Genomic DNA, 72,089 nt, shown 5'->3' with positions numbered 1-72,089 from the left:
GGGTTCTTAAAATCAGCTCTTATTGATCAGTAACTGATGGCATATTTTGCTAGGAGCTGCATAAAATGTCTCCCCTTTCCAGTGGCTTGTCTAGGGTGTTTGGCACCCGGGGCGGGTCCTTTCTCTGGCACCCCCTTCCCCCAATGCTTTAAAAATTGTACCCCCTCACAGTAGTATTGCCCTTATTGTACAACCTTCACAGTAGTTTTGTACAGATGTGTGCCCCCTCACAGTAGTTATGCCCACATTGTGCCCCCCTCACAGTAATTATGCCCTCTCTGTGCCTCTTTCACAGTTGTAATAACCTCTTTGTGCCCCCTTCACAGTAATAATCCCCATTGTGCCCCCTTCATAGTAATAATCCCCATTGTGCCTCCTTCATAGTAATAATGCCCACTGTACCCCCTTCATAGTAATAATGCCCATTGTGCCCCTTAATAGTAGTAATGCCCTATGTGACCCCTTCACAGTAATAATTCCCATTGTATCCCCTTAATAGTAGTAATGCCCTCTGTGCCACCTCTATAGTAGAAATCCCCATTGTGCCCCCTTCACAGTAATAATAACCTCTGTGCCCCCTTCATTGTAGTAGTAATGCCTTCTGGCTCTGTGCCCCCTCCATAGTAGAAATGCCCTCTGTGCCCCCTCCTCAGTAATAAAGACCTCTGCCTTTCTTAAAATAAATATGAAAAATCATTTTGTATCACAAGTTTTTGCACTAGCCCATGTGATCATCTTCTCTGTAAGGACTGCATGAAACTCTTCTGCTTCCTCGTGCCTCCGGTCACACTCAGTAGGCAGGTGTACAGTATGTGTGAATCTTCTGAATGTCTTGGTTCATTCACTTCCCTCCTACATCTGCAGGCATGACACACTCTCACGTGTTATCTGACATTTGATATGATCATCGATCCATCCAATATTTATTTTGTGATATGTGCCAATCTTTCTTTATAAAAGCAGTTTCCAAATATAAATGGTGGGGACTCAACGCCTGTGACCCCCCCCCCTAATAACTGTTAAAATTAAGGGACTTTCACTTATAAATCGAATGCCATGACCCCTGAGCAACATATAATTTCTTTTAATTTTTTGGAATTCAGATAAATAAATAATTAAATACATGAATTAAAAAGAAATAATCAATAATAAATAAGACCATGTTTATAAATGTTTAACACGGTTTTGGTTTTTTACCCCCTTTTCCACTGAGTCATTTTATAAGATGACTCTATATATCACTTTTCCTTAAAAGTTAGGCTGGGTTCACACCTGATGGTTTCCATTTTCTGTTGCATCATGGCAGCACAAAACAGAAAAGGAGAGAGAGCTGAATCCATCATAAGGCCTCTTTCACATGGCCGTAGTGCTCCCGTGGCCGTAGTGCGGGCCGCATACATGGGGCACCGGCCGTGTGCATTCCGCATCACGGATGCGGACCCATTCACTTGAACGGCTCCACAAATCTGGAGATGCGGTGCGGAACAGAACGGAAAGACCGGAATGGAACCAGTGTGCAAGAGGCCTAAGATAGATACCAACCGTGCCTGATAGACGCCATTTACTTATAATGGGGTTCTTTGGTTTCCAGCATGGTGTCTATCATTTAACCACAAAACTAGCAATGAATGCTGCGCTATTTTGTCCAGAAAATTCAACGGAGTTTGCGACGGAGGCTTCCGACACACATGTGCACATAGCCTAACGCATGGAAGCCATTTAATACACATTACACATTGAACCAAAACAGCGGCAGCGGTAAAGATCGCTGAGCAGTGACTTAAAGGGATTCTGTCACCAGGTTTCACCCCTGTCAGCTAAACATATGCTGATGTTCAGGGCCTCATCAGGATTCCTAATGTGGGCTTCTAAATGTGATCCGTAGCCTTATTTTGCTAAAAAAAAAAAAAAAAAAAAAAAAAAAAGGCTTTTACTAACCTGTCACTCAAAGAAATAAGGTGCCCAAGGGGATGTCAGGGGATGTGAAGTGATGCAAGGTGCCGGCCGCACCCGCCGCCGTTCGTGCCCAGCGCCGCCTTTCCAGACTTCTGCACCGCCTCCTAATCCTCTGTGCCGCCTCTCGCTCTCCCTCCCTCCTCCTCCTGCTGTAAGATCTCGCGCGTGCGCACAGGGCTCTGAGAGGCTGGCGCCAGAGTGCAGTTCATACAGGGGGTTGAGCGAAGTGCCGGCGCATGCGCACGCGCACTTCGCTGTAAGAAGCCATATGGAGAAGTCCGCACGGGTGCATCAGGCAGAGCCCTGTGCGCACGCGCGAGATCTTACAGCAGGAGGGGGGGAGGGAGGGAGAGCGAGAGGCGGCACAGAGGATTAGGAGGCGCCGCAGAAGTCTGGAAAGGCGGCGCTGGGCACGAACGGCGGTGGGTGCGGCCGGCACCTTGCATCCCTTCACATCCCCTTGGGCACCTTATTTCTTTGACTGACAGGTTAGTAAAAGCTGTTTTTTAGCAAAATAAGGCTACAGATCACATTTAGAAGCCCACATTAGGAATCCTGGTGAGGCCCTGAACATCAGCATATGTTTAGCTGACAGGGGTGAAACCTGGTGACAGAATCCCTTTAAAGCTGGAGCTGTGCTAAGAGCGGACATGTCCCACAGCTCTAAACCGCTGCTCCACAATCGTTAGGGCTGCTTCCCATTGAAATGAATAGCCAAAATTTGAGCGTGGGTGTCCATGGCAAAATTCTGCTCCAATGGGGATTCCCAACCAATACACCATGTGTGAACCTGTGCTATTCTCTCACACCAGTTCCTTTTTTTTCTTCGATTCGCGTGTCGCGGTCACAGCAAACATGCGAATCGCACTGCAACACATTCATTCCCATGGCAGCCCGCTATACTGTGATACTTGGGAGCGACACATGTAGACATTCCCTATTACAGCTCTGTCCCTCGTTGGTAAGGGTCCATTCACACGTCCGTTTTTTCTTTCCTGATCTGTTCCGTTTTTTCAGGAACAGATCTGGACCAGATCTGGACCCATTCATTTTCAATGGGTCCTGGAAAAAATCAGACATTGAGCTGTCCGTTTTTTTCCAGGACCCATTGAAAATGAATGGGTCCAGATCTGGTCCAGATCTGTTCCTGAAAAAACGGAACAGATCAGGAAAGAAAAAACGGACGTGTGAATAGACCCTAATAGGGAATACATACGCTGCTGGCAGATCTTGGGGATGGGATTTGGTGAGCAGTGATGTACAGGTGAAACTCGAAAAATTTGAATATTGTGAAAAGGTTCAATATTCTAGGCTCAAAGTGTCACACTCTAGTCAGCTAATTAATCCATACCCCCTGAGCAAAGGGGACCTCAAAATTGTGACTTTGGGGTTTCATAAGCTATAAGCCTAAATCATCCAAATTATACCAAATAAAGGCTTGAAATATCTCGCTTTGCAGGTAATGAGTCTATCTCATATGTTAGTTTCACCTTTTAAGTTGCATTACTGAAATAAATGAATTTTGCACGATATTCAAATTTTTCGAGTTTCACCTGTATGTGACTCTCTGCATCACTCACCTGGAGAATACATTTCTTTGAAAATCAGATTCCTGTAACTCAGGTTTTTGTAGAATTCACTTCTAATAGTTATATTGAAAGTAAAAAGTACATTTAAAGTGGTAATCATAACGAGAGATCAAAGCGGAGGACGTGGGTGGGACGGCACCCGCCTGTAACTTACACTTTTCACACTGGAATCTCCCAGTACTGGTATTATGTGAAAAGTAATCACCTAGTGCAAGATGACATCACAGCACCTGAATTTAAAGTGCCTACTGACTGGTTCTGCAACTTTTTTAGAAAGCAATTCATCAACTTAGTACCAAATACCTAGAAAATACCCTCCCTCTTAAAGAAGATCCTGTAATTGCAGCTTCACGTTGCCATCTCTACATCTTTGTGCATGAATGTGATTACAATATAGCAGAATGCATAGGACCTCATTATTCAACATAACAATACATGGATTTTTTTTAGATCTGTTCCTAAAACCTTAATTGTTTTATTAGAGAGCTCTAATGTTTTCTGGAGCCTGAGATTCCAAATACTCATGGAGTTTATGTCTGAACTTGTGCTTTACTCACCCATCTCTGCCACAAATACCATTCGGGCAAGGAAAAAATTAACCACATCCTGAGCTGTTAGCCTCAATTTCTTAAATTAAAGGGTTTAGCCATGTTTTTTGTTTTTTTACAAGGGAGGGTCTACCCTCAGGATAGGCCATCACTATCTGATCGGCGCTGTTTTGACACCCCACCTATCAGCTGTTTCACAATAGCTTTGGGGCTGGGAGACAGGCACCAAAACTACACTGCTCTATCCTCTGTGTGGTAGATAGGGCTGGTTAATGCAGGACTGTTCCCATTGAAGTGAAAGGGAGTAGTGCTGCAGCAACCAGCTCCATTCACTACACCGTGGACTGAACAGTGAAGTTCTGATGCCATCTTTCAGTGCTACTATGAAACAGCTGATTGGTGGGGGTATGGGATCTCAAATCCCACCATCAGATAATGATGGCCTATTTTGAGGTGGACCTCTTTAAAGTAAGTCTGTGAACATCCATGCACTTTGTAAATATAGACATCTTATAGTCCAGTGGAGTAGTGGCAATACTCTTCATTGGAGTATGTTTAATAGGGGACACTTAGCACCCACTGTTTCTACCTCTCTGGGGCATCTAGAACGGGGTGAACAACTTGTAGGTCCACCAAGCTGTTCTCTACGACTCCCAGCTAGCAGGACACACATGTACTAATCGGTCTCTCATTATTTAAAAAAGGCCGCCTCATCACTCTGACGCAGTGTGTTCAGTAGACATCGTCTCCATCTTTTCATTGTAGCGCCGATAATAGATATTAGTGCAGGTCTTGGAAGATACATGATTCTTCTTATGCCAGAGATAATAGGAGCAGAAAGAAGCTACAGGCAGCTGGTGCTATTAGGGGGCAATGCATGGCTGGCACTACAGGTAGCATGGTTTGGCTGATATTTTTATGGGGTTGAAGCCCAGTGCTAGCCTGAGGAGGTGGTGTATGATTGGTATTGGCACTGGCCTCTCAGGCTTTGAACTAGGTGAGTAATTTTGCCTAGATGAATCTTTTAAAGGATAGTCTCATTTGATACATTTATTGCATACCTCTTGGGACCCTGTTCATCACTCCGGAGAGCATGAGATGAGGTGTAGAGATGGACATGCATGCTGAGCTCTCCATTGTAGGTTTTGGGAGTTGCAAAATCATTTGCTGTTTCTTTGATAGGTGGGATTTCTAAAACTTGAACCCCTTTTATTTACGGCGTATACCGTCAATATACCATCGGTATCCCAGATGAAGGTTCATTTACTTTTGGAAGTGGTGCAATATGACAGTGTGGCCCTTGAACAAAAGAAGGTTGTGTACCTCTGCTCTAGATGATGCTGTGCTTCATAAGAAATATACTACATAGAGAAAAATACTGGGACGCCTACACATTACACCTACAAGAGCTTTTATGGCATCCCATTCTACATCCATTAATATGTAGTTGTTCCCCATACCTTTGCAGCTAAAACAGCATCCACTCTTCTGGGAAGGCTTTCTACAAGATTTCTGTGGGAATTTACCCATTCATCCAGAAGAGCATTTGTGAGGTCAGACACTGATGTTGGATGAGAGGGCCTGGCTCACAATCTCTGTTCTAGTTCAACCCAAAGGTGTTCAATGGGGTTGAAGTCAAGGCTCTGTGCAGCCAGTCAAATTCTTCCACACCAAGTGGACCAAATCATGCCTTTTTAGACCCAGCCTTGTGCAATGGGGTAGTCATGCTGTAATAGAAAATGGTCTTCTCCAAACTGTTCCCACAAAGTTGGAAGCATACAATTTTTCAAAATGTCTTGATATGCGGAAGCATTAAGCTTTTCCTTCACTGGAACTAAGGGTACTAGGCCACCCCCTGAAACCCCATAGCTTTATCCTTCCTCCTCCAAACTTAAGAGTTGGCATAACACAGTCAGGCAGGTAACGTTCTCCTGGCATTCGACAAACCCAGACTCGTCCATCAGACGAGAAGTGTGATTCATCACTCCAAAGAACATGTTTCCACTGCTTTCGCGTCCAATGGTGGCATCACTCCATCCAACGCTTGGCATTGTGCTTGGTGATGTAAGGCTTGCATGCAGCTGCTCAGCCATGGAAACCAATGCCAGTATTTGTGTTGATGTTAATGGCAGAGGAGGTTTGGACTCTGCAGTTATTCAGTCAGCAGATCAATGGTAACCTTAATGCACCATGTCCCTCAGCACTCGGCAGCCCTGCTCTGTAACTTTTTGTGGTCTCCACTTTGGGCCGAAATGCCTCAGTTTTGCAATAATACCACTTACGGTTGATTATGGAATATTAGGAGGGAAGAAATCTCATGAACTGGCTTGTTGCAACAGTGGCATGTTATTACAGGACCATGCTCTAAGGCCTCATGCACACAACTCTATTTTTCATCCATGTGTCCTATCAGCATTTTTTTGTAGATTGACGCATTCATTTCTATGGGGCCATGCACACATCCATATTTTGGCAGATTCTTACGTGGGTATTTTATTTTTTACTGTTTCTTTGAGTAAATCAGTCTGAACAACCTCTGAATATACACTCTTATCGAATACTATGTTTGACTATCACTTTTAGACTGCTACTCAAGAAGTTGTTCCTCTTTGCGCTCGGTGGAGGGCTGTACATGTAATCATGGTGTCACTTAATATAGCAACTAATTCGAATCGCTGCTCCAGGTCCTCACCTCCTCCCAGCTTGTCTATCGGTGACGTGCAAGCAGTGTGTGCTTCATTGCCATTGTGACGCCTCTGTGGTTTCTCTAATTTTCCACTTCCCCTAATCAGACACTTCTGAGAGTTTCAGCGTTTTCCTCTACTGTTACAGCTTTCTAATCAGTAAGACCAGGAACTCAGTAGTTTGCAGTGTGCTTGTCGTCTTAAGATACTGTATATGGGGCAAACCAGGCAGTTTTACCTACAGACAAATAAATGTACTCTTCCTGCAATAACAGTAACCACTGAACTAATTGCTTAACTTACCCGCAAACATGCACTTCTAAATTATTCACAGCTTGTCTGTTTCTAAAACACCTAAGGGAGCACACTGAAAGCTCATTGCTGTTCGAAAGAAAGAAAACTGCAATTTTCCACCAATAAATGGTATAGCAAATTGCTTAAACAGCAACTCAATAATGCATGCAATTAATGAAAATGCTCCCTATATGCACAACTAGAGTGTTATGATCAAACTCACCTTCCCGCTTGCCACTGTGCACTAAGGATACATGGGCCCCTTGCTCTCCAATTGCTTGATGAGAGCCATAGAGCACCTTGTTCAGGATTCATCTAAAATGTACTTAAATGGCATACCAAACCAAGAGTTGCATTTCAGGCTATGATGGCCCAAGAAAGTAGAAAATATTGTAAATCTAAGGCCCATTTATGAGGATTAATCACCTCTAAAAAAAAATCTTATGGTGTCTTTAAATGTACCTGATCCTTGAGGCTGGATTCCAAGTCCATTGCTCCCCCTTGGGCAACGCAGGTCTTGGATCTCCCTGCATGAATATCTGGTTTGACTGACCACAGCTGTAACATCACCCATGCGTCAGGTCACTGGATCATGTGATGCATAGGGGACACGTCAGTACTGTAGCCAGTTATTGGTTGCAGCGGCCAAATGACCCAAGTCAAACTAAAGGGGAGCAATAGCGGAGGGCCCCACAAGCGGGGATCAGGTACAGTTGTGTTCAAAATAATAAGTGTTTAAAAAAGTGAATAAAGCTCAAAATCCTTCTAATAGCTTGTATTTCCATACACACAAATGCATTGGGATCACTACACATTCTATTCTAAATCAAAACATGAAGAAAAATTATATCAAATTTGTGTTGTGAATATTAGACTGTTAAAAAAAAAAAAAAGCAGTGTTTGTATTCTTCTTTACAAACTCAAACATTCACTATATAAACTGAAAAATGTTTGAAGATTTTGCTTTCCTTTGAAGCACTTAACTAATATTTAGTTGTATAACCACTGTTTCTGAGAACTGCTGTACATCTGTGTTGCATGGAATCAACCAACTTCTGGCACCTGTGAACAGGTATTCCAGGCCAGGATGATTGGACTACATTCCACAGTTCTTCTCTATTTCTTGGTTTTGCCTCAGAAACTGCATTTTTGATGTCACCCTACAAGTTTTCTATTGGATTAAGATCCAGGGATTGGGCTGGCTACTACATAACATCAATCTTCTTGGTCTGGAACCAAGATGTTGCACGTTTACTGGTGTGTTTGGGGTCGTTGTCTTGTTGGAACACCCATTTCAAGGGCATTTCCTCTTCAGCATAAGGCAGCATGACCTCCAAGTATTCTGATGTATTCAAACTGATCCATGATCCCTGATATGCGATAAATAGGCCCAACACCTTAGTATGAGAAACATCCCCATATCATGATGCTTGTGCCACCATGCTTCACTGTCTTCACAGTGCACTGTGGCTTGAAATCAGTGTTTGGGGGTCATCTGACAAACTGTCTCCGGCCACTAGACCCAAAAAGAACAATCTTACTTTCATCAGTCCACAAAATGTTGCGCCATATATCTTTAGGCCAGTCAATGTGCTCTTTGACAAATTGTAACCTCTTCAGCACATGTGTTTTTTTCAACAATGGGACTTTGTGGGGGCTTCTTGCAGATAGCTTGGCTTCACATAGGCCTCTTCTAATTGTAACAGTACTCACAGGTAACTTCAGACCTTCTTTGATCTTCCTGGAGCTGATTGTTGGCTGAGTCCTTGCCATTTTGGCTGTTCTTCTATTCATTCGAATGGTAGTTTTTCGCTTTCTTCCACGTCTTTCAGATTTTGGTTGCCATTTTAAAGCATTTGCGATCATTTTAGCTGAGCAGCCTATCATTTTCTGCACTTCTTTATATGTTTTCCCCTCTCCAATCAACTTTGTAATCAAGGTACGCTGTTCTTCTGAACAATGTCTGGAACAACCCATTTTCCTCAGAATTTCAGAGAGAAATGCACTGTAACCAGCATGTACAACATTTGCTGCCTTCCTTCCTTAAATAAGGGCAATAATTGCCACCTGTTTTTCAAAGAATGAATGACCTCACTCCACATTGCTATTATTTTGAACATGCCCCCTTCCAATAAGTGATTGAATTACACAGAATCAGCAGCATGCATGTCACGACAGTTGGATTTATATTACTCTACTACACCTGCTAGTAAATTATTTGCCATGTAGAAATATAATTTCTACCAAAAACAGTGATTGATCAGGTTAGTGATGTCTGACTGCTATTATTTTGAACACAACTGTATGTGTGACTTCCACCACTGGTCCGGCCACACTGGGGGCAGGATCGATTTTGCAGAAAAGGTCCCAAGGGGTAAACCGCTTTATTGACAATAATTCACATCTTCTCAAAAAAAAATGCTGTATGTCACCAAAGGAGTTTTCCAGGATTTAGATATTGATGACCAATATAGGTCATGAAAATCAGGCTGGTTGGGTGGTTTCACATCTGGCACCCCATACCAATCATCTGTTTCGAACAACCACTGGCTCTGGAAACTATACAGTGGACAGAAGGCTCAGCCCACTGTGTGGTTTTCAGCTCTGGAATATGGTAAATAATCTGAACACTGTCTAATCATCAAATTCTGAATAAATCGATAAATCTAAAACCACAGTATTGTGAATAATTTTTTCAGTTCAGAAGTCACATGATAAGGTGAAACTCAGAGACTGAGTCTATTAAAACAGTTCATTGTTGTTTTATGGTAATGAAACTGAATAGGAAGTGCAAAGTCTAACCCATGACATGACAACGACGACGTTGAAATAAGACTCGGCATTGACAAATAGATTAAAATAGCAATCTTGTATTATCACAGGTGAGGCAGTATAAAAGGGCACGTAAGCATAAAAAAAGCAATAGTCATGGTTTAAAGGTGCAATGAATCAAAAGTTAGAAAATATGCAGGTGATAACAAACGTGTTACATTCCAGTAGAGTAGAAAAAAAAAAAAATGGGGTGAAATCAATAAAAAACATTTCTATTCAAAATGTAAACAAGGCAATCAAGATCAAATTCACATAGACAAATCCAATATTACAACATGAGCACCCTTGTATCAGTTGCATATGTATACCTCTCCATGCGCTTTGGCTTATTATCTGAAAAGGATCCCGTTATTGGGGGATAACCATGAGGTAGTATTGCATGGCACCTACAGAGGATGAATGCTATTGTATGAAGTCACGTACGAAGATGACCTATGTGGCTGTTACATGACATACAGGAGATCTGTTGTTCTTAGACCAAAAGAAGGATCTAAGCAGAGCACAAGAATGCGGGAAAACTTTCCCTAAGGCCTCAAACCACAGATGCCTTCCCTGTGCATTTTGTATCTTTTTCTAACTGATATCCATCGACATGGCTATTCTCATCCGCTATACGGACCAGAATAGGATATGTCCTATAATTTACAGAAAAGTCACATAGATCCGAAAATACGGATGTGTGCAAGTCCACATAGAAATGAATGGGTTAGGGTGTTATTCGCAAAAATTGCAGTTATCACATGGAAGAAAAATGTGGTTGTGTGCATGAGGCCCAATATTGTCTGCTTCCTCTACCTAGTGCCGAGATCTGCCCCTCCTTCTGATCTACTGTAAGAACATAGTGGTAAACAGATCTTCCTTACATGATGTATAAGGAGCCTTACAAATAACTAAACCCTGACAGGATAACAGCAGTGTGAAAAGGAGAGTAACGCAGCTCCACAGTATGTGGTGTCTAAAACCACCCTAAGGGTGGTATCACCGACAGGTTTTCTGAGCCAAAGCCAGAATTGGGTTCGGAAGGGAATGTGAACTATAAAGGACTTCTACCTCTTTCTGCTGGATATACTTCTGGCTTTGACTCAAAAAACTGCCACAAAAAGATGTGTGATACAAGTAAGCCATGGGGTCCATGCTATATGTCCATACCTGCACATCACTAGCACTGACTATGCAGTTCACCAGGTGACACAGATAAGTTCATCAGTGAAGAACCCTTTTAAAGGTCTCATTCCTATGACCACAATGTGGGCACATTTTATTTTAGACTGTGGGTCTAATGATCCAAACTTACAGCATCCCATGTTGGCTGGGCCAGGATTTAAGACTAATTCAGATGCTTAAATACGCCCAATATTACAAACATCTGAATGAGGCCTGTCCTCAGCAGTATATTGTAGGCACAAGTGGTCAATCAAACTTTGTCAGCATTAAAGTGGACTTGCACGCCCATTGAGGACATGGAATGAAAACCACTGGAGGGGCTATAGTATAAGGCAAACTTGGTTAACATTAGATGACAGAATCAGCCAATGTATAGAACCATTGATGGTTCTGGTCAACCACTTGGTTAAATACTCAAATTACAAATATCATGCGGTTCCTATATATCTAGAACCAGAACATTGAAAGTCATGAGGCTGATGGCTTACCATATGCACTAGTGGACTCCTGAATGACATGATGTAAAATACACAGATTCAAAAAACAAGTGTTACAAAGTACAGTTTATCCTATAATCATAATATGCCAAATGAATCATTTCTGTAATATACATTGCATACACGATTAACCACTGCTACAAGCAGCTTCCCCGATTTATAGAAATGTTCCACATGCGTCAATTACTCCAATACGTGTGACCATGTGTTGGGCTTTAAAGCAGCTTCCTCTGCCTTCTCATGGGGGCTGGAGGTCTTAGTCATTTGGAACAAGTCTCAAGATGCCTCAAGCACTTTATTCAGAGATATTCTGTGGGTCTGGACAAGGTTTCTTTCATGTCTTAACAATTTCTACCCATGATGGAGTGAAAAATAATGTAAAGAAATAAAGGCAGCAGATAGAGAACATACTGATGGTCCTGTGACAATCCAACCAGAGCAGATCCCAATGAAGAACATACTGTATCAGAACCAAGCTGTAAGGATAATCAATAGGTGTACAAAGGAAAGACTTCAAAGACGCTGCTAAGTATTAGCATACTGCCCAATATCCTAGGAGTGGCTTGTAGATCATGAATCTAAACCAAAAATCATGGAGAAGTAGCGATTTTTTAGGCTGTTTTTAAGTGCAAGGGTTCGTCAACAAAAGCAATGTGAAAGAATTGGGCCCAGCTGTCCCATCAAGTGCACAGCATTTCTGCCTTCACTGCATGTGCTGGATGGAATTAAGCAAGCAGGTCTTCTGAAATTCAGACAAGATTCCAAAAGACGTTTCCATGGCTGACCACTCCTATGACAACATACAGTCATGGACAACTATGTAGAAATGCAAGGGAGGGGGCTCACAAAAATTTCTGGCGTACATAATATCCGAGATTAATAAAATGAGATAAATATAGCCGTTAAGTTACTGTACTGAGGAGGACCCAGTTTCAACAGAACTTCAGAAGAGAAGGGCACGGACCTGATTATAGCCATTTCCTTGTGTTAAAGGGATTCTCCAGAAACGTAAACCGCAATAAATTAACAGAGCTCCTAAGGGTGTGTTCAGACGGAGGTTTTTTTAATGGGAGGCTGCGCCGCAGTTCATACGGCACTGGATTTTTACCATGCTGTTTTCAAGACCGCACCAAGAACGCATAGGTCCATTACTGTACGGATCCCTCGCAAAGCTGCAGAGGGGGAGCCTGTTTGCAGTTGAGCTCCACTCAGTGGAGCTAAACCTAGAGCAGGTCCACATGAGACCCATGGCAGAATCCTCAGTACAGCGCAGTGGCTTCTGCCGTGGAATACGTGGCGGATTTTGTTGCAGACAAAATCCTCTGTATGAACATACCGCTAAGAGTACGGCCACTGGGTCAGGTTTCTTAATGCAATTTTGGAAGCCAAAAAAAAACCCTGTATCTGTCCTTAATACTTTCATTTTATGATGAATTCCTGGCTTTGGCTTACAAAACTGTTGTAGCGTCTATATCTTAACGCTTGCAGTTTTACTGAATGAACTTTGATCACCATTAGGGCTCATGAACACGACCGTATGTATTTTGGGGTCCGCAAAAAATAGATGTCTTCTGTGTGAATTCCGTATTTTGCAGAACAGAACAGCTGGCCCCTAACAGAACAGTCCTATCCTTGTCGGTTATGGGGACAATAGGACATGTTCTGTTTTGCGGAATGGACATGTGGAAATACGGAAAAGAAATGTAACTTCGTTTTTTTTTTGGGGCGGACCCATTACAATAAATATGGTCCGCAAAAAAATGGAACACGGAAAGAAAATACGTTTGTGCGCATGAGCCCTAAGGGTACATTCACACATCAGTTTACTGTATATGGTGGGAAAGCTTCTTGGTGCCCATGTTAAAAAAAAAGAAAAAAAAAACACTACCATAAGAATTTTTACTGGGCAGCTCGCAATCTGTTGTGCTAGTCCAGGCAGCTAAGAAAAAAAGAAAAAAACAGCACTCTTTCGCCATCTGTAGATGTGACAGGAGCTTTCTTTGCACATATGCCAACGATAAAGACGCAACGTGAAAACAAAATCTTATTTGCAAACAATACGCAAGGTAGTCTGTACGCTGCAGATTAGAAAATCCTATCTGCACATAATTCACAGAATGTAGATGGCAATTGGAAATGCTCACCATGTTCAAAACAACCGCAAAAGTTGTAGGACAAAAAATGTAATCTGAAATGGCCATGGAATTTTCGAGGAATGACCCATCTTAGGCATTAGGGTCTAGTGTTGCGCGAACTTGTGTTTTCAAGTTCGGCGTACAGGTTCAGGTTATCCAAGAATCCAGTTATGGATTCCGCTACCACGGACCATAACGGAATTCTATGACGGCATGCACCACAGAAGCCTATAAAAGGCTTTCCATATTGCATTCCGTCATAATAGAAGTCTATGGCCAGCATACACTTCTATTATGACGGATCCTCTAATAGGCTTCCGTGGTGCATGATGTCATAGAAATCTGTTATGGTCCGTGGTAGCGGAATCCATAATGAGATACTTAGATAACCCGAACCTGTACGCCGAACTTGAAAACACAAGTTCGCTCAACACTAATTAGGTCCAATTCTGACAATTGTAGTATGGCTCTGTACAGGAGCCGTGTATCCAATGGACATGGTCAGATCCCTTCCAGAATCTTTGGGAAATTATTCCCTGCTTCTTCCTGGCAGTAAATAGACAGTTCCCGTACACAGCCATATTAAAGTAATACAAACTGCAGTAATTTCCGATTTTTGCACCAAATCCTGCATGTGTTACTTGCAGACTTTGGTGGATTTGGATGCAGATTTCCCCCTGATCTCATGCTTTGCATAGCAAAGGGTGAAGCCTGCACAAGCATTGACATGCTGCAGATTTCAAAGTCCTGAGATTTGGAAGATCTTATCTACTAAGCTGGTGCTGTATTAGGGCTCATTCACACAACCGTGGTTTGGTTCCGCACCCAAGCCCATTCACTTCAATGGGGGCCGCAAAAGATGTGGCTAGCGCTCCGTGTGCTGTCCGCATCCGTTGCTCCCAAAAAATTATAAATCGTGTCCTATTCTTGTCCGTTTTGCGGACAAGAATAGGCATTTCTATAAAGGGCCGTCTGTTCCGTTCTGCAAATTGCTGTAGGCACACGGGCGGCATCCGTGTTTTGAGGATGCGCAATTTGCAGACCACAAAACACGGCACGGTCGTGTGAACAAGCCCTTACCCTGCAGATTTTCTGGAGAGATGTCATCGACTGCGCTCCAAGGTCCTGCATACAGCCCGTCACAGCTGTGGTGCCTTCCCTGGGATGCTGGAATGTGGACTTGTGGTTGGAGCTGCTGTGAGGCCTCAATGACAGTAACATTTGTCCAGCACATGGTGCTCGTTCTGCCAGGGTGCTTCTGACTGGCATATTGTACTGTGTCAAAGGAGATTTGTAATAGCCACACATGGGAACAATTCTCCAGCATTCCTCCCACACAGGCAGGCAGGCATTTAGGAGCGCCCCGTTAACGTCCATAACACAGCAGTAGCATATGGAGTGCGTGCTATAAAACAGCGCGAGTGTTGTATGAAGGAAAAGGTTACCTTTATGAACTACAAGAAGACGGCCGAGCTGCTTATGATTTGAAGATGTGGCACTGAGCGCCTGCTTCATACAGCTCATGTGAACCGTGCGCTGCTAACGCCAAAAGAAGCACAGGGGTCATCTCAGGACAGAGCGCCGATCGCTTTCCTGGAAGACATTTGGAGACTGACTCCAATAAGCTGCGGATTTACAACACCTAGAAACTTAACAGGCAGGTCGTCTAATAAACATGCACCCCTGGTAAATCCTGACAGTAACCGGTAGATAGCCATCACCACTTTAAAGGTTAACCCTTCAAGTGCTTCCGTGGGATGATCAGGCAGTTGGCTCCCTGATCTACGTCCGTTAACCCTTAACAGTCCCCGTTTTATGTTAATGAAGAGAGCAGGCGCAGCCATATCTGCCGACTACTCTGACACAATGTGAGGGGTTATTGTCCTAGTGGATACAGTAGGACTGGTCATTAGGCAGGTCCCTAACTATAAGTTATAAGTAGCGCAAATACTACAGGAATACTTAAAATACCCAAGGAAATTCTGACCTCTGGAGACCACAGTTTGCACACCACTGTCATATCAGCCGAGACGTTTTGGATGTGGATACACAATTCTGAATTGTGTTGCATTGTGAGGACCTTACAGAGTGGACCAGTCACCACTCCTGACATGTCCGTTTCAGTAAATAATTGTATTCCACATTAAAATGACCATTCTGGAACATCTAATCTTATGACAATGTTGGGTCATCCCTCTATTACTCCTGCTGGCAGTTTATTAATGAACTCCCAATGGGAATGTACTATTTGGGGTGTTTTCCTGCACATTCTGACACTATCCAATCAGTACTGCCAGTGTGCAGGGACAACCCCCTGTAACAGCAATAATAGAGGAATGGCACAACAGAGTATAGATGCTCCAGAATTATTACTACAAGGGGAAAGAAGGCAGATACTAATAGACATGTCAGGAGAGGGGACAGTCCTACTTTAAAGACCCAGACTAGTACAGCTTCCCTATAAATGAAGCATCTGTACAATGTGGGCACAACTACATTAACTAAACAGCCCATAAAGTGCCAAACGGCCCCATTAAAAATGTGAGTTTTCCTGTTCCTTATAAAGGCTCAGGGCAGCCACTCTTGGTTTTGGTAAATGTAGGAAAAGACACCCATCTTTTTAAAGGTGCCACTTGGGTAGTGATGGGTGCCAATTAGTAGTTCTTTGTGCCCACTACTCCACCATTTATGTGGGAAAGTATAGATAACATCCACCCAAAGAAATTAAAAGGTTTTTTTTTTTTGAAAAATAAAAAAAATAAAAAATAAAGTGCCACACCTATCCATATTTTATATCTTGTATTGCAGTTTGGCTCCATCGGAGTTAATGGGACTAAGCTGCAATACCGCAAACTACCTGTTGACAGGTGTGGTGCTGTTTTCAAAATAAACCCGCCATGTTTTTCTAATCCTAGATAACCCATTTAGAGGCAGCTTCATATGGACCTAATCTTTATCTCACACTAAGGTTTCAGGAAGCAACACCGCTACGAAGGAGATACATTGAGGCGGCACGAGAACTACAAGTGTATACTGGACAGTCAGAGAGGACATATAGCAAGAGAAGGAGATCTCTCCCCGATTATTACATCTGCCCAATTCCAACTGAATAAGCCTGTACATAAAAATCCGTCAGTCACATTCATCACCATCAAAAGAAAAACGACTACATCAGTAAGTTCAATGAGAGCCTTGTGTGCCAAGAGTTAACTATAAATCCAGGAAATTAACCATTTAATGTATCCACAAGTTAGCCGTGGCCCATACCGCCACACAATGGGGAGTGTGTTGCATACATAGACCCTGACAGAGCTTTAGTTACTAGATTTCGTGTGCGGCAGGTTCCCCTGGCATTTAAGGAGAGGTGCTGCAGTGTCTAGGCTCTCGCACTATACAGGAAGCAGGACTCTATAGTGCTTTGAACCAGAACAAAACCGTTCACTGTGCAGCAGCGTCCCGCTGGCTCGGGGACTCCTCCGTAGACCTTTGAAGAACAGAATTCACTTGAACGCGTCATAGAAAAACCTGGCGTTTGGCACCCGCCACCTTTGCAAACATTTTAATGAAAAACAAAAAATAGTATAAAGTTTAACAATAAAGTCTAACAAAACAAATACAAAGATTTTCACTCTTCTCCAGAACAATAAATAAATAACTTAACTTTTTATATAAGGGGGGTGGGGGCTAAAGAGGACTGGCCTCCTCTTCTAAAGATCTGTTTAGTCCAGGGATAAACTTCAGAAGTCTTTTCCGAAAACTTTTGTGTTTTTTCCTGGGTAAAGACACAAAGGTATTCTGCTCCTTGGGCTTCTCCCAGTTCGTAGCAGGACTTGTACACTTCACACTCGAGCTGCGAGTTAGTGGAGTCTTGAAAGGCTTGATTGTGCTTTTGTTGAGAACGGTGTGAATATCATCTGTAGAGTCGGAGCTGAAGTAGCAGGTCTGATAGACCGCTTCCTCGGTATCCTCGGCTGTGCTCAGGCAGCTTGCGCTGCTGCATATACTTCCAGTGGCCAGGGTACTGGGGAGTGGATCTTTGGTACATGGTGGAACTGTCCCGTAAATGTATGACCTGACGGATTCCAAGGTGTCATAAACACTGGGGTCCTTTACAACGATGCCTGGAAGACAGAAAATGATTGCATGAGAAAAAGAGAACTGAATCACGTCATGGCAAAGTTGACTTGCCTGAGCACCACATGTCTCAACGTTAACCTCAACTGAAACAAGTATTGGCCTTGTCTCCTTTGGTGGCATAAATAAGCCCATTATGACAACCTAGGGCAGTGGTGGCGAACCTATGGCACCCGCACCCTAGAAAAAGTCTATGGTGTACCAGTATGCCTTAGACTTTTCCTGCCATTCATCAGCACAGGGTGCGCTATGAACAGCACAGGCAGCGCACTGAATGTAGGCAGGCTGTTATAGCTAAATGATAAAATACATGGAAGATATACTATACTGGACTGAAGTATTCGGGGTAAACTGCCACGTTGGCGCTTTGCGATAAATAAGTGGGTTTTGGGTTGCAGTTTGGGCAATCAGTCTCTAAAAGGTTCACCATCACTGACCTAGAGCATAGTTAACCAAAACTTTTATTTTTTATATTTTTTTAACTATTAGAACCTGGTTCAACTTAGTCCAAAAACACATCAAGACATGGCAGCAACGTATGCAAACATGTGTCCTCTGTTTGGAAACCATAAAAAACTGCCGTCTCCAAACATTTTTCCACTCCTTATGATGGGATCTAGGAAATTCCATCCACTTAATAACTAATCCAGTAAAAGACAAACAATCCTCCTGACCCCATGTGTAACCTTTGACCTGGCAATAAACCGCTCTTCTGCACAGGTCAGGTAGTGTGTGCGCGTACTGGTGTTGTACAAGAAGTACTGCAGCAGATTTATAAAAAAAAATAAAAACAGCTGACAATATAGAGAGAAAAGAAAAAGGAAAGCCGTGCAGTTACACCAGGATCAACAACCATTTGTGGTAAAACTACGATTCCCAGCATGCAGACTTGCTTGGCTGTTCTCGGAACTCCCATAGAAGTGAAAGGAGCATGCCGGGAGTCGTAGTTTCGCCACAGCTGGGAGTGCCAGCAGTAGCGGACCCCTACATTACACCATATGAAAAAATGTTGGAGTAGCAACCAATTCTAACTAATTCAATTTGCCGACCAATGAAGTGAATTCGTAGCGGACTGAAATTATAATCGCACAATTCAGTCCTCCATTAAGACCGATCTGGATAGAAGCCTCGACAGAAGGGTCTGTTCAGCAGGAAGAACTCTAGTGTAAGCTTTAGATTGTAACCATGTCACTTACCATGTAACAGCCTCTGCTCCTGCACCATTAGCGAGCGATATTCTTCCCATTTCTCATATAATGTTTGCTGTGAGAACGAGAAAGAAACCAGTAAGTTCAGAGCAATGGGAGAAAATAGCACAAAGTAGACAGCAGTGAGCTGCCAGGTCGACTTTGGAACCTGAGGAGTGTTTTCTTATTGGGTTATATAATAAATTAAAGGGGTTAACCCATGAGTAATGTAAAAAATGAAAATCTGATATAGTACATTACAATCTCTTTCTAACAAACTTAGAACCAGCGCTGACCCTCACATGGATCTGGTGATCTCCCGCTTGATTGCTCTGATAGATTTCTTTCTAGCGGGCAGCTCAGGGATCGTGTCCTTTCTGCTGCAGCTGAAGGATGAAACTATGCATTAGGGATCGACTGATTATCGGTTTTACCGATATTATCGGCCGATATTGAGGATTTTGAACGTTATCGGTATCGGCATCTATTTTGCCGATATTCCGATAACGTATTGGGAACTGTTCCCTCCGCAGCACAGGGGAGAAGGAAGCAGTGTCTGCCAATGGCAGGAGAGGAGACAAGAGGAGGGGAGGGGCTGTGGCCGCTGCGCCACCAATGAAGATGAGTCTTTCATTAATTCATATACAGGAGGCGGGAGCTGGCTGCAGAGTCACATAGCCGGCTCCCGACCTCTATGAACGGTAGCTGCGGTCCGCGGTAGTTAACCCCTTAGGTGCCGCTGATCGCAGCTACCGCTCATAGAGGTCGGGAGCAGGCTATGTGACTCTGCAGCCAGCTCCCGCCTCCTGTATGTGAAAGAGAGGTATCTTCATTGGTGGCGCAGTGCGCCCCCCCCCCCCTCAAGCCCCCTAGTATTAATCATTGGTGGCGCAGTGCGGCCCCCACCCCCATCCCAATAGTAAAAACATTGGTGGCGCCCCCCCCCCCCCCCCAGTATTAATCATTGGTGGCAGTGGCCACAGGATCCCCTCTCCCCTGCTCCTCCGATCGGAGCCCCAGCAGTGTAAGCCTGGGGCTCCGATCGGTTACCATGGCAGCCAGGACGCTATTGAAGCCCTGGCTGCCATGTTCAGCTCCCTGCTGCTGTGTGCACAGAGTACAGAGCAGCAGGGACAGTGTGAGCTCCTATTCACCCTGATAGAGATCTATCAGGGTGAATAGGACAAGGGCTCTAGTCCCTAAGGGGGCTAAAAGTTAGTAAAAAAAAACAACACAAAAATATTAAGTATAAATGAAAAAGATTTACAAAAAAAATAAAATAATAATACACGTTCACAATAAACATTAATTTTCAGCAGATTTGTGTAGGAAATTTTTTTTTGCTTCAAAAATAAAAAAAATACCCAGAATATCGGTATAAATTATCGGCTATCGGCCTGAAAGTTGACAAATTATCGGTATCGGCCCTAAAAAATCAATATCGGTCGATCCCTACTATGCATACGTGTCAGCGAGCTGGACAGAGAATTTAAAAGGGTTTTCCCGAGATTTGTATACTGATGACCTATCCTCTAGATAGGTTATCAGTATCTGATCAGTGAGGATCGAACACCCGGAACCCTCTCCGATCAGATGTTTGAGAAGGCACCGGCGGCTCCTGTGAGCGCAACAGCCTTCTCTCAGCTTTTCTTTGGCCATAAAATGAATGGGGCCAAGCGTGATACCAAGAACAGCCACTATACAATGTACGGCGCTGTGCTTGGTGTTGGACCCCCACCGATCAGATAATGATGACCTATCCTAAGGATAGGTCAGCAGTACAAAGTCTTGGAAAACACCTTTAAGGGAAAAAAGTATGTGGTGCTACAGATATAAATTTCATTGAATAACTCAGTATCTATTCCAAATTTTTAAGTACAAAAGTATTCAGATCCAGGTGCTGGTGGGAAAAATTTTGAATATTTGTCGAGGGACAACGTGTTTAACAATGTTATTATATTGTATCAGTTTATGCTCAGCCATACAGCCCAATGGACCAGACATAGCTCATCTTATTTTGAGGCACTGCATCAGCACAGCCACAAGGGAGACAGCAACATATAGGAGATCCCCCGGGGAGTTACTGACCATCACTGACCTTTAAATACTGTAGTCTGGCCTCCAGTTCAGCTTTTCGGATGGCGGAACCATAGACCGTCTCCAGCCTGTTAGACAACACAAGAGAATGAATCCACAGCCACATAAAATGTACAACTTACAAGGAGACTGCACCAGTGAAATCCTGAAGCCTCGCACAAACACTGTTTATTCTATTTCAGAGGTAAGATAAATGAATCCAATATATCAGTAATAGACTCCGCTCCGTAAATCAGCAGTCATGTCAAGGCGCTCAGCTACCCACTGATTGAATAATTAGGCTCACAGCTAGAACTCCCAAATGTCATAAAGAAGAGGAACGGAGAGTGGCTGCCCAGAAACGGATCAGGCTACTTTCACACTTGCCTTTTTGCCTGATCCGACAAGGATCAGAAAAAGCGCTTCAGTTTCTGGTAATACAACAGTCTGCATCTGTTACGAACGGATCTGATTGTATTATCTTTAAAATGGCAATGATGGATGCAGCATTAAAACCATTGTATGTCAATGGGGGACGGATCAGTTTTCTATTGTGTCCGAGAAAACGGATCCAGTATGACCCACAACTTAAGTCAATGGTGCTGGATCAGTTTTCTCGGACACAAGCTTGTTGCGGTTTGCTCTCCGGTATAGGAACGCAACCAAAAGGAACGAAAGGCATTTTGGAACATTCCGTTCTGTTCAGTTTTGTCCTTATTGACAATGAATGGGAACAAAACGGAAGTGTTTCTCTCTGGTATTGAGATCCTCTGCCGGATCTCAATACCGGAAAACGTAAACGCTAGTGTGAAAGTAGCCTTAGTTATAATTCTATGGTGACTGTTGCGGGTCCGCCATTATGGGCATTACTACAGGAGCCAATACTTGCACTGAGGAACCAGCATATTTAAGGTATGACCACTCTGCTAAAGACTTGAAAAACAGCTATGGCATCAAGCTGTGCTTGTCACATGTAGCCGTCCCTCTCACCAATTTGGCGGCAAAACGAGGGACGGTGATATCATTTTACCTTCCACCACTGGCAGCAAAAGGCTAGAAGTACCCCAGCGATGTACAGGAAGATTGAAAATACATTTGTGGGAAGCAACAACTGGCCACGTTCCCCAGTGCTTTGGACTAGATGTAAAATAGCACATTGTTCTGTAACTGGAAAAAATGTCATAATAATCCTACCTGATTTTATTCCCAGACGCTTTAATCAGTTCTACAATGTCTTTGTGCCTGACTCCTTCCATGTTGAGGCCATTTACACCAGCAATTATATCACCTAAAAAAAAATAAGACATAAGCAATTTACATGGAGGCCAAAGTACACGGAGGTCAGTCGCAGAACTAAATAAGCAGCATGCATTTTGTTAGCGCATGCAACCTTGTCATATGTCCTAATACTCTAATAGAAAAATCACTGGGTAGATCAGTAATGTACGCTAGCTATAAGGCCTCAAGCACATGGACATATTTTTAGTCCGCAGCCAATCTGCATTTTTTGCGGATCGGAGGTGGACCCATTCATTTCCATGGGGCCACACTGTGTGGTGTCCCCATCCATATGTCCGTTCCATGGTCCAGCAAAATGCATAAAACATGTCCTATTCTTGTACAAGAATAAGCATTTTTAACATAAGACGGGATGCGCAGAACGGTTAAATATGGAACGCACACTGCCGATTTTTGGACTGCAAAATGGATACGTTGTGTGCATGAGGCCTTAAAACGCAGGAGAACAAGGTTTATGTATGGACGCTAGCTAGGAGGCACTGACTCAAGTGAGGGGAAATGTACTGTAGAGAACGAGGTCCTAGTGGTAAAAAGGAGACTATATCTACTAGGAGACCGCAATGCAGTTATATTAGAGAATTACAGCAACTATAACCTAAACTCTAGGCTGTGGTCATATGGCCTGAAATGCAAGGATTTCCCCGAATTTCTAAAACATTTGGCAGCTCTGATTAGAGCAGGAACAGAAGAGGTTCATGCTCTCTCCGTCCTGTGGACACAATCGGAGGCTCCTGTCCAAGTCCTCGGCTTCACTGACTCATTTCCTGCACTGAACATGCTGTATAATGTAAAAAAGCAACAGGGACTTGAACAAAAACATCCCAGCGAACATGAGTTTCACATTAACACACTGCTGTTCAAAGTCACAGAATCATTAGCCAAACAAACATTGGACATGGACGGCAGATTTTCTTAAAATACAAGAAATGAACCAGATTTAAGAAAGTAACCAGAGTTGAGGGAAGGAAACACTAGTAAACAATGCTGTCAGGGTTCATATACATTATACAGTCATTCACCAGGATCGTGGATAGTTTGTATTGTCTTTATACTATTTATGTACTTTCTGCACAGATCTCAGATCTTGTGGGTTTCTGTCCATATCACCAAATATACACCTGAGGGTACTTTCACACTAGCGTTTTTCTTTTCCGGCATATAGAGCTCCGTCCTAGGGGCTCAATACCGGAAAAGAACGGATCAGTTTTATCCCCATGCATTCTGAATGGAGAGAAATCCGTTCAGGATGTCTTCAGTTCAGTCTTTTTGACTTTCCAGGACGGAGATAATACCGCAACATGCTGCGGTTTTATCTCCGTCCCAAATTCATGTTTAACAGTGCGGACAGATTCCCTTTAAGTCTAAGGCCTACTATCATTTCACAAAAAGGTACATTCACAGGGGACATATTGATGTGGCAAAGCCTAGATAAAATGGAATTTCACCATGTATAGTCAAACCACCACAGCTTCATTTCGGTAACGCCTCGAAAGTAAAAGTTGTGCATTTTATTATCAGTCACTCGTGTCCGTTATAATTTTTTTTTACCACAAATGAGTCCGAAATTCTCATAGGTTTTGTGGGGAAAATATTAGATACACAGTAGTTAAAATGTTTGAAATTCTGTGACACCTTAGAGTGTTTGACAGAAAATTGACAAAGTGCATTGCTGAGCAACATTCAGTCTGACCTCACGCAATAAATAGAGGGCGAGTCACATGATCACGCTCAGGCCGTGTGTTGTTGCATCTCCAGGACCCACCGTAGCTCCCCTGACCCCAAACTGCCTGCATCATAGCGACTTAGGATATGTCCGTTCCTATCTGATCGTGGCTCTATAGTACTGAACTCCCATGGATGATGTGAGTACAGTACAACAGACCCGCAATCAGATAGGAATGGATTGTTTTATAAACCACTATGATGCAGTCAGTTCGGGTTAGGGGAGCAGCGGTCGGACCGGGAGATGTGGCCAACACATGGCCTGTCTTTCCTGAATCAGCCCTAAAACGTCTTACTAAGACATACTAGTACAAACTATGCAGGGACCTCGCCTGATTAGATAAATGACCAGAGGTCACATTTGTCTTCTAGGGGATAGGATTTTCCTTTTCTCATTTCCTTTGCACTCTCGTAGTCCACCAGTCGATCGTTTCTTACCAGTTACCTCTCAGGCATACAGACCTGCCTATACTGTCAGTCATAACAGCTACAATACATATACATAAGCAACTGTCTTACACTTTGATAATAAGCAGCACAAAGCAATTACTCTAAGAATCATTAACTGGAAAGAGCAGCTCAGACAGGAAGTCACGTCTTTGGTTTCCTAAGCAAAACCACTCGCATTACTTCTAACGGCAGCAGGATGATGGTGATAACCCAAGGAAATTCTAGATAAATGCAACGCTTGCATTTTACTTGAACCGAGCCAAATGTAAAAAACCTGCTCTGGGGGGCTTATCTTGAAAAAATAAAATAAAATACACGTACCAACTTTCAACCCACACAACATGGCAGGACTTCCTTCGTGTACCCGACAGACAAACGTGAACATTTCCACTGCGTTTCTGTCCTTGTGATGTAATCCGTACGTCTAGAGAACGAGAAAAATGGCACATATGTCATTAGAGACAAGGCTAAAGAAGAGGATGGATAACTGGGTAGGAGGCGATGATGCCAAAGTGACACTAAAGATTGGAAGAAAACTTTTTGGAAAATGCTGTCTAGCTTGATATTGAGAGATAACACAAGAATAAACCTCCGCAGTCCTCGAGAAGAGCTGGAAATGGTCAGACAAATATGGAAAAAATGACGCTGCGCAAACACTTGGTCTGAACACTTCCTAGCAACCATGACAGGCGGCTGCGCTGGATGAACACAGTGCCAGATGCTTCTGTTTACTTAACAGATGATAATCCAGGAGCCCGGCTAAGTGAACGGATGTAGCCATTATTAATTAACCACTTGCTGGATCCATAATCACAGGGTACATTTTATTAAACCGTTCATACTTGTCCAGTATTAATACAGTCTAATTAAAAGGGATTCGGGACGTACTGAAGCATATTCTAGGAAAGGAAATGCATCAAAGAAAAAAGCGGTGGCCTATCATGTTCCATCCAACACCGCCGGGAGATGACATCTCTTGTTCACGAAATGAAAAGAACTAAAGGGGTATTCCGATTACAAGTTACCCTCTATTCCCAGAACTATTAGATTGGCTGGAGGTCCTACTGCTGGAATCCCATTGATCACGAAAGGACTCCACACCCCTCGGAGCCCCCCAAAACTGCAATTTCATCCATCTCTAGTGACGTTCTAGAACAGGGATCAGCAACCTTCGGCACTCCAGCTGCTGTGAAACTACAACTCCCAGCATGCACTTACTCGGCTGTTCTTGTAACTCCCAAAGAAGTGAAAGGAGGATTCTGGTAGTTGTAGTTTCAGAACAGCTGGAGTGCTGGAGGTTGCTGATCCCTGTCCTAGAAATAGCTGGGCGCTGTACTTGGCTGTCTCCAGCACTCCCATAGAGATAAACGGAGCAGCAATGTGGTTGATCGACCTTCGGCCCTAAGGGTTAAGGGGGCTCCTATTCAGTTTAATATTTATTCTCCATCCTGTGCACTGTGAATAACTTGTGACAACCGGAATATCCCTTTAACTTGCGCAAATCACACAGGCCTTCAGGTTTAAAGGGAACCTGTCACTGGGATTTTGTGTATAGAGCTGAGGACATGGGCTGCTAGATGGCCGCTAGCACATCCGCAATACCCAGTCCCCATAGCTCTGTGTGCTTTTGTGTAAAAAAAATCCAATTTGATACATATGCAAATTAACCTGAGTCCTGTCCCTGAGATGAGTCCTGTACGTGAGATGAGTCAGGGACAGGACACATCTCAGGTTAATTTGCATATGTATCAAATTGGTTTTTTTTACACAATAAAAGCACACAGAGCTATGGGGACTGGGTATTGTGGATGTGCTTGCAGCCATCTAGCAGCCCATGGCCTCAGCTCTATACCCAAAATCCAGGTGACAGGTTCCCTTTAAGTCACTTTTTTTTTTTGCATAAACTAAGCCTTTAAAAAAACTAACATACTTTGAATTTCACTTTTTAAACCATGTGTTCCAAAATAGTCAGCAAGGCTTGCTGGTGGGGGACATGGACTAGAACTTTTAAACAGATTTATTAATACTAAAGCCAGAAAATGGCGCAAGTTTCGGCATAAATCTATTCCTAATAGTCTAAAGTGTGTCACATTTATTAAGAGGTGTGCCCCTTTTTGAATCATTTACTACCATTCACAACAATCTTTATTCTTAGACTGGCATACGAGTGACATGACTTTACCATAAATATACACGCCAGGCTGAGCATGCATGTTTACAGCCATAGAAAAAGGGGGTCAGGAGTTGTCCAGTTTAGAAAAGCCATTTTCCTATACCCTATTAGAGATTTAGGGGGGGGGGGGGGGGGCACATTTCTTGGCCAGAGTGAAGAATGGTAAAAAAAAAAAAAAAAAGCCTCTTTCAGGAGGGTGCCCTGTACTGCCCAGTAATGTGAAAAGGCAATGTGTAATTTTCAGTTCCTCCTGTAGTGGCGCTCTAGATCTCAATGAATATGGATAATTCCATGATCATTGGATCCAACAGTATCACTAAGGTTTGACTGTAACTGACCAGAAAGCCTAGGAAATGAAAAGGACATGACTCCGAGGTAGGGTGATGAGGAGGATGAGGCTCCTGGTGATGAGACGCCCTACTAGCCGTCACACTTTACTCACCTGAATCTCAAATCCAAATGTTTCACAATCTTCTTTTTCTAAAGTGACTGTTTTCCTGGAAGAACAAAGAAAAAAAGGCTCTTTTATATTTAATGGCTTCCTTCCCCCATACATGTTCACAGTCGTTTGCCACTAACCAGGACAAAGCATATGTGCCGCGTCTTGCACAATAAGTCTCATTGTTCTTTCTAAATGAGGCTGTGGGCTGCTCACATAGAAAGCCACAACACCCACTAATGCTTGAGGAGCCCTTTATTCAAGAGTCTCCTTAGTCGTGCATAAACTCCATCTATACTATGCTACCTAAAAAGCAGTCCACTGACCAAACAAAAATGGATAATGCAGTTAATATACATTATAGAAAAGAAAGAAAAGACAATGGTGAGCGACGCTCCTCCATAATAATTGCACGAAAAGTCCACGGTTCCCAACTACAATAGAAACTCATAAGCAGAACATGGAAAGCAGATGCCATATGAAACTAAAACCAGGAATCTGGTAATAAATAGTCAACATAGAGAAAGCAATGCAAACGAGGAATCTGAAATGTTTTTTAAAAGGGTTGTCCAAATCTTCTATACTGATGGTAGGACAGGTCATCAATATCTGATGGGTGGGGGTACAAAGCCTGGAACCCCCACTGATCAGCTGTATGAAGGTGGCGGCACTCCAGTGAGCGCTGCATCCTCTTCCTAGACCAGTGATGTCACTTTCATTGGTCACATGGCAATTCAAATGAACGGGCCTGAGCTACAATACCAAGCATAGCCGCTATTCAATGTACAGCGCTGTACTGTGAGACCGGAGCGCTCCCACCTCCTCAAACAGGTGATCGGCGGGGGTGCCAAGAATCAGACCGCCATGAATCAGATATTGATGACCCATTCTGACAATAGGTCACCTATATGGGAGACCCAGAAAACCCCTTTAATAGCACACTGACATATATAATATTATATTATATATTATATTACAGATGTCTTACCTGTGATGCTCCGATACCTGGCTTACATTCTTCCAACCCACTGGAGATCCCTAAATGAAGACAAAGAACGGTGACACATGAGTGATACATCTGCATGCAATACATGGAATCATTCAGCAAAAAATTAATATAGGAAAAAGTGAGAACAAAGGAAAGGAAACTGTTTCTATTAATAAACGGGCGCCTTATCTTCTGGACGAAACGAAAAATTGTAATAGCGCAGGGTTTGACAGCACAGAGTCTAAAGACACCTTTACATGTGCTGATGATCAGGACAATGAATGGTCCCATGAACATTGGTTCCTGATCAATGTCCCATGTAAACATCCTGCCAATTAGCCGGCAATTAAGCAAGCGCTCTTTTGTCGGCTGATTGCACGTTTTATTTGGCCGTACAAATGCTAGCGTGTCAGCAGGACGGTTCGCCGCGTACACAGGGGATGTGCTGCTGACAAATGCAAACTGAATGGGGACGAGAGAATTGAGGTAACGCTTGGTCAAACAGTGCGTGCATGTGAGGTGGGAGATGTTGGGAGGAATCATTTCATCCAAAAAGTTTATGATCTGTAAAGTGCAGAGTTAAGTGGCTGTGACAGACTTAGGCCTTGTTCACACATCCATTTTTCACGTGTGCCATCTGCATTTTCTAAGGACAGCACACCTACCTATTGATTTTGAAGAGTTTCTTCACACATCAGTAGTCAATGGTCAGTGGTAAAGTCACAAGACGTGCACTGCTATGGCCCCGATTCATCATACCTTCACTCCAGAATTCTGGTATCAAAAAGTTGCAAGAATAGGGCTTTTGCAACTTTTTGCACTCGCGTGCGCAAACTTTTGTGCCTTTTTTCCACCTCTCAATCCAGTTTTGTAATGTGGGTGGGAAAAGTGGGCGTGGTTAGCTATGTTAATCAGTTTCACTCCAGATTTATCATTGAGACTTTTTCAAAAAGTTACAAAAAGTCGCAATCTGGAGTAGGAAAACTGGAGGGGCTTCTCTAGATAGAAGTGTTAGGCCCCGAGGGAGTTTTCCGCACAAGTGCAATACGTGGTGTGAATGCACAGCACCCGCATTGAATCCTGACCCATTCATTTTAATGGGTCTGTGTACATGAGTGGGGTTTTTTCACGCATCAGTTCTGCGTTGCATGAGAATCTCAGCATGTTCGATATTCTGCGTTTTTCACGCACCCCATAGAAGTGAATGGGGCTTCAGTGAAACACGTATTGCATCCGGAAGCAAGTGCGGGTGCGATGCGTTTTTCACTGATGGCTGCCAAGAGATGTTGTTTGTAAACCTTCAGTTTACCATCAAAACGCATTGCACCCACGCGGACAAAAATTAAAAACTGAACGGAATCACAAAACTGACTGAACTTGCTTGCAAAATGGTGCGAGTTTCACTGAACGCACCCAGAGCCAATCTGCCACGCTCGTGTGAAAGAGGCCTTAGGTCTGCGGATAAGACAAGTTTATCAAGTAACATGAGATATTTGATAAGGATACATGCACACGACCGTATGTGTTTTGCGGTCCGCAAAAAAAAAAAAAATTATATCCATATGCCATCCGTTTTATTTTTGCGGATCCATTGTAACATATTTTTTTGCGGGGCTACGGGACGGACATACGGGTGCGGATAGCACACGGTGTGCTGTCCGCATTTTTTGCAGACCCATTGAAACGAATGGGTCTGCATCCTATTCGCAAAAAAAAAAAAATGGATTGGACACAAACAAAATTTGAAGTCAGTTCTGCTTGAGTCAGTGTTGTACTTTGTCACATTTAGGCCTCATGCACGAACGTATTTTGTTTCCGTTCCGTTTTTTTTGTGGATAGGATGCAGACCCATTCAATTCAATGGGTCCTCAAAAAATGCAGACAGCAAACCGTGTGCTATCCGCATCTCCGTTCCGTGAACCCGCAAAAAAAAATATAACATGTCCTATTCTTGTCCAAAAATATAACATGTCCTATGGCATACGAATATACGGTCGAGTGCATGTAGCCAGAGTCTGTGAAAAACCACTGATGTGAGAGGCATCCGTGTTCTGTCAGTGGTTTTTCACGGACCATTGGTAGGAGATGAGTTGAGCAGTGTATGCGGGATATGGATTACGATGGAGGGCAAAAAACAGACAGACCAAACATGCGCATTCTTCATGTATGAAACATGGACCAATTTTCCACGGACGTCAAACAGTGTGAACGAGGCCTTACAGCATTTATACAGCGGCCGTATGAATGCAAACAAATGATTCAATTCTTTAAAACAAAGACATTCATTAAGAGTGGCATGCTAAATGGGATGATAATCTTAGACATGGTACCAAGACAACAATAAGGAATTCAGTAGGTTAATCTGGGATTAGACGTATTAAATACATTGTGTGCAAATGCAAGACTGGGTGAAATGGTTACTGAACAGGCAAATTAACACCGAGGTGTCTACTGAGCCTGTTAGGTTGTTGGTGATGACCTTTTCTAAGGAAATGAGGTATAATGAGCTGTATCAGAACATGGGCCTCATTAACCAATTCATGCAAATGTTGCCTTTTACGCTATAGCCAGATACTACCACCTTTTTTATTATTGGTTTTACTCTCTTATATAGCACCGACATTCTGCCGTTCTTTAGGCATCATGCACACAAATGTATTTTCGTTCCATGTCCGAGCCACATGGACCCATTCATTTCTATGGGGGCTGCAAACATGAGTAGAACATACAAACTTCATGTAGATGTTTGTCCGTGGTCAGGATGAACCTAGGAGCCCAGCGCTGCAAGGCACCAATGCTAACCACCGAGCCACCATCCTGATCAGGCTATGTTCACATCTGCATCGGAGGAATCAAAGTTTCTGTCATATATGCGAGGAAAAAGCGCAACATGCATTATTTTTTCCAGTAAAATGATGGACATAGTCAATGAGGTCCGTCAGGATCTGTTGGTGCCCATCATGTAGCAGATGTTTCCCTGCTTTAATGCCCTTTTTCCGCGCCTAAGACGGAACAGTACAAAAGAATTTCTAACGCCAATGTGAACTATGCAAGACAGGACACTGCTGGATTACAACCCCCAGCAGATGCGGACGGTAATTCTTCAGGTGTGTGTAACTGCTATGATCACATCCAACATGGTCCTTAATGACTTGAGTCTCCAGCTACAAGAAACCCTTAGATCCCACTATTTTTCACCCCCGCTGCCAGTGGCTTACTTTTGACAAAGATTTTTTAAAAAAAAAACTAAAAAAATTTCTTGGCGCTGTATTATAAATTCCACCAAAAATCTCAAGAACCTTCAAGGTAGAGCGGAGGCCGAGGCTGTAGTAAGCCATTCCAATGTGGGCAGCTTCATGCCTTCAACTTGGCGGACCACTACTGCACGGCACGTGTCACCCTGGCCACAGGCACAATGCAGGAGTGACGTCAAACATCTGCTTGCATCAAAAAGTCAAGCAAAATGACGCTGGTTCCACGCGGACTCTACAAAGCCACCATTATTGAAGAAGCCATCACAATATTTAATATTCATATATTTAAATACGCAAAGACATTTACATCTAAACGGCATCTGCCACATTCTTGTCTTCACGCCATATTTCTCCATAATGTTCTCCTGCTTATAAGGAGAGCCCTTTATCCACAGTCCACACTCATAAAAGTCTCTTTCACGTTGTCCGGCGTAAATTTTAATAACTCGCAATTCATTACCAAAGACAATTTCTGCCATTGTACTACTCGAGGTCCAGAACTGAAAACAAGGGGCATATTCTGTGGGAAAAATGGGCTCATTCCAAGTTCATTTATTACATCTCAATGGGAACCTCAATCTTTCAAGCAGGCGTGGGGGGGGGGGGGGGGGGGCGTGAGAGTATCACAGCATTAGGCTTCACAAGGGCAAGAATGCAAAATATGTAATAAACGTGCAAAGTCAACGTAATATTTGCAGCAAAAGCAGAATTGTTGCAGAACATTGAGGAGCGGACCATGTGAAGCATCATATATAGACGGAGGAAGCCCTTCCAGTCCAGAGGGTAACATATTACATCAGCTGAAAAGAAGAAGAAACTACAATTCATCTTAAATTTGCTAGAAACAATGGGGAAGTGCTGTGCAGATCTACTTCTGTTCAGGGTGGTTCTATCCGTACCGCTTCACAGGGAGGGTCACTTTAAAACATTTAGGCTGGGTTCAGACCTGAGCGCATTTTATATGCGCGTTTAACGCACGTTTTTGTCACGCGTTTTTATGCGCGTTTTTTGCAATAGTAAACGCGCGTTTGACGCGCGTTTGTGATTGACTGCAGTGTCCTATGGCCACAAACGCGCGTCAAAACGCCCCAAAGAAGCTCAAGAACTTGTTTGAGCGTAGGGCGTTTTTCTGCGCGTTCAAACGCGCTGTAAAACGCTCAAGTGAGAACCAGGGCCATAGGGAAGCATTGGTTTTCATGTGTTGAGCGTTTTACAGCGCGTTTGAACGCGCTGTAAAACGCTCAGGTCTGAACCCAGCCTAAGGCGACAAAAACGCGCATATCAAATACGCTCAGGTCTGAACCCAGCCTTAGGCTACCCGAACGTACTACCTGCAGAAAAAATGCAGTGTAATGCTGCACCAGCTTAAGTGAATGAGATCCGGCAAATCTCACGTACATTTTGCGCACCTAAGGGCCCATTCACAAGACCGCATTTTTCTGTCTGCCTCCGTTCCGCAATTTTGCGGACCCATTCATTTCAATGGGGCCACAAAAGATGCGGACAGCACGCAAAAGAGATAGAACATGTCTTATACGGCCTGTATTCGCGTTTTGCGGATCTGCAATTTTCGGTCTGCAAAAACGGACACGGTCGCGTGAATGGGCCCTTACACTGCAGCTGAATGACCTTACCGCCGGGCTAATTCTAGGACTAAGGTAATCCAATCTATGTTATTGAAGAATAGAAGCCATACCTGATGTGGCCAAAGATTTGTTCCTAAAGGAGTTAGATTTAAATAATTTCACTAAAACTACGCGCTTTGGACCCGGCTGGGTCCTTCTTCAGGTATAAGGCCACAATCATTGGCATTCCTGTGCAATAAATCCTTGATTACAGAACCAGTAAAGAGGTCCATTCTTCTTTCTACAGATCTCACTGGGGCGGTTTCGCAGTTTTTTTTTGTAAAGTCGACACTGCTCTGTCTGACGCAATTAATTTTTTTAGCTTATATCTGACCTGGATCCAGCAGGAAGTAGAAGTATACAACCTTTCTTTATATTTATAATTCCTTTTGAATCCAGTTAAGGCTTTAGCTAAAAAAAAAACTGCATCAATTCTATGTGCGAAACCACCCACTAGAATTTATTAAATTAGGGGTGGGGCTGGGTTAATTTTCGCATGCTACCACTACTTCTGTTTCAGTGTGTCAGCGAGTGTTGCTCTACTTTACTCTAACCGGTGTTGTAGGACAAGGTCAGGCAATGTTCTGGTCTGCCTTCCGTCGCAGATCCTTTCAAATAGAGAGGGCAAACAAAGTCCCAAATGCAGGCCTTTTTTGTCCGGTAAAAAGCAGCACCTCAAATAGAAACCAAACCCTGTTATAGTGAAAAGGGTGTGTTCGCCTCCGTTCAGTTATATTCCGAATCCCAAACTTCCTGTATTTTCGTTGTTCTACTCCTCTTATGGAGCAAAAATGATGGAAATTTCTAGCGCTGGTGTGAACCTAGCCTTAAAAAGGGTCCTCAAAGCTTCTGCAAACAGCACCTCTTGGTCTGGCTGATCTGTCTATGTATCTAGAGTCAGACTTTCAGAGACAAACGCTCACTCAATGTAAACAGGTGGTGTCATCAGGAGACATTCCCTTTAAGGAGCACAATTTGGAGAGTCGACAGAATAGTTGTCACTTCTTGCCAGATGTTAACGAGACACTGCGTCTCCAGCCTGCGCAGAATAAACTTTTTTACGCAATTAAATGAACATAAAAGACTTTGCGAGTCTGGTAAATACAATGCTGGGGGCGTGGAGTGGGGGAAAGTTTACTACTTCATTTTATAACCTGTTGCACCGACTTTGAATAGCTCTTGACTGGGGACCTCTTTAACTGGTCATGTGGTTGGCTCCAAAGATGCACATGACTCCTAGAGTGGACTCCTGTGAGCATGGCGACAGCGGATAGTACCCATGTAAAAGGTTAAAAATGTCTATGGGGAAATGCTTAGTGCTGAGCTGGAGGAAGAAAGTAACGTCATCAAAACCAACCCCAAAGCTTCTGTCCCTTATTGCTAAACCTTAAAGACAGCAAGTGATGTAAGGGATGACCACAAAAGGTCTAATTTCTACATAACAACGCTTATAAAGAAGACATAACGTAAAGGCCTCAAACCCACGGGAACTTCCAGACTTACTATAGGCCATGAGAAGGAGATGACAAGGACTTCTCCAGACATGTAAACAAGCCTTCAGGCCGTATCACCTGTGTTTGCTGCAGGTGCTTAGATACTGCAAAACCAGTTTAGGTCATCAAAACCAGGCTGACGTGTCAGCAGAGGTCCTGAGAACAAAGACTGTCATGAAGGGATCTGGCTTCACCATCAACACACGACAGGTTCACTGAACTACGAAGACAGAATGGAAGCCGAGATGAAGCATCATCGTTACACTACATTTAGTGAATGAGGAACTCAAACTTCTACAAATAAGGATACAATACTACTATTTGCTAGACCATAAAATAAAAAATGAGCCATATGGAGAATAGAGAACTTGTAATTGTATGGTATCGTATGGTTCCTGCTTGTGACACACAAAGTAAATAAACTAGTCCTGGCTATAAAACTCCACCGGGCATATGGCTACCAGCTTTCAAGGGCCCGTGTCCCTGCTCCTGTCTACCAAAAGCTCAATCATCTTATTGTCCCCAACTCCATGAGCCATCTGCTCTCCATAGGATAGTGGCTAATACAGCTTAAACAAAGTAATCATTAAATGTGGGCAATTTAGAGAGACAGGGTGTGACTGCCGTGCCACTACTTGCTGGGAAGACCGGAAAAACTAATGGATTATTAAAAAGATCAAGGGGGAAAAAAAAGCCACAGACAGCAGCGTGTCAGGGTAATGTCACTGAGAAAAGTGCAATTACCGTAAATTAGATCAAGTTAATAGACAGCAACTGGGGAGCAAACATATCATTAGCCGATTAGCCGCAATGTAAAGCGGACTAGCACCAAATGTGTCGCTGGTACAGCACGCCCAGGCTGCCGTCACTCAAATGTAATTAAACAGAGAAAATGTGACCTCTGCCACCACGACACTTGTAAAGCCCACACGACCCTTCAATACGGAAAGGACGTGGCATTACCCATTAACTCCCTAAACATAACAGAGTAAGGCTACATGCACACGACAGTTTTTTGCGGTCCGCAAATAGCGGATCCGTGTTCCTATTTTTTTTACATCCACATCAGTTCAGTTTGTCCACAAATTTTGTAGGTTGTATTTGTGTGTCCGCAAAAAAAAAAAAACAACTGAAGGCTGTAATTCTTAAAATGTAAATATCCCCACCCAGGATACTGGTATATACAGGTTTCCTAGCAACCATACGCAAAAAAAAAAAAAAAAAGAAGATGCGGATGACATACGGATGGCTTCCATTGGCCATCCGCATGTTTTGCGGACCCATTGACTTCAATGGGTCCGCAAAACGTTTATTGCGGACAATAGGACATGCAATACTTTTTTTGCGGACGGGAAACCCGGACAGCGGACGCAGAAAAGAAATGGTTGACTACACCGCAATTTTAAAGGCTCCATAGAAATGCATGGGTAACCATCCGATCAGCCAAAAAAAAACACAAAAACAGAACAGACGCAGAGAAAAACAACTGTCGTGTGCATGTAGCCTAAAACATACGCTTCTCAAGTTATGGCAGCTCAATGGAAAGCTATTTCTCCACGTGGCAAAGCCTTGGCACCTGTTCCACAATTAGGCAACGTAATGTAACGGGTCTCTGGGTAGATCTAGCTACATGCAGATGTTACGTACAGCTAGTGTCAATTTACAGAAGTTCTCAAGATCAATGACGTATGGCCAGACAAGTGACATTTCATCACTACGGGTAAGGTACGCTCACTTCTCCATTCAGATGTCTGAGCGCCAGATGACTAAGCTTTCAATAAACCAGGCTTATGGTCCTACAGAACTACATATATGTATGGATGTCTGATATGAACTACCACTTAAAGGGAACCTGTCACCGGGATTTTGGGTATAGAGCTGAGGACATGGGTTGCTAGATGGCCGCTAGCACATCCGCATTACCCAGTCCCCATAGCTCTGTGTGCTTTTATTGTTTTAAAAAAACCGATTTGATACATATGCAAATTAACCCGATGGGTCTTGTACATGAGAGGAGTCCAGCGTGAAGGAGCCCAGCACCACATCTTCCGAATCTCCTCCTTGCTCCCCGACGTCAGAAAGCCAGAGCGCCATAATCTCGCGACACACGAGCTGGCGCATGCGCAGTGTCGTCAGTGTTCCTTCCCTGTGCTGGCATCAGCCTCAGGGAAGGAACTGCACATGCGCTTGCTCGCGCATCGCAAGATTACGGCGTTCTGGCTTTCTGATGTCAGGGAGCAAGGAGGAGATTCTGAGGATGCGGGGTGGTGCTGGGCTCCTTCATGCTGGACTCATCTCACGTACAGGACACTTCTCAGGGTAATTTGCATATGGATCAAATCAAGTTTTTTTACACAATAAAGCACACAGAGCTATGGGGACTGAGTATTGCGGATGTGCTAGCGGCCGTCTAGCAACTCTATACACAAAAACCCGGTGACAGGTTCCCTTTAAAACTTTAGAGACCTTGAGGATCTGGAACTTAGCCACTGATACAATCATAAGGAACAGCGAACCTCGAAAGGGTTGCCAGAGACAAGGGGACAGATTCCTTTCTGTTGCATCTCTTATTTCTTGAGGACATTGTGATAAATGAAGTTTCTTGCTTGACCGGCCACAAAACGGCTCAGCGGGAATGGCCTGTGACCTGATGCCGATCTGTCAGTAACAGGTTGGATCTCACCAGGGACACAACGCACAATTAATAAGTCACCACATGTATGCACTTGCTGTTTACTTATCAAGCTCAAGGATCCTTGGGAGAACAAGCTCCTGACAAACCCAGAACCTTTCCAGAACAATATTTTAAGGTGAGGTCTATAAATGAATATAGAAGGATGTCACTGTCAACTGAAAAGGTCCTCCTTAACCAAGAGTGATCTTCATGATTTTACAAATCTCATTGCAATACAGTCAAGGGCAGAACGTAAAGCAGATGGGATTCCATCTGATCTCTTAAGGTGGCTATATACATTTATCTAAAGTTGATCAAAATAGATGATTTTAACCAAAACGATCAGTCAGCGGCTGAAATTTAACAAATGATTGTTTCAGAAGCTGATGGCAGAGCATTATCATCTGAAGAGAAGTCGGCCATGCTTGAAAATTTTGGCCAATAGTTGGACCTTTAGTTTGTGATATCTTTCTTTGAAAGAACGTTCCCAGAAAGATCTTTCATTGAAAGTGTATGGCCAGTTTAAACCACGGCAACACCCAATACGGACTAAAGTGTGTATGGCCGTGTCTGTGAAACGATCGCTCACCAGATGAGCGTTTGCTCAACTGCTGTTCAACTATCGACCTACTTCTACCTAATGTGTATGGTCACCTCTACAAAATGTGGCTTCTTACTACAAGATCAGATAAAAATACATATATTAAAAGGAGTTTTATAAGAGCACACATTGGTCCAGATTTACTAATCCTAAAGATGGCAGAAGCTGACAGACTGTCTAGGCCAGGGATTGCCAATCTGCGGTGCTCCAGCTGTAGTAAAACTACAACTCCCACAATGCCCTGAGACTGCTGGGAGTTGTAGTTTTGCAACAGCTGGAGAGCCTCAGGTTGGCCATCCCTGGGTCTAGGCTTTCACCAGATTAATCACAGGGTCACATGCTGGATTTTACATTTGGTGTAGGGACAGACACTTTTTTCTGTCTCCATACTAACTATTGGTTCGCCGTCTGAGTGATTTTTACACCAGAATTGCAGCTGAATTTTGGCACAAAATGGTGCACTTTAGGCACTGCATCAATCACACAAAGCTCCGCCCCTTGTACAACTCCTAAATGCGCCAATTTGCATCCCTTTTTTTTTAGACAGATTTTTGGTGCAGAAACATTAAATCTGGGCGACCAGGTGTCCAAAATCCTCAGGGCGCTACGCGAATACAAAGTGGACAAAGATATACCTATGTACGTAGAGACGGGCAAGAGTGGACTAGCATTTTAGATTCGGCCACATTTGCACTACCTTTTCAAGTAAAATGACGGACACCAGGAAGGAACCCTGATGGACACCATGATAAGTCACACATATCTATGGAGTGTATGTAAACAAGGACTCCTTCTGCAGTCCCCGAGACCAATTTTAATGCGTTTACTTACACCTGCACAACTCTAGTTCTCCGAAGATCGCTCTGTAACTTCTACCAATGACTGCATCAGTCCACTCAGAAAGATGCATGCTGTTTTCTGAGGCAGATGGTGGAAGATATTGCTTTTCACTCCATTTCTATGTGACTACAGATACTAAGCAAAAAAATAAATAAAAAAAAGTAGAGAATTCCTTGCCCCAGCTGCTTGAGAACTGTATACAGAGACGTGACACGTGAAGGTTACAATGTGCTATAGGCTTTCCAGCTTGGCTACGCAGATGGAACAAATACAGGAAAAGGGAGTCCTGTTAGACATACATTACAATTCGGAGCCGCTGACCCTTTCGCCCACTCCCAGCCCTGTATTGTCTCAGGACACACTTGGAATTAATCGCCATTTTGAACATATTGTAAGTGAAATTAGAAAAGGAGGCGGCGGGGATGGGGGTCACTTGCGGGCTATGATATACACAGCTCTGCGACATATGCCGACTAATGACCCCCCTCCCATAATCATTCATCCCTATTGCACATATAACTGCAGGACGGTTTACACAACCCTGGCAGATGCTTGTCTTTCTCGTCGCGATTTGATTTGGCTGACTTCAAGTCATGCAAATTAGTACATAATTAGGCCTTCGTTTGCTAATAAAATGAGCCCTAAAGAAGCCTGCTGTACGCAAAGTGAAACTCGATTTTCCAGTTTCGTGTTAAGTAAATAGCCAAACGTTTGCATAACTGACGGTTTTTTATCTGGGTGCCAAAGGCTGGATCCAGCTTGAAGTAATTCTATTCCCTCAGATCAGCCTGCTATTTCATTGCAGTCTATGATAAGGCACTTACACAGCTGAGCTCCAGACCCGCCAGCACTGGCTGTTCACAATTACCGCCGCCATACCTTTGGGGTAGGCCTCTTTCGGACAAGCATGTTGTCCAGTGCAGAAAACACGCTCCGTGTGGGGATGTGATTTCCCGTTCTGGACGCTGCTCATTACACAGGATCACAGGGCATTATAATGATTTACAATGGTGTGGGTCTCTCTGCGGGACCTTGCGTCTACAGAATTTGGCCTCATGCACGCGAACGTCGTTTTGGTCCGCATCAGAATCACATTTTTTTGTGGTTAGGATGCAGACCCGTTCACTCCAATGGGGTCGCAAAAGATGCAGAGCATCCATTCCTCCGTTCCGTGCGCCGCAAAAAATTTAAAGATTTTCCGCGCAGAAATCGGTCCGCAGTGGGAATTCTGGGGGCAAAGCCACATTAAAATCGAAAATGAACACATGCAGATTTTTGTGAGAATTTTGTGCGAAAACCAGACAAAAATTGTCAAACTACACTACCATGCGCATATACCCACTGCATACAACATATATGCTAAGGGCTAGTCACAGACCGGACCGCAAACAGCAGATCTGCAATACATGGGCACAGCGACCTTCTGTTCGTCTGAATGAGCCCTTACCGATACTGCTGCATCAACATTGTAGAAATTACCAAGTTGATATTTAATTTGGCGCCTACTGTGACATGCCGCACACTACTTTAAAGGGGTTTACCAAATTTTTGATACTGATGGCCTATCCTCCGGTTAGGTCACCGATATCAGATTGGCTGGGGGTCCAACTGCCGGCACCCCCACCGATCAGCTGTTTGAAGAGGCAAAGGCACTCTGGTTAATGCTGCGGCCTCTTCCTAGGCCAGTGACGTCATGTCCATCGTTCACATGACCAAGGCGCAGCTCAGCCCCATTCAAGGGAAAGGGTTGAGCTGCAATACCAAGCACAGCCACTATCCCATTGATGGCACTGTGCTTAATACCTGTGACACACTGAATACACTGGTGTGAAATCCCACACGTAACACATGCAGTACATTTCGATGGGAAAAAGGATTTAAAAGCGTAGCGTACTATGAGTGCCATGTCTTTACAAAGGAACCCTATGTTGACGGGTGTCACTATATGGCATCTGTCAGAGGCATCCGTTTAACCTATACGTCATATGGACACCATAAACTTGGTGGCACGGGGGCTTTATAAACATGGCATATGACCCCATAATAATACTGGAAAACTGTAGTAAATACATGAACACTGCTCCCCACCCGTATGACAAACTCTTCGTTATAGATTTGTGCTGGAATTGCTTTTCTTCTCTTGTTGTTGCAGATGCTTGGCCCGAGGAGCGGAGCAGTGGACCTCATCCAAAGTGATCCAGAGTTTATCCTGTCATGAAGTCCTTGGGTTGTAGCCCTGGTGTGACCAGCTGTGGTACTCTCAGCTTTACTACATTTTTCCTCTATTAAGTGTTACACGGCCAAACACTCCCCAAATCCCTCAGCCAGCGCTCGGACCTCACCCAGCATACCACCTTCATGCAAGGGTGGTCAATTAAATCAGAGGTCAGATGAGGCAAATCATAGGAAGCAAGCAAAACGCTGAGGGTTGGCCATACACATGAGGTAAGTCTCGTCCAGCTGACCTCCATCTCTCCCAATCCCCCCCATGTGTCGTGTCATTGTAATTGTCTTATGTCCTTTTGTGGTTTCAGCCCTTAGTGCGTTTATTGGCCTCAGATGCAAAATGTATGTTTTGTATACTAATGTACATTTGTTGGTATTGACGTTATGCAACATAGTAATGTACCTGTATTGCCTCTTACGATTGTGCAATGAGACAATGTACCTGTACTATTTTTTCATTGATAAAAAAATCAATAAAATAAACAATTTAAAAAAAAAAAAAAAAAAAAAAAAAGCACATTAGGCTCTGTCAAGCAATTATGCGCTGTGAATGTGGTGAAAGCCGCCGGCCGATGGCTTATTCCCCTAAGAAAACAGAAGAATCGGCTAGTCGAAATCCAACTGCTCTACGGGAGGTCGGCTGTTGAAAATCACAGGTTTGGCCGACTTAACTAAAGTGTGTGGCCTGCATCAACTGGATAACTTCATTCATTCAAGTGTAACAAGTGCTTGAAAGTGTTGCACAGGATGAGAAAAACATGGCCGATTTCTTCTAAACATGGTGCCCCATCTGTCCACAGGTTGTCTGTGGTATTGCAGCTCAGCTCTGTTCACAAAGGAACAGAGCTGTGATAGTAAACGTGTATAGAGCCGAGATACCAAAAGGAACAGAGCTGTGAGACCAGACTTGACTTAGACTTTGGTGGGGCTCTTAGACCCCACCATCAACTGAGGAAAGAAACAAGCTTATCTAAGCATTGTGCCCCTTCACCCCCCATCAACTATTCCCACCTCTCCTTGGAAAGCTGGGTTAGATGTCTACAAGCTATATATTTTATTACAGCCCATTCACCAAGCTCCAAGAAGAACCGTAAATACTAATTGAAGCTGAAGGAACCGACATTCACCAACTTGTGAAGATGTTAATTCGGGGATGGACAATCTCAGAAGCCCGAACACAGCGGGCACATTTACTAATGTGCTTGCACCTGTTTTTAAAAATGTTTTAGACTGTCTTATTTTTTGTAATTCACATTTTCTACAAAAAATTTGCCTGTTTTGGAGTCTTTTGGTCCTTGTTCGCCTATTATGATTTTTTAGACAAATTCAGACTTTTCTAACTTTTTCCAACCGATTTATGTAGGTGTGCTTGAAGATGTCGCAAAATCGGTCTAATTTCTACTCCACTCCTGGGCTGGCATACTTTTCTTTGTCTGTCGAGTGGTGAAGTGACTTTTTTTGCACTAAAAGTCAGTTTCCGGGAGCCATGTGACTTTTCTCCTCATTTTTTTCAGGCGCAAATAAATTAGACCAGTCTAAGTGAATATGAACCTGTCGTACTTAAAGACAACCACCAGAGGTCAGACTAATAGCAATACTCCTAGTCTAATTCATGAAGTGCTGTGCGACTTAATTGCTCGGCAAAAGCAAGACAAATTAAATTCACCTGTTTAATTTTACGCCTAAAATCAGACAAGCTTGATAAATGTGTCCTAGCAATTTAGAAGTGGGAGAACTTGCTCTGGAGCGCTCTACTGGCTCCTGAGGTCCACAGCACTAAACTGACGTGAGAAGAGGACAAGCAGTAATTTCAAGGGACATCTCCAGCTTAGGGCTCATGCACACAAACGTATTTTCTTTCCGTGTCAGTTCCATTATTTTTTTTTGCAGACAGTATGCGGAACCATTCATTTCAGCGGGTCCGCAAAAACAAAAAACTGAAGTTACTCCGTGTGCATTCCGTTTCCGTATTTCTGTTCTGCAAAAAAATAGAACATGTCCTATTATTGTCCGCATTAGGGTCCATTTACATGTCCGCAAAATGGGTCCGCATCCGTTCCGTAATTTGGCAGAACAGGTGCAGACCCATGCATTTTCAATGGGGCCGGAATGTGCTGTCCGCATTTGCGGATCTGCACTTCCGGATACGCAAAAAAATAGAACAGGTCTTATTCTTGTCCGCAATTGCGAACAAGAAAAGGCATTTTCTATGAGAGTGCCGGCGATGAGCGGTCCGCAAAATGCAGAAGGCACATTGCCGGTGTCAGCGTTTTGCGGATCTGCGAAACACATACGGACGTGTGAATGTACCCTTACCGACACGGGTGGTACTGTTCAATTAAGGGCCAGCTGTTCCGTTCTGCAAAATACGGAATGCACACGGACGTCATCCGTGTTTTTTGGTCAGTTATTTCCAGCAGTTATTGTAAACCAAAACCAGGAGTGAAGCCTACACAGATCAGGCACAATGGAAAGATCTGCACCTATTCTGTGTTTTTGACCCGCACCTGGTTTTGGCGCACAATCACTGAAGTCTGGCTTAGACAAGCTAGACTGACCACTGACACCATCCAGGCACCTGGTCAGGACAGGCGAGTATCCTTCACTCCGTCATACAACATAGGACTTCATTTATTTCTACGGGGCTGAAGGGGGTGCAGGATGCACACGACCAGTACCTGCATTAGTGTGAATGTAGCCTAAACGTAAAGTTGTGTGACCTGTAAAGTACAACACGGAGCACGTGTGCAAGCATGGACAATACCCTGCACGTGTACAGACTTCAAAGCAGTGACTACTTCGTCTCCAAGCTTCAGGAGTCTCATGGCCAATTTATCCAGCATTTAGCAAATAAATCCTTCAAATGCTTCGTGAAATCCTTCTGCCGTCTTCTAGGAGTCACCCACAAGAAAGGAACAGTCAAATCAATTAGATGCGCACCTGCTATTAATAAAGTGTGTCGGCCGCCCGGGGGCGCCCGAAATAAAGTGGACTGGAGATTGTAGTCAGACACTGCAGACCAACTTGTGGGTCAACTCCACCTGCACATACGGACAGTGTAGATACTCAGTCTCCCATCAATTGGGCTGCGTTCAGTAAGGTCTAGCGAGTTATAAGGAACCGTCTAGCATCAGACAGCGGATGTGAAACCACCTCAGACACCTCCACGTATTACTGGAGACGCAGGATACAGAAGTGTAAAGTGGTAATAACTGCTTCATGTATAAGAGTACTAAAACGCCAACATAAACCACTGAAACCCCACGTATCAGATCCAGAAAAGTGCAGATATAAGTCACCGCTCACAGAATTAGTAATGCACAACAGCAAATACATGAGACGACTGATGGTTATAGCTGTAGGGTGAGGGGCAGATTATCAGACCAGCTACCCACCCCCAGCGCGGGAAGGTGTGCAATGATGAGGCGCTAATAACTGCAGCCCAAAAGGTACTATTACAGGACATCACAGGGTATACGCCACGCGGGTCAGGTACTGTTATTACAGGACATCACAGCATCCTCAGCAGTAGGAAACAGGACAGGTACTGTTATATTACATCCATGTACAGTCCTCAGCAGTAGGACACAGGACTGGTACTGTTATATTACCTCCATGTACAGTCCTCAGCAGTAGGACACAGGACTGGTACTGTTATATTACCTCCATGTACAGTCCTCACAGGACAAGTACTGTTATATTACATCCATGTACAGTCCTCAGCAGTAGGACACAGGACTAGTACTGTAATATTACCTCCATGTCCAGTCCTCAGAGGACAAGTACTGTTATATTACCTCCATGTCCAGTCCTCAGCAGTAGGACACAGGACAAGTACTGTAATATTACCTCCATGTACAGTCCTCAGAGGACAGGTACTGTTATATTACCTCCATGTACAGTCCTCAGCAGTAGGAAACAGGACAGGTACTGTTATATTACCTCCATGTACAGTCCTCAGCAGTAGGAAACAGGACAGGTACTGTTATATTACGTCCATGTACAGTCCTCACAGGACAGGTACTGTTATATTACCTCCATGTACAGTCCTCAGAGGACAAGTACTGTAATATTACCTCCATGTACAGTCCTCAGAGGACAGGTACTGTAATATTACCTCCATGTACAGTCCTCAGAGGACAAGTACTGTAATATTACCTCCATGTACAGTCCTCACAGGACAGGTACTGTTATATTACCTCCATCTACAGTCCTCAGAGGACAGGTACGGTTATATTACCTCTATGTACAGTCCTCAGAGGACAGGTACTGTAATATTACCTCCATGTACAGTCCTCACAGGACAGGTACTGTTATATTACCTCCATCTACAGTCCTCACAGGACAAGTACTGTAATATTACCTCCATGTCCAGTCCTCAGCAGTAGGACACAGGGTACTTACCACCGCCGCAGGTAGAGGCACAAGTCACAGCAGACAATGGAGCCTATAAAACAATAGGTCCCTGCACCCCCACCCTGCAGGGGCCAAAATAAAGCCATGCAGAAGATGCCATGACAACGGGAGGACACGCTCCTAACATGACGGGAGCACTGCGGGGGTCAGCCCCGGGCAAGCACTCAGAGAGCACACTCCCCGCTGACCTCCCAGAGCCGCAGCTCTATTCACACTGTGCAGAAAATGCCATGACAATTGCCACAGGTTCTTACCTTCTTAGCCCTGGGAAGGGTCCCGCCGGAGACCACCAGAGCCTTGTACATGTCATCGCTCCTATAGCTGCTCAGCGCCATGTAGGGCTCAGCCTTGTCTCTCTCCCGGTATATGGCCTGCTCTGGCGGGGAGGTGTAGTCCTCCTTGTGATGCGGCTTCTTCAGGCGTCTCAAAGTCATCTCAATCCCTGCAGCCGCACCGAGCCGTCCTGCAGCCAGCAGCTCACGCTGTATCTGTCAGGGGCGGGGCTCTGCACTAGGGATATAACTGATCTCGGGGGCGGGGCCGTCAGTTAAGGACACGCCCCTCCCTGCTAGAGAAGCACGTGCCTGCCACATCCAGCAGCCTGCCTCCTGTGTGGGATCAAACAAGTGTAATTAGTGTGTGCTCCGGTCTGCTCTGTGGTCCCAGTACCGTCCGATCAGCATCAGGGGTCCACATGCCTCATGGACGATCACATACACCAAAAGACCACCCCCTTCACATCTCACAGCGATCTTGCTGTAAATATGCAGAAAAAAAAAAGTAAAAACAGCAGGATGTGAATAAATCCTTAGACAAGGGAGATCCTTGGCAGAATCTCAATTTGCTAGACAGTGGAATAGCAACTCATGACAGGTTAGGCTCCATTCACACGTCCGTGGTGTGTTGCGGATCCGCAACACACCCGCCCGGCACCCCTACAGGTGCGGACAAGAATAGGACATGTTCTATCTTTTGCGGACCTGAAGATCGGGGCCGTGCTCCGCAAATGCGGATGCTGACAGCACACTGTGTGCTGTCCGCATCCATTCCGTTCCCATAGAAAATGAATGGGTCCGCACCCGTTCAGCAAAATTGCGGAACGGATGCGGACCCATTTGCGGACGTGTGAATGGAGCCTTAGGGTACGGCCACACGGTCAGGTTTCCTCATGCAGTTTTGGAAGCCAAAATCAAGAGTGGATCATAAAAGGAGAGAAAGTGTAAGGCCCGTTTCACACGAGCGAGTTTTCCGCACGGGTGTAATGCGTGAAGTGAACTTGTAGCTCCCGCACTGAATCCTGACCTATTTATTTCAATGGGTCTGTGTTCACGAGCCGTTTTTTACGCATCATTTCTGCGTTGCGTGAGAATCGCAGCATGTTCCATATTCTGCGTTTTTCACGTAGCAATGGCCCCATAGAAGTGAATGGGGCTTCAGTGAAAAACGCATTGCATTCCGGATACAATCTAGATTGATGGTTGCTAGGAGATGTTATTTGTAAACCTTCAGATTTTTTTTTTCACGTGCGTGAAAAACGCCTCGAAGCTGATTGCACGCACGCGGAAAAAACTGAAATGCTGAAAGCAATCACAGTAACAGTTTATAAGGCTGAAAAAAGACATCTGTCCATCCAGTTCAGCCTGTTGTCCGGCAAGTTGATCCAGAGGAAGGCAAAAACAAATTGCAGACAAAACTGACTGAATGCGAAATGGTGCGAGTTTCACTGAACGCACCCTGACACAATCCGTATCGTTCTAGTGAAAAAGGCCTTAGGGCTCATGCACACGGCTGTTGTTTTTGTCCGTATCAGATCCACATTTTTTGCTGGTCGGATGCGGAGCCATGGAGGCAAATGACACCACTCAGCCTCAAAAACCTTATGCAACTAAATAAATAAAACACTGACAACTTAATGGAATAGAAAGGGCCGCAGTGCTTTATTAAGGGTAACCATAAATAAATACCATCAAATAATTTAAATAAATTAATTAAATAATTTAAACCATGAAACCATATCAATATAGACCAATATTAAACCATCCATATATAGACCAAGATCCACTCAGCATTAGCTGAGCGATACAGCCCCTCTAATAAAGCAAAGCGACAAAACTAAGGGAGGGCGGGCGCTGTTCAAATCTTCGTCGACTGCCCTGAAGTAGCGCCGAACCTGGGAATATAAAGGGGAGAAATTTCTCGCCGTGGGGCCGAGAACAAATCACAGCACTGGAAATCTCCCCCAGCAACGGGCAGCAACCAATCAGGAGCACAGCTTGACTCGCCATACAACTTTATCTGAAGAAACAAGAACCAGTTCCAACCTTGACTGAGGTAATTTTACCTGAAAAATAAAGCAGGAAAGCAGGACAGGGAAAAAAGAGCGGGGGGGGGGGGGGGATTTAGAGAACAAGAACTACCCTAATATATAATGGAAAAAAGGGGGGTGTCATTATTGCCCCCATGTGTCCCCCAAGCTAATCGCTCTGGGGGGTCTGTACATTCACTTCAATGAGGTTGCAAAAGATGCGGACAGCACATTGTGTGCTGTCCATATCCGTATGTCCGTTCCGTGGCACCCGCAAAATATAGAACATGTCCTATTCTCGTCCCTTTTGCGGACAAGGTTAGGACAGTTATATAGAGGGCAGGACGTTTCGTTCCGCAAAATGCGGAATACACACTGCCAGTATCCGCAATTTGCGGACGGCAAAAGCGGCAATAACCTCGTTCATGAGCCCTTAGACTCAAAAAAGGGGTATTCTTGGGTTTTCTGGTAATTTCAAGTTATGCCTACCAGTGCGAGTCCTACCATTGGCATCACAAATGGGGGCCTTGTATTCTGCAGGGCCCCAAAAAATGAACGAAGCAGCAGGTGGAGCATGCAGACTGCCACTCCGTCTTTATGGGACTCCTGGAGATCGCCAAGTTCTTGAAATTACCGGAAAACCCCTTTAAAGATGCACAAAATTTACAACAACATCTCATGAGATTTGATAAAGCATCACGGACTACTGCAAAACACTGACTTTAAAAATTCCCCTCATAATAAATATGAACCCCAAGAATGTATCGTAAAACCGCTTTGGTCAGTGATTGTGATCCAAAGCCAGGAACAGGAGCAGATCTTCCAAGAACGGTAATACCCCATGAACACAACTGTGTATCTGCAAAGCCTACGCAGCCTACAAAAGCTGGATACAGGCCAGCAGGGAGAACCACTATTCCAATGCGTTGTAAAGGAAAACTGGCTTAGTTGCCCATAGCAACCATTCAAATTCCACCTTTCATTTTCCAAAGGAGCTCTGAAAAATTAAAGGTGGAATCTGCTTGGTTGCTATGGGCAACTAAGTCAGTTTTCCTCTATATCAGTTTTGATAAATCTCCCCGAGTGACTTATGTGTGAACAGGAAGTCAGTTTCTATATTCGCTCTTATAGGAAACTGACTTCCTGTCCACACATAAGACACTGTGTCGGTTGTAGAGTCACAGTGTTGGTTACATGACACAAACACAGCCACAGGTAAGAAGATTAGCTTCACTACATTTCACATCATGTACATTTCTAATGGGACAGAGAATACAAATTTTGGTAGGAATGTTTCTATAACTTGGACGACCCTTTTAAGGTTGCTTTCACGTAAGCTGTTTTCATGAGGTTTTTTGGTGCCATTTATAAAGCCAATGTCAGAAGCGAATCCTAAAGTTAGGGGAAGTATATAGAAAAGATTCTGCTTTTCTTCTATTCAAAGCTTGACGACAGGCAGTAACCAGGAACTTCCCCAAACAACTGATCTCATCCACACCCTCCTCCATGGTCCTAGGCAAAGGCAATTTGGCTTTCAGTCGCAAGATCATTGACCTATGCTACTTTCATTATTTGTAGTCGCTGGCCCAGAATCACTCGTCTCTTTTGTCCTATAAAAAAAAATCACGACCGTCATGTGTCATTACCTAAGATTACAACGTGGTGGGCTATAGGGATATCGGGGGAATGCATCATTGTTGTACGACACTTTTGTGACATACGAAAGTTGCTAATTTTGATACAAATTCTATTTTGCAGGTAACTTTTTTCCCCCCTTTTCTGTCACCCTCACCCTTTTTTTAGGCAGAGACATGAATAAGATCATCAAATGGAATGAAAAATATATATATTTTAGGTCTGATTGAAAAAATATGAAATATATGTTCCATTTAAAGGGAATCTGTCACCACTATCTTGAAAGATTATGTAAGGTTATACATGAGTAGTACTGCAGATAAGGAGTCCAGATTACTACTTCATATTTTCCTACTGCCCCCTGTTCCTCCGCTGTCAGAGCTTAAAGCTGCTCTGACATACATTGTATTGTATATCCTGACAATTGTTGGCATGGCACAGCAGACCTCACAATTGTAGGCATGGCACCGCAGTCCTGAAAAGTGTTGGCATGACACAGCAGTCCTGACAATTGTTGACATCGCACAGCAGTCCTGACATTTGTTGACATAGCACAGCAGTCCTGACAGTTGTTGGCGTTGCAGAGCAGTCCTGACATTTGTTGGCATTGCACAGCAGTCCTGACAGTTGTTGGCGTTGCACAGCAGTCCTGACAATTGTTGACATCGCACAGCAGTCCTGACAATTGTTGGCGTTGCACAGCAGTCCTGACAATTGTTGACATCGCACAGCAGTCCTGACAATTGTTGGCGTTGCACAGCAGTCCTGACAATTGTTGGCATGGCACTGCAGTCCTGACAATTGTTGGTGTTGCACAGCAGTCCTGACAATTGTTGGCATTGCACAGCAGTCCTGACAACTGTTGGCATTGCACAGCAGTCCGGATAATTGTTGGCATTGCACAGCAGTCTTGATAATTGTTGGCATTGCACAGCAGTCTTGACAATTGTTGGTGTTGCACAGCAGTCCTGACAATTGTTGGCATTAGACAGCAGTCCTGACAATTGTTGACATCGCACAGCAGTCCTGACAATTGTTGACATCGCACAGCAGTCCGGATAATTGTTGGCATTGCACAGCAGTCTTGATAATTGTTGGCATTGCACAGCAGTCTTGACAATTGTTGGCGTTGCACAGCAGTCCTGACAATGTTGACAGGGCACAGTAGTCCTAACAATTGTTGGCGTAGCACAGAAGTCCTGAAAATTGTTGACATCGCACAGCAGTCCTGACAATTGTTGGCGTTGCACAGCAGTCCTGACAATTGTTGGCATGGCACTGCAGTCCTGACAATTGTTGGCGTTGCACAGCAGTCCTGACAATTGTTGGCATGGCATTGCAGTCCTGACTATTGTTGGTGTTGCACAGCAGTCCTGACAATTGTTGGCTTTGCACAGCAGTCCTGACAACTGTTGGCATTGCACAGCAGTCCGGATAATTGTTGGCATTGCACAGCAGTCTTGATAATTGTTGGCATTGCACAGCAGTCTTGACAATTGTTGGTGTTGCACAGCAGTCCTGACAATTGTTGGCATTAGACAGCAGTCCTGACAATTGTTGACATCGCACAGCAGTCCTGACAATTGTTGACATCGCACAGCAGTCCGGATAATTGTTGGCATTGCACAGCAGTCTTGACAATTGTTGGCGTTGCACAGCAGTCCTGACAATGTTGACAGGGCACAGTAGTCCTAACAATTGTTGGCGTAGCACAGAAGTCCTGAAAATTGTTGGCATTGCACAGAAGTCCTGACAATGTGTAGTGTACGGGAGCTGTAATGCCCGTCACTACAGAAGGGTCACTGGTGTGCTGTCGTTTCTCCTTATTTAAGGGAAAGTTGGTATAAGTCATCTTTATAAAATGTAATGTAATGTAATGCTATGTACTTCCCTGTTACTGTAAAATGTGCATGTACAGGCCTGCTAGGGGTGTCATTTCAGCTCTTAGTCACTAGAGGGAGCTAGGGAGCCCTAGTTTATATAAGGCCCAGTCAGGGTAAGGAGAGGCAGTCTGGAGTTGGAGTCTAGAGTTAAAGAGTTGGAGTTGGAGTTGGAGATTAGACTATGTCCGAGTCCAGTCCAGGCCTGAAGCCTGCAGACCAGGAGAGGGTATTGCAGTCCCTGTAACCGGGTTCCAGATCCAAGGAGAAGGTTCCCCTCCTGAGTTCATATATGCAGAAGCAGGAACACCACAGTTAACCAGCCTGAGGAAACTGAGAGAGACAGAGGCAAGTCCAGAAAAGCAAGAGGTACTAAAGACAACAGAGGAGGTACTTGATAATTATAAAACCAAGGATATACGCCAGAGCTAGGGCATCGGGCCTTGGAGAAGACTTTCTATGTTCCAGGATCAGTCAGGAATAGAGTGCAAGCCGCCTGTACTGCAAGTCCTGTGTTTAACACTCTGAAGTCACCTTGCTATATATATTGCCTGCATCAAATGTACTGCAACCAACTGTCTGCAAAGGAACTGCGCTTCCATCTATGTCCATGTATGATGACTACTAAAGTTTGAGTTCTGTTTTAACATCACGTGGTTCCTCAGTTATTCCTGCTATCAGCAAACGGCGTGCCACCGTTTAATTGGCACTGGCGTCACGAACATTACTTATCATCACCTGCCCTTGCAGAGAGTCAGCTGTTTCAGGTTAGTGTCACAATTGCACTACAACACCCAGGAACATTTTTAAACCTAACTTGAGTACGCTGCAAATGCATTTCAACGGGAAACGGGGGGCAGTAGGAAAATATAAAATGTCAATTTGGACTCCTTATTTATAGAACTACTCATGTCTAAGATCATTCTGACAGATTCCCTTTAGATGCTCCAGCTGTGGCATGGGTCATTTTCTGCCAGACTAGTTTCACCAAGGTTACCCCCTATATAAAAAACAGAAAGGATAGGGGAACATGAACACCATCACTAGATTTTGGGAAATTACACTACACCTCCATTAATCATTTTGGAGATAGCGCATCAAAAAGTGCAGGTGACAGAGTAGTGAATAATACAGTTAAATAATTGCGAAGACCTAGGACCTAGGATGATAACTGCTGGGGGGCTGCAAAAGATGCAGACAGCACATCATGTCCGTTCCGCTGCCCCGAGAAAAAGATAAAGCATGTTCAACTGTTGCCCGTTTTGTGGACAAGGATAGGAAATTTCGATATGAGTTTTAAAAAGAAATGGCAGCATGCACTCGGCCGTTATCCATGTTCTACGGATTAGCAATTTGCTGATTGCAAAACACATACGGTGGTGTGCATGAGGCCTTATAGTTAGGTGGAAGGATTGTGGCTTTGAAGGCAATGATCAGAAATCACACTGGGCTCTATGATTATGTGCCTTACATTCAGCTGACCTTAGAGATCATGTATATGTACCTTAATCCCACAGCCATCTGTGCTCTTTACATTGACATACAGCAGAGATCCCTGTATATATGCCTAATCTCACTGTTCTATTGAGATCCTTTCCACTTACTGGCAGATGGTTTCCAGTGCTTTGTCTCTGATGGGAAATGGTGTATAAGGGATCATGCACACGACCGTTGGCTGTTTTGCGGTCCTCAAATTACGGAACAGCAATACACAGATACTGACTGTGTGCATTTCGCATTTTGTGCAACGGCATTGCTGGCACCGAATAGAACAGTCCTATCCTTGTCTGTAATGCGGATAATAATAGCACAAGTTCTATAATTTTACAGACGGCGCAGAACGGATGTGTGTCCCCATTGAAGTGTATGGGTCCGCATCTGACCCGCAAAAAATGCGGACCCAAACCACGGTCGTGTGCATGAGCCCTAAGGCCCCCTACACACATCAATTTGCACTGGGGTTTACCACTAGTAAATGCCATAGAAACTGTCTGTGTTTTTATAATGACCGGCGTCACGCAAAGGGAGGGAAATGGGAAGGCCCTGTCCAAGGGAGAGGGAAAGGTGGTGACCCCTGACTCACCTTGCGGCTGGCACCTGACTGCCCTGACGTCCCTAGACAGGTTCCTCACCCGTACGCCGATCACGTGCCTAAACCCTGGCTTTCCCTAGGATGAGCCCTGAGTAGTGAACGGGGCGGTGGGATCACTAGTCTGCACCACTGACACTAAGAGGAAAACACCAAGGAGAGGACAGACAATACAGACAAACATATAATCCCAGGTGGGCGACAACAACAGACCACCAAGGCCCAACAGGGATCCGGAGGATAATGTTCTGGAACAACAACCAGGGAACACAACTACACAGCTCCAGTGGGTCAGTATAGAAGTCCAGGCAGGAAGCTCTATATCTGGCAACCAGAGAAGTGGGAGATGGGAATATAAGGAGGTTGGGAGTGCTGGACAAGAAACAGCTGAGGAGGAGAAGCTACGGATCCCTGAGTGAGCCAAAAAGGGTTGCAAGGCAAACCCAGAAAGCTACCATTACGAAACAGCACTGTCTTTGTACATCGAGCGCGCAGCCACCCGCTGCGACTTCCTGACCCCGGGTATAACGGAGTCAGGCGTGGCTCTTGACACCCTCGTGACAGTACCCCCCTCTCTACGAGGGGCCTCCGGACACTCAGGACTAGGTCTCTCAGGATGAGAGGCATGAAAATCCCGAACTAACCTGTCGGCGTTTACCTCAGACGCTGGAACCCACATTCTTTCCTCGGGACCGTAACCCCTCCAATGCACTAGATATTGAAGAGAGCGGCGGACCCGACGAGAATCAACAATTTTGGATATTTGAAACTCTAGATTACCATCCACAACAACAGGAGGGGGTGGCAGCGGTGACGGTTCTAGAGGTGGAACATATTTCTTGAGTAACGACTTATGGAAGATGTTATGGATTTTAAAAGTCTGAGGTCGCTCCAGGCGAAAAGCCACGGAGTTAATGATGGCTACTATTTTGTAAGGGCCAATGAACCTAGGACCCAGTTTCCAAGAGGGAACCTTTAATTTAATATTCCTAGTAGACAACCACACAGTCATTCACTCCTAGGTCCGGACCTGGCGACCGTCTCTTATCAGCTATGCATTTATATTTACCTCCCATATTTTTCAAGTTAGCTTGCACCTTCTGCCATACCGATGAAAGAGACGATGAAAACCGTTCCTCTTCGGGAACCCCAGAAGACCCCCCCTCTTTGAAAGTACAGAATTGGGGATGAAAACCATATGCACCAAGAAATGGTGACTTACCAGTAGATTCCTGACGGCGATAATTTATGGCAAACTCGGCTAACGGTAAATATGGTGACCACACCTCTTGGTTTTCAGACACAAAACATCTTAGATATGTCTCAAGGTTTTGGTTGGTACACTCAGTCTGTCAATTCGACTGAGGATGGTAAGCTGAGGAAAAGGACAAGTGTACCCCCAAACGGGAACAAAAAGCTTTCCAAAATTTAGAAATAAACTGGGTTCCCCGATCCGAAACAACATTGGAAGGGACCCAGTGAAGCTTCACGATTTCACTGATGAATACCTGAGCAAGAGTCTTAGCATTAGGTAGTGCGGGTAACGCAATGAAGTGTACCATTTTGCTAAACCTGTCCACTACTACCAAGATAACAGTTTTACCCGCAGACAAAGGTAAGTCAGTGATAAAATCCATTGACAGATGTGTCCATGGCCTATTGGGAATGACAAGTGGCAATAAAGACCCTGCAGGACGTGTATGAGAGACTTTCGCGCGCGCACAAGTAGAACAAGTAGACACAAAATCCATTACATCCTGACGCAACCTTGGCCACCAAAAACGATGAGACAATAGCTCCAAGGTTGCTTTACTACCCGGGTGCCCAGCAAGTGCCGAATTATGATGTTCCTTTAATAATTCGAGACGCAGGTTCAACGGTACAAAAATTTCTCTGAGGGGCAAGAGACCGGGGCGTCCCCCTGGGCCTCTAACACCTTCCCCTCCAGAACAGAGTGTACCGCAGAGACAACCACTCCTCTTTGAAGAATGGGTACCGGATCACTCACATTACCCCCTCCAGGGAAACAACGAGATAATGCATCTGCCTTGGTATTTTTTGCCTCAGGACGATAGGTAATAACAAAGTTAAACCTGGTAAAAAATAGTGACCACCTAGCTTGTCTAGGGGTAAGACGCTTAGCTGATTCGAGGTACAGAAGGTTTTTGTGGTCCGTAATCACAGTGACGGGGTGGATTGCCCCCTCTAAAAAGTGACGCCATTCTTCAAATGCTAGTTTAATAGCTAATAGTTCCCTATTGCCAATATCATATTTCTTCTCTGCTGCAGATAGTTTTTTAGAAAAGAAAGCACAAGGACGCCATTTGCCATGAGACGGACCCTGAGACAGCACAGCCCCCACTCCCACCTCTGACGCATCTACTTCAACAATAAAAGGCTGGGAGACATCAGGTTGGATTAGTACAGGTGCCGAGGTAAACCTCTCTTTTAGAGAGGAAAAAGCAATTTTAGCGGCATCAGACCATTTAGAAAAATCAGTCCCCTTCCTAGTCATGTCAGTAAGGGGTTTTACAATCACCGAATAGTTTTTAATGAATTTTCTATAGAAATTTGCGAAGCCCAAGAACCGTTGCAGTGCTTTGAGGTTCTCAGGAAGATCCCAATCTAAAATTGCCTGGACCTTCCCAGGATCCATACAGAAACCTGAAGCAGATAATAAATACCCTAGGAACTGTATTTCCTGAACGGCGAAAACACACTTTTCAATTTTAGCATATAATTTATTCGTCCGTAGGACCTGCAGTACCTGTCTGACATGCACCTCATGTGTTTTCAGATCCGACGAATAAATTAAAATATCATCTAGGTATATCACCACAAACCTGCCGATAAGATGACTAAAAATGTCATTAACGAAATGTTGGAAGACAGCAGGAGCATTGGTCAGACCGAAAGGCATGACTAGATTTTCATAATGCCCCTCAGGGGTGTTAAAAGCAGTCTTCCACTCATCCCCTTCCTTGATACGAATCAGATTGTAGGCCCCCCTAAGATCAAGTTTGGAGAACCACCTAGCACCCGCAATCTGATTAAACAGGTCAGGAATGAGAGGAAGAGGGTATGGGTCTCGGATGGTTATCCGGTTTAATTCGCGAAAATCTAGGCAAGGACGCAGGCCCTCATCTTTCTTTTTAACGAAGAAAAACCCTGCAGCCACGGGTGAAGAAGAGGGTCTGATGTGTCCCTTAGCCAAGCTCTCGGAGATATAATCTTTTATGGCTTGTCTCTCTGGACCCGAAAGATTATATAACCTGGTCTTGGGTAATTTTGCACCGGGAATCAGGTTAACCGGGCAATCATAAGGACGGTGAGGTGGTAACTTCTGACAACCCTTTTCAGAAAAGACGTCCTCAAAGTCCGAAACAAATGTGGGTAGGGTAGCTATGGAGGCGACTAAGCAATTGCTATTTAAGCAATTTTCTCTGCACTGCTCACTCCACTCCAATATCTCCCTGGCCTGCCAATCCACCACTGGATTGTGCGCTACCAACCAGGGAAGACCCAACACCACCGGAGTGGGAAGCCCCTCCAGAACATAACATGAAAGCAACTCGTTATGGTGGTCCCCTACCCAAAGGTGTAAGTTATGGACAATGTGAGTGAGGTTTCTCTGAGAAAGAAGAGCAGAATCAATAGCGAATATGGGAATAGGTCTCTGTAGCGTACAGAGAGACAAACCCATAGTGTGGGCAAAATGGGCATCTATCAAATTTACTCCTGCTCCACTGTCTAGAAAAAAAGAAATAGTCTCCGTCTTAACGGCAAAAACAACAACCGATGGCAACATAAATTGCGATGTTTGTATGGAGGAAACGTATACCCCCCGGCTGACATCCTCCACACAGCCTGGGGTTAGTAGTTTTCCGACGGTCTTTTGTTTTTGAGGAAGGAAGGACAGACATTAATGAAATGACCCCTCTCCCCACAAAAAAAACAAACCCCACGCCTACGGCGAGCCTCAGGAGGATGGACCTGACGAATAGTTCCTCCTAGCTGCATAGGCTCGTCTAAGTCCGTACAGACTAACTGCTGCTTGAGAGGGGTTACCAATTGCTCCAGATTTTTCAATCTGTCCCTAAGACGTCTATCTATTCTGATAGAAGGGGACATCACCGCATCAAGGGAAAAGGGAGTCTCATACAGCGCAAGCGCATCCTTAATCCTTTCGGATAACCCGGAGCAGAACTGACTTCTGAGAGCCGGGTCGTTCCACTGGGTATCCGTAGCCCACCTACGAAACTCTGCGCAATACTCCTCTACTGGCCGCTCTCCCTGTAGGAGTCTCCGTAATTTTGATTCAGCCAGTGCGACTCGGTCAGGGTCGTCATATATGAGACCCAAGGCCCCCAAAAATTCATCCACTGACCGGAGAGCCTGGGAATCAGTGGGTAAAGAGAACGCCCAGGATTGCGGGTCCCCCTGCAGCAGGGAAATAACAACCCCCACCCGCTGTTCTTCATTACCAGAGGAGTAAGGGCGCAGTTTAAAATATAATTTACAGGCCTCACGGAACGTCACAAATTTGTCCCTTCCCCCAGAAAATCTGTCAGGAAGAGCAACCTTGGGTTCCGCAACAACCTGGTTACCTGTAGCAACCGCTGGGCTTGCGGTCTGTTGCAATTGCTGCTGTTGCTGGAGGACCGACGCCTTCAATCCTGCCACCTCCAAAGACAGGCCTTGAAGTTGCTTTGACAAAGCAGCAATTGGATCCATACTGGATTCTAAGTAGGTAGAAAGAAAAAGTTTTTAGGTTTTTTTTACCTACACAAAATAAGGGCCAGATATAATGTAATGACCGGCGTCACGCAAAGGGAGGGAAATGGGAAGGACCTGTCCAAGGGAGAGGGAAAGGTGGTAACCCCTGACTCACCTTGCGGCTGGTACCTGACTGCCCTGACGTCCCTAGACGGGTAGCTCACCCGTACGCCGATCACGTGCCTAAACCCTGGCTTTCCCTAGGATGAGCCCTGAGTAGTGAACTGGGCGGTGGGATCACTAGTCCGCACAACTGACACTAAGAGGAAAACACCAAGGAGAGGACAGACAATACAGACAAACATATAATCCCAGGTGGGCGACAACAACAGACCACCAAGGCCCAACAGGGATCTGGAGGGTAATGTTCTGGAACAACAACCAGGGAACACAGTTACACAGCTCCAGTGGGTCAGTATAGAAGTCCAGGCAGGAAGCTCTATATCTGGCAACCAGAGAAGTGGGAGATGGGAATATAAGGAGGTTGGGATTGCTGGACAAGAAACAGCTGAGGAGGAGAAGCTACGGATCCCTGAGTGAGCCAAAAGGGTTGCAAGGCAAACCCAGAAAGCTACCATTACGAAACAGCATTGTCTTTGTACATCGAGCGCGCAGCCACCCGCTGCGACTTCCTGACCCCGGGTATAACGGAGTCAGGCGTGGCTCTTGACACCCTCGTGACAGGTTTTTTTCATGCCGCATGACCTGTTTTTCAGTGCCGTATTTATAAATGACTGTGAACCACATTTTTAATGGTGTTTTTCCCCTATAGAGAAGGAGATGGCAAACACCAGAAAAATAAAACGTCGAAAGTTAAAGAGGACCTTTCATCGATCCTGACATTGGGAACTAAGTATACAGACATGTAGAGCGGCGCCCAGGGATCTCACTGCACTTACTATTATCCCTGGGCGCCGCTCCATTCTCCCGTTATGTCCTCCGGTATGTTCGGGGACTTGGTTATAGTAGGCGGAGACTTAGGGGACTTGGTTATAGTAGGCGGGTTCTGCTGGGCGTCTCCTTCTCCTAGGCTGTAGCGCTGGCCAATCGCAGCGCAGAGCTCACAGCCTGGGAGTTTTTTTTCTCCCAGGCTGTGAGCTCTGCGATGCGATTGGCCAGCGCTACAGCCTAGGAGAAGGAGACGCCCAGCAGAACCCGCCAACTATAACCAAGTCCCCGAACATACCGGAGGACATAACGGGAGAACGGAGCGGCGCCCATGGATAATAGTAAGTGCAATGAGATCCCTGGACGCCGCTCTACATGTCTGTATACTTAGTTCACAATGTCAGGATCGGTGAAAGGTCCTCTTTAAAGCATGTTGCTTTAAAACAAAACAAACTCCAGAGACCCAAAAATGACAATTAACAAAAGTGCCAGTAGCAAAAAATGCTTGTGTATCCTGAATTTCTGATTTTCCATAGACTTTCAGCTAAAATCTGGAGCTGGCATTTTTACTGCAAAAAATAAAAAATCGCAGGTACAAAAAAAACCCACAAAACTGTACAAAAACAACACTTATGTATGAACACATCCTTAGGGTGCTGCGTTGTTGTTGTTTTTTGGGGGGGAGGGCACATTTTTTGGCTTGCATAAGTATTTTTGGGATGGTGTTTTTTAGTCACACTGCGTTTTTTCCGTTTTTTTTTTTCTAGAGAGAAGTCTATGGTAAAATACTGTATCTACAAAACACCACCACCACCACCACCCAGTGCATGCTGGGATTTATAAAAAATATCAAGTGAGATTAAAAACCACAAAAATGCCGCTACAAAATAGCAGTGTCTGTGGGGTATTTTATAATTTAGCGTGAGACCACCCGTAATCAAACTGTGGACAGCTAGGCCATATTCACACATTCAGGGTTTCCCCAGGATTTAGATTCCGCTGACATTCTGCAGTTAAGGAAGGTATAGTACACCATGTGAAATCTGTGGCAGAAATCCAACACTGACCCTCAAATTTCTGCCACAGATTTACAGTTGTGTGCATGTTGCCGCCCACCATCTGTGTGGAATCTGTGCCAAAAAGTGACAAACCGTGCATTTATATATTTTTTTTCACCATGTGAATTTAAAATCCGTACATGGGAAATCTGCTGCCGATGCACATTAAGAATAGTAATGCCGTAAAGAGCATCCAATAAAACACTCCATCTACTATCAGCATGAAAGCACCTGTTCAGTTACACAATAAAAGGGGGAGACCCCTATAAAGGAGTTTATCCATATGGATATTTACAGCATATGGATAGGATATGTCATAAATGTCTGATAGATGCGGACCCTACCTCTGGGATCTTCTCAATATCAAGAACGGAGCCCAAAAGTGAATGGAGTGGATGCTGGTCATGTGCAGCTTTCTCATTTCACTGCTCTGAGACTTCAGAAAATAGCTGAGCCAGCACTTTTAGAAAGCTGCGCATGTGCAGCATTCTCTCCATTCACAGTAGGACCCATTCTTAAAATAAGGAGTGGGTCCCAGAGGTGGCATACCCAGCAATATGCCATAATTGTATTCCTTCTGATTTTTCTCACCTTTTCTTTAAATGGCATACCGGTAAATCCTTAGCTTACAGGGAATTTAAAAAAAACAGCCATCTAATATATAAAGCTGAGTGTATGTATGTGTATGTATGTATGTCCGCTAAAGGAATCCGCACTGCCGCATTTACAATCACGAAATTTGGCACACATGTACATCAGGTGTGGCTAAGGTTTTAGACCAGGTCTCAGCTCTCTAGGACGTACCGTTCCTGAGATATTCCCAAAAAATGCATTAGCCAATAGAAGCTTGGTCACATGACCCTTATCAGCCAATAGAATCTTGCAGGCCGTTAGCCTCCACATACACAGTTTAACTCCAGGTTTCCATAACAACCCAGCCATTTTTCTTCACTGCTGCAGGTGAGCTTTAAAGGATATATGTCACCAGGATAATAGATATGGAAGTAAAGCCATAGCTTAATAGCTGTGGATGACACTGTTAATGGAGCGGAGTGCTGTGGAGGTCACAGTTCAGGGGGCAGGTAGGGTGGCCATTCAGGCCACCCTGAAAAGACGGACTTAAAACCCCGCCCCCAGGTCCCACTAAGCCACGCCTCCAATTCGGTTAGGTCACACCCCCTCCCCCTCTTCAGCCGACAGGGATTGAAAAAATGAAGTTAAAAATCAACTTCTAGGTCATGCTAAGCCACGCCCCCGATCCGGTTAGGCCACGCCCCTCCCACTCCTTAGCCAACAGGGATTGAAAAAATTAAGTTAAAAATTAACTTCTAGGTACAGTGCTGCTGTCTGAGAGTGAGCTGTTCAAAAGGACACCCCTGTGTTCGTCCAGGCCCTACGCCAGACGTAGGACAGGGAGTCTGAAAGACGGACTGTCTGGCCTAAAACTGGACCTCTGACCACCCTAGGGGCAGGCTGCTGTGGAGGTCACAGTTAAGGGATGGTCCGCTATGGAGGTTAGTGTTAAGGGGCAGATTACTGTAAAGGCCACTGTTAAGGGGGCGGGCCCCTGTGGAGGTCATTGTCAAGGGGGTGGTGTGCTGTGAAACTCACTGTTAAAGGGGCAGGCTGTTGTGGGTCAAAGTGAAGGGGGTGGGCTGCTGTGGAGGTCCCATTTAAAGGAGACGGGGCACTGTGGGGGCGGTCAGTGTTAACGGGTGGGGGCTGTGGAGGTCACTGTTAAGGCGGCGGGGTACTGTAGATGTCACTGTTATGGGGGGATACTGTCGATATCTTTTAAGGACACACACAAAATTAAATTAAATAGAGGAAATATACCCGAGCGAAGCCGGGTCCTTCAGCTAGTGTAAATATTAAATTAGCAAATGATAGGCATAGTTAAATGTTAAGCATCAGGCCCTGTTCAGACTTGTGCCACAGATAAACGCTACTGCATTTTGTGTATCATTTGGGTATCCGCCCAACATATGACTCAACTAAATGCAGGTTATGCTAATGCTGGAGATGGTTTTTTGTCAAAACAAAAATGTCTACCTCAAGGGTAAATAACCCCCTGGTGACTTACCTCACTATTCACGGCACTTACATATGTTATTTCAAAAGAAGGCCCTTTAAGTTAATGCAAATAGGACAAGTTCAGCACAAATAAGCAGAACATGTCGCAGCATGTCTACAAAGCAATGTACGGGGGATGCGATCAATGGAGAGCGGAGTCTGGGCCGATTATCAGCTGTCATAGCATATCTATTCATTTGTACGCAACTCTTTCTGGTGGAAAATCAGGTGATTCACTCCATATTTTGCAATGAAAGACAATGGTCATATTGTTAGAATAATATATAATATAAAAGTTTAATCTCTGGGGTTCCGACTGCTTCTGTCCTTCCCCTCACCCCTAATCACTTAAATAGGGGTGCCCAGCCTACCATCAGTGGCAGAAAAGTGACCATGCATACCATGTCCCTATTGATGTGTATGGGGTGGAAAAGTGCACTACTCACAAAAAGTTAGGGATATTTTAAATTTATGGAAAACGTAAAGTGTTCACTCTACGGTGATATTATATCATGATAGTAGGGCATTTAAGTAGAAGCATGCAATGGTGATTTCCTCATCTCAAACAATTTATTGAAACAAAATCCAACACCGGAGATGGGTATACCCCCACAAAAAATGTAAATGTCTCAAAGACTTGTCATGTGGCCTTAAGCATCAATTATAGCCTGACAACGGCGTCTCAGGCTGTTCACAAGTTCACTTATTGTCTGCTGAGGCATGGCATCCTGCTCTTCTTGAAGGGCAGCCCTCGGGTCATTGAGGTTCTGGGTACAGAGTTACGAGCCTCTACAAGGCGACTCAGCTGATCCCATAGGTTTTCAATGGGATCCAGGTCTAGAGAAAGTGCAGGCCACTCCATTTGATGTACCCCACTCTCCAGCAGCGTTCCCTAATGATATGACCTTGATGAGCTGGCGCATTGTCGACCATGAAGATGAAATTAGTCCTGTGTTATTCATGCAGAGGCACAATGACTGAATTAATGATGTTATTCAAGTAGTATGGGCTTGTCACTGTACCATTCACAAAGTGTAGGGCAGTTCTGTATTGACTAGACACACCTGCCCACACTGTAACACCACCACCACCAAGGTCTTGTCTGATGACAACAGTGGCTGATGCATAGTTCTCTTCTTGACGTCTCCAACATCGTTGGTGGCCATCATTTCTGCTCTGCATGAATCGACTTTCATCATTTAGCAGCACTGAGGCCCACTGGTCCCTTGTCCAGCATAGATGCTCCCTGGCCCGTGTGCAACGGACTCCTCCCCCTAGGGCCCTCTATATAACGCGTCCCAGCTGTAGGAAATGCAGAGTGGTGTAATGGTGCGGCCCAAATGTCTCTTTATATGTGTCACAGTGCTATTACCTGGATACCAGTGGACCCCAGGCTTTGGCTCCGAAGCAATAAATAGGGGGAATAATTGAGGGATAATAGAATAACTTGAGTCCAGACCTTGTATGTAGTTGAACAGCAGCTTTACTTTTATGTCTATGTCCTATTTTCAATAATATTCCTCTTATATATGCCTTATGGGCCGTCCATACTATCGAGGGATCAGGACCTGAGTTAGCATTAAATTTAAAGTATTCTACCAGTGCAGCCGATACCTCTGGACTGTATTTATCATTAGCCAGAATAAATTCATTAGCCCTCCACAAAGGGTTCGGGTGAGAGATGAATTCTTCTGTCAGCTCCACAGATACTGGAGCATGATCCGACCACGTAATTGTCCCTATGGAGGAACCTATAGATGCCTCCAAGGAGGTTCTATCAGCTAAGATCAGATCAATACGTGAATAGGATTTATGTGCAGGCGAATAATAAGAGAAATCCTTTTCCGATGCGTGGTGAATACGCCAAACATCAAACAAGGAGTTGGCCAGTAGTGACTGAGCAAGAGAGGCGGGGCTATTTCTTGTGACAGAGGAGGAATCTTGAAGTGGGTCAAGAACCATATTAAAGTCTCCACAAATTATAACTCTGCCCTCTTTCACAGATTGGACTTTTTTGAAAATCCTATTCAAAAACCTCAAGGACCGAACGTTCGGGGCGTATACGCCCACCAAAGTATAAGGGATATTGTTAATACAGCATACATGAATAATGTAGCGACCCCCCTCATCCACCACCGTTTTTTTCTCTGTGTGAACAACTGAATTTTTAATCGCCAACATTACCCCACGTTTTTTACTCATGCCATGGGATTGGATAATTGTCGGGAAAGCTGGGTGTCTCAACCTCTCTTTGTCTGCTGCAACCATGTGTGTCTCCTGTGAGCAGAATATATCACACTTAGTCAAAATAGCTTCTCTCCACATCATCCGCCTCTTATATGGGCTGTTTAGGCCTCGAACATTTAATGAAACTAGTTTAAGCACCATCTTGATACTTGAGAGTATGCTTATGAGAAGATGCCCGGATGATGTGAGGAGAACCATACAATGTTAAATGCAAAACATTCAGCTGAAATGCGAAAAAATGACCCGACTTAGGAAAATTAAAATAATAACAGGATGGAAACAATAACCTGCTAAACCAAAACTTACTGCCCAAGTAAAGGGACAGGAATGAGGTAGCACAAGGGTTAAAACTCACAATCCCTTGTGATTCTTTTTGGGGAAAAACAGTCATGCCTACCACCTGGAGAATCTTAATAGGTAGAACATGTCCATGCTCCTGCAGAAAGCAGGATACTTGAAGAACCTCTCATCGATGTTTTTTCTGACGACGACTTTCAACCCGGTGCCATTCTCCTTCATCAGGTAACCGCTGGTGCTGAGTTGCCATAGGGACGTCATCCACTGAAATGTTCCATTTAGGGTCCATTTACACGTCCGTTGTTTCTTTCCTGATCTGTTCCGTTTCTTGCGGAACAGATCTGGACCCATTCATTTTCAATGGGTCCTGAAAAAAAATCAGACATTGAGCTGTCCGATTTTTTTCAGGACCCATTGAAAATGAATGGGTCCAGATCTGGTCCAGATCTGTTCCGCAAAAAACGGAACAGATCAGGAAAGAAACAACGGACGTGTGAATGGACCCTTAGCCAGCACCGCTTTCCCTTACTCCACCGAGCGGATAACAGTTAGCACCCCGTTTTTCTGGATGAGCAACTTAACTGGATATCCCCACCTATATAAAATTGAATGTGATCGCAGCGCCGCGGTAATAGGCGCGAGTGTGCGGCGTACTTGGAGGGTTGCTATAGACCAATCTGCAAACAGCTTCACTTGTTGGTACAGATCCGGCAAGGTATCAACTTTCCTCGCTGCCAACAGGGTTTCCTCTTTAATATGGAAGAAATGAATGCGGGCTAAAACGTCCCGCGGTGTATCATCCGGAAGATGTTTCGGTTTAGCAATTCTATGCGCCCGATCTATGATGAGGTCTTGTTCAGTGCTGTTAGGTAGGAGAATTGTAATCAGCCTTTTAATATAAGCCTGCAGATCTGTTGCTGGAACTGATTCTGGTACACCTCTCAGTTTCAGGTTGTTCCTACGGGAACGATCTTCTAAGTCAGCTACTTTCGCTTTTAGGTATGCTATTTCTTCAGACTGTACATCATACGAATCTATGAGGTTGTTATGTGATTCTGCAAATTCGCCCATCTTATGTTCGACATGATGTACTCTGTTTTTTAGATCTGTAACATCCCGTAGAAGTGGCTTTAATAGTTGAGACATGTGAGAGGTGACCGACTGGTTAAAGGCTAAGAACATGTCCTTAAGTAAAGCACTGGACGCTGGCTTGTCGTCCATGGGGAACTTAAGAAGCGCCTCTTTAAAGGACCCATTGCTATGTAAATCCTGAACTTCGCTAGTCTCATGGACCTCTGCAGCCGGGTCTTGTAACCTGGGCCTCTGCTTTTCCGGGCTCGTAGTAGGGGAACTCTGTCCCACACGGCTACTGGAAGCAGGCACCTCTCTCCCCATTCCAACCCCCATATCGCTAAACAACATGCTCTCACCCTTGTCTGTATGCCGAGGTGAACCCTGAGGGCTCCGGTGAGTCGAACTGCCATCTTCAGACGGTCGGGGGGAAGAAGCATTTACCGAAGATGTCGGGCTGGGGGAGGGTTCCGCCTGCGCGCCTCGTGTGCCGGCGCCATCTTTGTCTCGATCTTGAGCGAAGAAAAACTCTAGTTTCCCTTGTTTCTTGACGCCTCTCTTCCCTCTCGTCATCATCAGGGATGTATCCGGTACCAATCGGCACCGATGTTGGCTCTGTGGCTAATTTGGTGAGGGTTCTGCTTGATGAACACGCTTTGCTGGAGCAGGAGCTCTGGATTCAAGCGGCCATACTCCTCGGCTTCCTGGCCACGCCCCCAACAGCAGCTTTACTTTGCATAAATGTTTCTCCAAGCAGTTTCAGGCTTTGTCTTGGTTCCAGCAGGCTTTAGCATTAAACTGGGAGGCTTCTTCAATAACTCTACTTGCTTTCTCTCTCTCTCTCTGCTGTACTGATATGCTGAATAGGCAACTTTGCTTCCTCTGTAAGCTGCACTTTCTTTCTGTAGTCTGACTCTACATTATGCCAGGGAACTTTCCTCCTGGCTCCTGAGGCTTTAAGCTTTGGCCTCATGGACAGCAGAGCTTAAGGTGCTCTAGCTGGCGTGGGCACGTCCAGCAGGGACTTGCCCTGCACACCTTTCCCTATCAGGGGATAAACTAGACTAACTCTCTACAGAGGGGGGGGGGGGGGGGAAGGGGTTTAGAATGGAATGGAAGGTTCCATTCTATCTACATATAGCTCTGCCATATTTGCTGCCACCTGCTGGTGAACCAGGCACATTACGTTTGAACATAACAGTTGCAAACAGATTAGGAATGCACAGTGTGGAGGACCTGGAATAAAATGCATAGATTACATTAATGTTAGCAGACAGGTGCAGGAGTGGTGACACTTGGGTGCCTCTCACCTCCCTTAAATGTACCTGGAATTGTGTGGGATTCATCATCTGATTTTGAAGGGCATTGTTCATAATAAAGCGGTCATCAGTGCGGGATGTAGCCAAAGGATGTCCATTTCTATGCCTTTCTGTGACTCTTCCAGTCTCTCTGTATCTTTGTGACAATCTGCTGATGACACTCTGCTCAGTGGCCACTTCCGTCTGAGAACATCTTGTTTGAAGCATCGCAATGGCGAGGTAATGTTGATCAATTGTTAGGTGTCGTCTTGATCTCATGATGTCAAAATGTGAACAGCATGATGAGGAGGACTGTTTAAATACCAATTCTAATTGAACCAGGACATTTATTGGGTTATTCATGGATCAAACACCTGTTGTGTATTTTGCCGTTAAGCTCCTTGTTAGAGAACAGCAAGTTGTGCAAGAGCCCACCTCTTCACCTGGACTGAGCGAGAAAATACCCCGAATTTTTTGCATGGTTGAGAAGCCCAGCAGTCATGCACGCACTGATTAGGAACTTATAGTATATGATAGATAGATAGATAGATAGATAGATAGATAGATAGATAGACGGACATAGATAGATAAATACTTGACAAAAAAAGAGGCAGGACTCCAAATGTGGTGAAGAGTGGTGGCACAATGAGGCCTTTCTCAAGCTAAGTGACATATGCCATAGTGAGGATATATACACAAAACGTAGCATCAATTACCATAAGTGGTCATAATTAATCCAAAAATATTTACCGGTATATAAAATACCAATATCTTGCTTTACAGCCCCACTGACCGCAGCGGTCACATGTCCGAGTCAAGAGACACTTTGAAGTACAATAACCAGCGAGGACACAGGAAGCAGCGAAAGGAGAACAGCGAGGATCAGAAAGTTAACACTACTTTTATTATTTTATGGCATTCCAATCAGCTTTCAATGGCTAGACAACCCCTTAATACAGGCCCCAAAATTACTACAGACCACCAGACCGCCACAATTAATACAGACCCTCAAGACAAACCCCAAAATTAATACAGATCCCCAAGCCCAAAAGAATACAAACCTCCAGGCAGACCCCCAGACCTCAAACTTAATACAGACTCCAGACAGACCTCAAAATTAATAGAGGTTTCGGCAGAGAACAGCATGTCGAATCTCTCAGCATTCCAGCATTGTCGGAAGCTTAAACATCGTCATCTGGCCACATTAACTATCATGGGTAGCCTTTTCAGGCAGGCTGTTCCCTGCCGAAATGGCCACCGGATGTTAAGCACTAGTGTGAAACTAGCCAAATAAAAGATTTGCTAGAGGACAGACAGTATTCCATGGGTTTAAAAACCAATCTGTGACAGATATAATATGGACACTGTCTGTCTCACTGCCCTACATCAGACCCAGCACCATGCTCAGACACAGGAGGCAGTTCTTTGAGCAGGTAACCCTGTCTGCAGATGCACGGCAGTGAGGCAGACCATTACTGTTTATAGAGGGTTAATTAAGCCTGTGCGCAATGGTTTGCCCTTATCCTGCTTCCTATGTCTGAGCATAGCTCTCAGTTTGATGATGCAGGACAGTAAGATGCTCAGTTTCCATATTATAACTGCCACAGAGTTAACCCTGTGGATCACAGTTGGTCCTTTCAGGTTTTTTTTTGTCACAAGTAACCCCCTTAAACCTTTTTTCCCTTAGTTGCTTGTTCCGATAATCTGCTGGTGTAAAGGTGCCGCAGATCACCCAATGAACAAGCAAAAAGCTCATTCATTGGGTGAAATGATCTTTGATGAGGAAACCTCAATCATCGTTTGCAGGCTGCAGATCGTGTTGTGTGAACAGTGATCTGCTGCCCAGAAACAATGAATCTGTATGAGGACGAGCAAAGTAGCATAGTAACTGCCTCCAAAAGAGCCTAGGACAGCACTATAGAAGGCCCATCTGTGCCGGTGACGTCACCAGGCTCACTGCTAGGTGAAAATCCCCGCCTAGCATAGTGTTGTGAAGCCCGGTAACTCACAGGCTCGTGCTGCAGTGGAGCAAGGAAAAGCTCAAATGCTCCTCTCATACAGTACATACTAAGGCCACTTGCACAAAACTGTATGTCCTCCGTGACATACTGTCACGGTCCCTCCTGTGAGAGAGGTGAGAAGATCGGATAGACTTACTGCACGTGAGGCTATCTGACAGGTCTCTCTGTTTTCCTCTATGTATGTTGTTGTTTGGCAGGATCTCACCTCTCCTCAGGTGCCGATCGTTATCAGTGATGAGGCTCTATTTAGATCCGCCTCACACTGCTGCCCATGCGGTCAATAGTTTCTGCTTGGAGTTGCTTGTGCAAGTGAACCCATTTTGGAAAGAAGACACCCCAAGGTATTTCGTGATGGGCATAGTGAGTTTATGGAAGTTTTTATTTTTTGTCACAAGTTAGTGGAATATGAGACTTTGTAAGAAATAAATAAATAAATAAAAAATCATCATTTTCCGCTAACTTGTGACAAAAAATAAAAAATTCTAGGAACTCGCCATGCTCCTCACAGAATACCTTGGGGTGTCTTCTTTCCAAAATGGGGTCACTTGTGGGGTAGTTATACTGCCCTGGCATTTTAGGGGCCCTAATGCGTGAGAAGTAGTTTGAAATCAAAATGTGTAAAAAATGCCCTGTGAAATCCTAAAGGTGCTCTTTCGAATGTGGGCCCCTTTGCCGACCTAGGCTGCAAAAAAGTGTCACACATGTGGTATCGCCGTACTCAGGAGAAGTTGAACAATGTGTTTTGGGGTGTCTTTCTACATATACCCATGCTGGGTGAGAGAAATATCTCTCTAAAAGACAACTTTCCCATTTTTTTTATACAAAGTTGGCATTTGACCGATATATTTATCTCACCCAGCATGGGTATATGTAAAATGACACCCCAAAACACATTGCCCAACTTCTCCGGAGTACGGCGATACCACATGTGTGACACTTTTTTGCAGCCTAGGTGCGCAAAGGGGCCCAAGTTCCTTTTAGGAGGGCATTTTTAGACATTTGGATTCCAGACTTCTTCTCACGCTTTAGGCCCCTAAAATGCCAGGGTAGTATAAATACCCCACATGTGACCCCATTTTGGAAAGAAGACACCCCAAGGTATTCCGTGAGGGGCATGGCGAGTTCATAGAAGTTTTTTTTTTGGCACAAGTTAGCGGAAATTGTTTTTCTTTTGTTTTTTCTCACAAAGTCTCCCTTTCCGCTAACTTGTGACAAAAAGTTCAATCTTTCATGGACTCAATATGCCTCTCAGCGAATACCTTGGGGTGTCTTCTTTCCGAAATGGGGTCACTTGTGGGGTATTTATACTGCCCTGGCATTTTAAGGGCCCTAAAGCGTGAGAAGAAGTCTGGAATCTAAATGTCTAAAAAATTTTACGCATTTGGATTCCGTGAGGGGTATGGTGAGTTCATGTGAGATTTTATTTTTTGTCACAAGTTAGTGGAATATGAGACTTTGTAAGAAAAAACAAAAAAACAAAAACAAAAAAAATCTTTTTCCGCTAACTTGTGACAAAAATTAAATAAATCTTCTATGAACTCGCCATGCCCCTCAAAAGTGATCTTTTTATAGCGCCGCAGCAATTTTACGGTGTTTTTTGCAGTGATCAAAAAAAAAAAAAAATAATCGGCCGAACACTGCGTTTTTTGTAGAGCCTATAGAACATGTCCTATTCTTGTCCGCAATTGCGGACAAGAAAAGGCATTTTCTATATAGTTCTGGCAATGTGCGGATCCGCAAAATGCGGAAAGCACATTGCTGGTGTCCGTGTTTTGCGGATCCGTGGTGTCCGTGTTTTGCGGATCCGCGGATCCGCGAAACACATACATACGTCTGAATGGAGCCTTACAGGGGGGTGATCAATGACAGGGGGGTGATCAGGGAGTCTGTATGGGGTGATCACCCCCCTGTAAGGCTCCATTCAGACGTCCGTATGTGTTTTTCGTATCCGTGGATCCGCGGATCCGTGGGTCCGCGGATCCGCAAAACACATACGGACGTCTGAATGGACCCTTACAGGGGGGTGATCAATGACAGGGGGGTGATCAGTGACAGGGGGGTGATCAGGGAGTCTATATGGGGTGATCAGGGGTTAATAAGGGGTTAATAAGTGACAGGGGGGGTGTAGCAGGACCAGGTAGCAGGTATATTAGACGCTGTTATCAAAACAGCGTCTAATATACCTTTAAGGGGTTAAAAAAATCGGATCTACAGCCTGCCAGCGAATGATCGCCGCTGGCAGGCTGCAGATCCACTCGATTACCTGCAGTTCCTGTGAACGCGCGCGCCTGTGTGCGCACGTTCACAGGAAATCTCGCGTCTCGCGAGATGACGCGCCTGCGCGTCCACTCGGAATAACAGGGCCGCCGCAAAGACGCAATCCTGCGTACGGCGGTCCTGTAGTGGTTAAGGAACATCACGATACTGTTCTTACGGGATACCCTGGGAGCAGATCCACTGTGGATCTCATTTCTCGAGATTCTGGTGGCCAGGGTTACGTAAATGTGTTGAGGGCTATGTGGCAGCTTGTGAGACTTGTGCTCGTGCTAAGGTGGCTCATACTCGGCCTTCGGGATCTCTACTTCCCTTGTCTATCCCATCCCGAACCTTGGCTCATTTGTCCATGGACTTTATCACAGATTTGCCTAATTCTTCTGGGAAAACTGTGATTCTGGTGGTTGTTGATCGCTTCAGCAAGATGGCGCACTTTATACCATTCACAGGTTCACCTAATGCCAAAACTCTCGCTCAAGTGGTTGTCAATAACATCGTGAAACTACACGGCATTCACTCTGATGTGGTGTCTGATAGAGGGACTCAATTTGTTTCCAGATTCTGGGAGGCTTTCTGTACCCGTCTAGGGGTCTAATTGTCCTTCTCTTCGGCCTTTCATCCTCAGTCGAACGGGCAGACTGAGCGCACTAACCAGAATCTGGAGACTTATTTAAGATGTTTTGTCTATGAAATTTAAGAAGAGTTGTCTTCATTTTTGTCGTTGGCCGAGTTTGCAGCCAGCCAGCAGCGCAGGGGCAACACGTGAGGTGCACGGTGGACCGATGAGGGGCCAAATAATAACACACAGTTCATCAGTTTACTCACGGTTAGCAGAAAGCCTCCCTGGGCTGGCAGCACAGTGTTGAGGCGGACAGCACGAA

At 44.6% G+C, this 72,089-nt stretch overlaps 2 protein-coding genes across 2 annotated transcripts; both read right to left on the bottom strand.

Annotated features, from left to right (window-relative positions):
• Nucleotides 1-17,243: 17,243 nt before the first annotated feature.
• TAMALIN (trafficking regulator and scaffold protein tamalin) lies at nucleotides 17,244-45,780 on the bottom strand. Its single transcript, XM_040425471.1, has 8 exons — nucleotides 45,551-45,780; nucleotides 28,168-28,217; nucleotides 27,183-27,237; nucleotides 24,889-24,991; nucleotides 22,291-22,384; nucleotides 21,119-21,185; nucleotides 19,030-19,096; nucleotides 17,244-17,820 (listed from the first exon to the last, which is right to left on the bottom strand). Exons 1-8 carry the CDS (start codon nucleotides 45,728-45,730, stop codon nucleotides 17,384-17,386), a joined length of 1,053 nt encoding a protein of 350 aa, XP_040281405.1. The 5' UTR covers nucleotides 45,731-45,780; the 3' UTR covers nucleotides 17,244-17,383.
• Nucleotides 45,781-49,577: 3,797 nt separating this feature from the next.
• LOC120993907 (keratin-associated protein 9-1-like) lies at nucleotides 49,578-50,573 on the bottom strand. The gene has a single exon (XM_040422374.1). The coding sequence runs from the start codon at nucleotides 50,571-50,573 to the stop codon at nucleotides 49,578-49,580; it is 996 nt and encodes a 331-aa protein (XP_040278308.1).
• Nucleotides 50,574-72,089: the final 21,516 nt, after the last annotated feature.

This window comes from Bufo bufo, chromosome 3 (assembly GCF_905171765.1).
Source record: "Bufo bufo chromosome 3, aBufBuf1.1, whole genome shotgun sequence".
Classification (NCBI taxonomy): Eukaryota; Metazoa; Chordata; class Amphibia; order Anura; family Bufonidae; genus Bufo; species Bufo bufo.
The sequence above is the reverse complement of the archived record's forward strand: the minus strand, read 5'-3'. Positions and strand labels throughout refer to the sequence as shown.

Bases quoted from the DNA above. Each gene is read 5' to 3' on its own strand.
- TAMALIN (XM_040425471.1), bottom strand. From the start codon at position 45,730: ATGACTTTGAGACGCCTGAAGAAGCCGCATCACAAGGAGGACTACACC. The intron at 22,385-24,888 runs GTACGTGTATTT...ATTTTTTTTTAG, and splicing joins GTTGTGTGGGTTGAAAGTTG to GTGATATAATTGCTGGTGTA. The intron at 19,097-21,118 runs GTCAGTGATGGT...TCGTTCTCACAG, and splicing joins CCAGACTACAGTATTTAAAG to CAAACATTATATGAGAAATG.
- LOC120993907 (XM_040422374.1), bottom strand. From the start codon at position 50,573: ATGCCATGCCAACAATTGTCAGGACTGCTGTGCAACGCCAACAATTGT.